This window comes from Pteropus medius, unplaced genomic scaffold (genome assembly GCF_902729225.1).
Source record: "Pteropus medius unplaced genomic scaffold, Ma_sr-lr_union100, whole genome shotgun sequence".
Classification (NCBI taxonomy): domain Eukaryota; kingdom Metazoa; phylum Chordata; class Mammalia; order Chiroptera; family Pteropodidae; genus Pteropus; species Pteropus medius.
In genome coordinates, this window is record NW_024346062.1 from 10,606,059 (window position 1) to 10,678,147 (window position 72,089).

The 72,089-nt window shown below is 32.5% G+C and overlaps 1 non-coding gene and 1 pseudogene across 1 annotated transcript; one reads left to right on the forward strand and one right to left on the reverse strand.

The window, feature by feature from the left end:
* Positions 1–17,775: 17,775 nt before the first annotated feature.
* LOC120612683 (U1 spliceosomal RNA) lies at positions 17,776–17,938 on the reverse strand. The gene has a single exon (XR_005655506.1). It is a non-coding gene; the product is annotated as a U1 spliceosomal RNA (small nuclear RNA).
* An 18,983-nt stretch (positions 17,939–36,921) lies between these two features.
* Positions 36,922–36,988, forward strand: LOC120612684 (uncharacterized; annotated as a pseudogene).
* Positions 36,989–72,089: the final 35,101 nt, after the last annotated feature.

Below are 72,089 nucleotides of genomic sequence, written 5' to 3' on the forward strand. Positions count from 1 at the left end.
CTAGTTGAAGAACAAACGTTTGCAGTTGTGTTTATTTTCCATTTTGTATTTGTGACCTAGACTGTTGTGAAAATATATGAAAACTAGAATGTGTCTTGTTGTGAACAATTTATTTTAAAAATATGAAGGTTGTATAAGGAACAAGGCTTTATCGAAACTTAATTTGTAGGATGAAAGGAGTTGACAAGTTCCATCACCAGCTCATATATGCAATATAAAAAGATTAGCCCCCACAAGAGATCCTTCAAAGACATACTTTCTGGTTTTCTTTACTACAATCACAGGCATTCTCTTTGCTTTGTTCTGTAGGTTGCTTAATACATCATTTGGTTCTACATGTTTCTTTTTCCTGATATTTCTTTTATACTGTCAGATCCTTCCATGTCCATTCAAATCTAAAATTGTCTGAAACTATCTAAGTCACAACAAATCTGCTGTGTGAATAAAATCTTTATGGAGAACTGTGAGGTTTCCAAGGCACATGCATAAAAGAAATTCAATATCATTTCATTTGAGTACAAGCATAACTACCAATAGCTGCATTTCACAGAAACCCACAAATTGTGCATTGAAAAGAATGATTACGACAGAATGCCAGGCCTGTGTACGGGAGCCTGGCATTCCACAGAAGCTGTGTGTGTCACCTAGGGGTGGTGGTGATAGGAGAGAGGGGCATGCCAGTATCCACAATTATATTAGAAGCTTCTAATAGTAATCAATTCTGTTTTTTTAATAGCATATTCCTCTTAGTATAAAAAATTAAATTCAAATAGGAAAAATGGCAATCTGCACAAGTTGCTTTAACACAGAGAATTTGGCATTCGCTTTTTTAACTTTACTGCCAACAAAGCAGTTAGCAAAAAAAAGATAACTTATAAATACAATGTTTAATATATTATCCATTTTATGTTTAAAATTTTAATAAGAAGTAATTCTCTATGACAAAAATTAAGGTATAAAGAAGGTCTTATTTGTTTGTGTGCAGAAAGGAAGTTCAGATTGGATTAGAAGAAATATTAAAAAGTTAACTATTTTTTTCTCTTTAGGAGAATTTTGTTATAAAAATTTTTGCTCAAAATAAGGGACAAAGTTAACATTAATAAGGGTTAAAATTACTTTAGGGACTATTTTAGATCAACCTGTGATTAACTTTACCTAATGCAGATTCTGACCTCTATGAATATAAATAATATAAAATTTTATATATTGAATTATGTTTCCATCAATATTTTCAATTTGGGGCATTATTTGTTCGGCATTTTTACCTAACACTTACATTATCAAATAATTTAATATCTAAAATTTAAATTTAATATTTTAACTAACAATTTATATTTGAAAAAATAATGTTCTTTTAATACTCCTTTGTTGGTTCGTACATCATTTTCTAAAGAGTTAACTGAACAACTAAAATATACTTTATAAAATTTACAATTATTAAAATCAAAGCTCAGGAGTCTAAAGTCAATATTACACTTAATCTTAATTTATTATGAAAATATTTATATAATTCTCCATTTTAATAACTAGAACACCTTTGGATGGTGCTGGCACAATTATTATTTTTTATAACTTCTAAAAGAAAAGCAACTTATAATAATATATGGTTATAAATTAATAGTTAATGAGAAACTTTGTCAGGTTAACTATTCAAGATCAACTTTGTCCCTTGATTACTTTGAAATAGTCCCCAATTTTTTGAGATCTGAGTCACAGAGTCAAGATGATTTTAAACAGAATACATACAAAATAGAGATGTTTTTCTTTATTAAAACATGGTTAAATTGTACAAACTTTCAACTATAAGGTGAATAAGGTCTGAGGATCTGCTATCAAACATGGTGACTACTAGCTGATAACTGTATTATATAATTGCAATTTGCTAACAGAGTAGAACTTAAATGGTCTCAGATACACAAAAAAAGATAAACATGTAAGGTGGTGGATGTGTTAATTAACTAGATGCTGGGAGTACTTTCTTAATGTATATGTATATCGAATTGCCACAATGTACACTTTAAATGTCGTACAATTTTATTTGTCAACTATATGTCAACAAAGCTGGGAAAAAAACTTGTCTGTGGAATGAAAACTAAAAATGAAAACTTAGCCATAGAATTTGGCAATGCTCCCCCGCCTCTCCAAAAAATTGAATTACAGAATATAAATGACTACCTAAGAAAACTACTTCTTTTATGTTAAATTGATTTCTTCTTAAGATTTAAAATGATAAATTCTAGAAGTGTAAAACTTTTTTTTTTCCCAATACAAACTGCTGCCAACAAATTTAATCCATTTGAAATAAATGAACCATTAGAAGGAGAGTAAATGCTATTCGATCTCTCTGAATTAGGTCTTTATAAATTTTGGACCAAATATGAAACTCTTAAAGAAAAGCTTTAAAAAGCCAACTAAACATGTGATCCTGAACAGTACTATTGAAATAACCTTTTACCAAAAAGTAAAGATAAATTCATGTGCCATTTTATCAAATCTTTAAAAATATCTTGATTATTAACATGATTCTAAATATATATAAAATAGATTAGTTTATCATGCACAAAACTTTATTCACCAGTATTTTTGAACATCTATACAATAATGATAATCAATATTTGTGATGATCTAGATAATAATAACAGGTGCCACTTAACTTGAACACCCACAATTTTCTAAATACTGAGAGGTGGTAATTGTATGGTGTTTATGGCTATTTACTTTGTAGCCAAGAGCTACATTTAAATCCTGCTTCTGTCATTTATTAGTTATGGGGAATTAGGAAGGTGATTTGTGTCTCAGTTATTTTTTCTGTGAACAGAGACAACAGTTTGTACTTCATAATGTTCTGATGAGGAAGGATTGAATGAATTAACACATTAGACCCCTTAGACCAATACTTGGTACATAGTAAGTGCTCAATAAATTTTGGTTAGTTGTGTTTGATAGTTTGGATATTTTATCATGACTTTTCCTAATAGTCCTGGGAGAATATATTTGTTATAGTTATTTTATAGATAAAGAAACGAAGGCTAAGAGATTTTATGCGAGTTGCCCTAAGACACATAGCCAGTAACAGTGATAAAATCTCCCATCTGTGCTCTTTCCACTATCTTGCACTGTCTTCAAAGGCACTTTGAGACTGAATTATTTCTTAAATTAGTAGAAAAATAATGTGAACAACAGCCATGACATAATGGATGTGGGTGTCCACAAGTACATTAACTCAATCGTCACATCAATAATAGTTATCTCTATTTACATATATGAGGAAACTGAGACATTGAGGGGATTCCTAACTTGCTTAATGTTATACAGCTTGTAAATGGCAGAAGTAAAAATCCCCCTTTAATATCTCAGTGTGTCCCCAAGTAAAGCTCACATTTACTCAGAAATGAGTCAGCTCCAAAGATTTCAACCTACTTGTCCAGCATCGATGCACTCTTTTGCTGAACCGTAGACTCACAAGGCAATAGCGGCACTTTTCTTGTTCCCTGTGGACCCTGCTGCTGCCCCAGAACAACTCAGTATGGCACAGTGAATACTTCCACTACTCCTCTGCTGCAGTGAGGTGTTCACAGTAGCCCTTTTCCATTAATGAGTGCCTTGGGTTCAAACTCAGAGATGGTGGAATTGGGTGTGCTTTCTCTATTTTCTCTACTTTTCCTCACTAATGTCATTATTAAGGGGGTCCTGAGGGAAATCAGCTGCGTTCACAATGTATTGCAGCTTTCCAGTTTTCACTTTAGCCTTATTTTACCTGTGATCTAGTGATGCATCTAGGGACTGTACTGACGATAGATTCAGTCATCAGCTACCATATTCTACTCAGAGTACCTCTCATCTGGACTGACTGAGGGAATGATGCTGAATTAGGGTAATTATGTCTGGCTTCTTAAGACTTTTCTCCACTCATCTGTAGTTTACAAGACATACTTCGATATATATAGCTGGACTCCAGAGTGAACAATGAATACACACACACACACACACACATATATATGCCTTACTGTTGAATTGTACGCCTTGAACTTATTAACTTATTGGATTTCGTTAATCAGTATCACCATAAACAAACAAATGAAAAGAAACCACAAAGCTTGTCAAATACTGTTTATAAGACCGTAAAGAGTACAGAGTATTGGGTAATTGAGAGGCTGTTTTAACTTTCTCTTTAGCGAAAATAAAAATAGAATAAATCAACATAAACAAACAAACAAATAAATATATATTTGTTCCCAGGATTCTCCTCTGCATACTTCTGAATGGAATTTTGCCAGTTCAAATATACCTAAGCATGCTTGGATCCTAAAAGTCACCAATAGACAGCAATGAATAACTCAAGCTGAGGACTCTACTGCCCACATATATAAGGAATTAACAATGTTATTTTAGAACACTTTATTTCTTGACCATGCCAACTAATAGTCTATACTTTTTTTGATTAATACTCCTGAACTATATTCAGAACTTAGTAAATTTATGATACTGATACTTAAGCAAAAGTAAAATATGGAAACATAGATACCATTACTATATTTAATATACTAGGGAAATTCGTTATAATCTTATTTTACAAAATGTTATAATATGTCTTCTTATTAAACATGTATTATATGTATGTATGTAATCATCGAATATATGTATCAGTCTCTCATAATTTATTTTTACCTTTTCTCTTTTAGGGCACAAAATTATCTGGCAGCTTATATTTTCATATTATTGATGTCAATTTCTCTTCCTTAGAGTAGAGAGTGGGCAGGCACTATGTTTCTGTTGTTCAGTAGCACTTCTGGCAAAAATGACTCATTTCTTTCTTTTGGTGAATTAACTGATTCCGTATGGTTTCGATGAGTTGACCCACCCTTAGCTTCAGACTGGCGTGTCACCCAGACCTGCCCAAAAAACACATGCTCCATTCTTCTGGCCATCAGTTTGATTGGTTCAGGACCGGGTATATAAGGCAAATTGTGATAGTCAAAACTCTAGGACTTTTGGCTAAGCTATATGTAGAGTACTGTTAAGTCCAACAGAGCCACTGTTGTTCATCTTGTCACTATATAGGAAGAATCTGCTTGAGAATAAAGCCAACAGAGAAAAAAGCCAAACAAGAGGATGGAGAGGAATGTCCTGAGAAATGGCCTGTTATGGGACATTTTAGTTATGTAAATTGATACATTTTCTATTTTCCTTTAAGAGTTGGATAGTCTTTTATCTGCAAACTAAAGAGACCTGACTAAGAGGGAGGAAAAGTTCGAATTTTAAATGAACTTTGCTAATAATGCACATTTGAAGGAAAAGCTTGAATTCCCAATTGAAAAGTTAGCCATGATGCTTTACCTTAAATTTTTTTACAGGTAACTTTTGTCTTAATGTTACTTATGCCAATGATAACTTTTTAATTAATTAAATGTAACAAAAATTTTATTGATATTTTTATTTATCTTCTTATCTCTCTCTCCTCACTCTCTGTCTCTCTTTTCATACATCAAATTTAGAGAATAAAGCACCTTAATCCCCTTGAATAAAAAAGACTATCGTATACCATAGTTTTTATAGTATTAGATTTTTAACAAGCTATCTATTCAGGAAAAAAAGATCTCTGTCCAAATATTGTTTTTGTTATTTTTTCATTTTAATTTTTTCGTGATGTTTATTTTTCACTTGTTTATTAAAGCATTATTTTGCCAAAGCCCTGTACATGATAGCAAGTTTCAGACTAGTTTTACCTCTTGAGACAAAGTTAATTACTCACTACTTATGTTTGCCTTTTGCAGACTCAGGAATTTAGAAATAGTCTAAGCCGTATTAAATAACCTGCAATTAAGACACCTAAACTATTTGAGTCCGCAATATTACATTCAAATGTTTCAAAAGCTTCCTAATTGTGATATTGAGCTGTTGATTTCTATTGTATCCTTTGAAAAGATTTTATTTAGAAGTGTCTGATTTTGTGTCTCAACATTCCAAGTCATCCCTGCTGAAAAAAGTCATTCTATGCTTTCTCACGTGACTGAAGATATTTAAAGAGTTGAATCAGGTGTATATAAACTTTTAAAATATTAAAATTATATATTTAATTATGTAAAAATTAATTTATAATATATTGTTTGAATGCCAAATAAGAATTTACTGAAATGGCAAGTTCTTTGAAAGATTAAATAATTTATAATAATACTCTGCTTTATTTATTTTTCTCTATGTGCATATTAATTTTATCTGTTCTTGTGAAAAATAATAGATCAAAGGAGAAGTTTTATTTAAGATTCAAACAGAATTTCTTGAATGTTGATTGTGAACCAGGAATTTTTCTAAGCATTGTACTCTTAACTCATAGTATAGATTAGGATACAGAGAAATAAATATCAGTGACAGTATCCAGGTCAGTTCTGTGTATATGAAAAAAATTATAGTATGATTTTCCAAGAAACTTAAAATATAATTAGGGAAAGAACACATACAAACAGTAAATGATAAAAAATGATGCCAAAGGGTAAATTATAAATACTATTCTATGGTGTTGGCAATGCTATAGGAAACCAGAGAAAGGAAATAAAATTTTCAGTTGAGAACACAATATGCTGGTAGCAAGTGGCAGAGTATTTCAAATTAGAGTAAAGGTATGTCAAAAACCTCAGAGGTGTGGGAAACCCAGAGGCGATATTTAAGGGAGAGTGGTTTTACTTGACTGAAACATAAAACAATTGGCAACTAAAATGTAAAGTTGGAGTGTTTCTGAGATAAGAAGTTATGGAAAGAGAGTGATATGTCAAAAACTTAATCTGGTGGTAGGTATATAAATAAAAATAGAAATTGCCTAGAGAGAGGCTATTTTCTTTGAAGGCTATTATAGGCATATTAAGGGATGATAATAGCAAGTAAGACAGGGGTAATGTGAAAGGAATACAGGAAATTAATGGTGGAATCATTATTATGATGCTAGAGTTTATGAGATGTTCTGGCTAAGTAAATATGAAAGAGAAATAGAAGTTATGTTCCAAAGTCATGTTCAATGTTATCAAGTTTGGTGTGTTAGAAAATGGTAGTTATGAAACTATGGCTATAGTTAACTTCATTTTCTTTAAAACTTCCACAACTACCAACCAAACTCTCAGGTTTAGGTGTTCTTTATCTACATATGACATTTTTTTCAATGGGAAGCTATGATATGGATGAGTCTAGGCAAAACAGTTAGAATAAATATGACACCAATTGGACAACAGAAAAAGATGTTGGGTCACATATGAAGAATTATATAGTTTATTTCACTACCTAAAGAATTATATTTTCTTGGAAAACAAGGTACTAGGAATATTATTGTTTCTGTGATGATAGTAGAAGTACAATTATTTTACAATATATAATTACAAATTAATGAAATACTAATGTAGTTCTTAGTACTATCACTGGAAAATATTTTTAGACTATTGTGCAATGTAATTTTTCTTTATTGTATACTATGATAATCATATAATTGTTATTAAAGAGTCATTTCATTTTGAAACATGAAAGAGTTAAATCCTTAAAAATACTCTGGGTTGAAATTTCATAGATATTCTGATTGCAAAAGAGTACTTTCTAACAAAACTTGAGGAATTTCTCTTGGGGCCTTTTTACACCCAAAGCAAAATTATTTTTCTTATTTGAATTTTTTCTAATCTTTTTTTAACTCTTGAGAAACTTATCTAATGACTTTAATTTAAAAATGGTGACTTCCTATTGAGTTTTAATGACAATGTCAGTTTTAGAATAGTTCCTGGCTTCTTAAAAGAAGACAAAGGTTAATGAATTCTGTTAAGAGCCAAGTAAATGAGTTTTGCTAATTTTTTTAACAAGTAGAGAGTTTCTGAAGTGTAGACCGTACCTATATATCTATAGTTATATAGCTATATAGTCATACAGGTATATAGATATTGTGCATGCACATGTGTGTGTATGTGTGTGTCCTTGAAAGGCCATATGTGTCTGGAGCTATTCCATATAATGAAGCAAGTAAAGCTTTGTGGGGTGGGTATATAAATTAGCTTTACATTTATGTGACTCATGCCTGTATATATTTATTTCAATGTATGATTATTTGAATTTTAATTTGTAAATTGAAGATTTTTTTAAAAAAAGTCATAAAATACAGTGCCAAGAAAAATCTACAGTTTTAAAGTTTGCAATAGCAAATGATAGAAAATATTAAATACCCTTGGTAAATTTTGTCTTTGACTTTGGATCAGGTTATCAACTGTTATATTAAAACTAATATATAGCTACATAATATAGAATATGCTGTTTGTGAATAATTGCAGTCAAGTTCTGATTTTCTCTTTTTTTCTTAGTTGGTTATTATTATATTATGAACATTAATTAATCTTTGCTGTTACTCCAGTATCCACTAAGCAAATTGATAGGTGAAGGAACATCAGAGGTGCCTTGGCCCTGGATACTAGAGTAAGAATGCAGTGGAGCAGCAGTAAAGGAGTAAAGGCAGAGCATTTTTTTGCCCCCAAAGAAACAAATATTCTGAGTGGATTGTGAGGACCAGGGTAAGGAAGATGATTTGATAATGAAAGGGGATCAGTAGCAATATTCAACATTATAAAACTTTTCCCTCCCACAGACTTACTTATGGACATTTGTGAGTTCCTACAACATGCCCAACTTTGTTCTAGATGCTTGGTGAACCATGGTGAACAAAGAGACAAAGAAGGACTTAAGTATCATTGAAGAGTCAGATGTAAACAGATGTTTTACATCTAGTAGGGACAGAACAAGTCAACTGTATTACTTACATACTATGATATTACCAATTCTTACTCCTTCCAACAATCATGTGAAATGGGTACATTAACTCCAATTTATAGACAAGAAAAAAGCCCAGAAAATTTAAGTTGCCCAAAGTTATGTAATTAGTAAATGATAGACTTGGATTAAGCATACCAGTCAAAATTCAAAAAATGATACATTTTTTACTATAGCACACATGCCTTTAGAAGTTTGTGGAATATTATGAACATATGTAATTCAGTGAAATTACTGAGGACATGGACATTGGAGGGGCAATCTTTTTGTAACACTGGCCTTTGCCACTTAGATCGATTGCTTTAGACTGGCTACTTGAAATTGTAAGCCTTAATGGGGTAATCATATATCTGTCCCATCAAATTATTGTGAGGATAAACATAATAAATATAAAACATTTAGCCCAGTGGCTGGGATATAGTAATGTTAAAATATGCTATCTCTTATTGTCATGATTACTATTATTATATTTCATTATTCCTTCCTGATTAGAAAAACTATTTGCCCTTTAAATTTGTAACTAGAGTAAAGGATCATGGCTTGAAAGGGCAAGAAAAAATATAAGTATAGATTTAAAGATAAAATTTGAGAGAGGCAAGGTATATAAAAACTATACTATTGGTTTTAACATTATTTTAAAAATTTAACTGAATTGTCACAACATACATGGATCATTTTGTTTTCCAAAATTAAATATTAAATGTAGATATGTAAATTTAGATGTATATTTTCTATTCTGAATTATTTTCATGTGATAAAAAACAAATACCTTTAATGATGACATCATTAAAAATAGCATTTTTAACTGACTGAAAACATAAATGAGTTATTTATAATATTTGCCTAAATACATTTATGTCATATACATTCCTCTTCTAAGTTTTAAGTAAGGCTGTATTGCAATTGCATATTAACCTTACAGTTATACATAAACTATGCAATAAATACTCACATAAAATTAGCAATTATAAACTTTCCTGCATATATAGTAGCTCCTAAAGAATCTAATGCACTTGTAGTAATACCTACTATATTATGTGTTGGTTTTCTGCTGTTCGGCAAAGGGGTAGAGTGGGGAAATAATTTCACACTGCATATAATGCATCTGATATGAAGGAAACTTGAAAATTATTTAGTTACAGATTTCTCTGACCAGGCTTGCAAAGTAGCATATATTATGTTAATGGGCAAGTATTTGAAAATGAATTTGAATATTAAATGTACTAAGTTTGAGTTCTGACATGAAGGAAGGCATATTTGATACACAATTTACTAACAGGTTCTTGTTAACTCTTTCATTGTCATGGCTCACAATCTTGCTTTGTGCTCAGAATTGTACAGTCTTATAATTTTTTCATCACTGAAAATTTCCTAATATTGAAATCTAACTATTAGACTGTACAAATGAAGTTCTATTGTAGTATTAGAATTTTAGACATATTCTATGTTCAGTTGTGCTCCATGTTGTTCAGTGAAAAATAGTTGCTTATTCATTGAAAGTTGTAAGTAGAAAAGAAATGAGCAACATCAATCACTGTATTAATGGTATACTATCTTTTCTAGCTTTCATTTGTAACATAACACATTTGAGTTGGCATATATTGGAATGTATGCTACCAAGCCACCATTATATATTCAACTAAAATATCTTGTCTTCAAGACCAAGCCGAGATTACAAATTTACTACTACTGGATTCATAGTGTTTAAATTTACAGAAAATAAATAGTTAATAGTAAACCTTCCCTCTAAAGCATATTTTCATTGAAAGAGCAAAGCATTACAGTACACCGGATGTTTTAGGTCATTTATTTTGTTTTTGCTCTGGGTCATTTTACAAAAGCACTTCTGCTCTCTAGCGTTAAAATGAGAGCCACTCTACTCCCCAGACATTACCCAGCAGTACTTGGGGGCTCTTAATGATTAATACCATCACCGTCCAGCCACAAACCTTTCTGCCGCAGATAATGCCAGGCAGCAAGTGTGCTTGACACTTTTAATGTATAATTAAGTAGGAAAAGTCAGCACTCAGTATGCAAATTTTTCAAAATGATAAATGATGCCATACAGCAGTAGGGATTGATTTGGTGTAAATGAAACTAATTAAGGAAATGTCAAACATAATTAATAAAACAGGTTTAAGCTGCAAAACATTGTCAATTGAATGAATGAGGAGGCATTGGCTCCCATTGTTTCTGCTTTATTTAGGGCTTGTGTTTAGCTTGTACCCTGTTCCTAAATGCACTTTCGCTACCTCACACCCTCCACTACCAATTCCCAGAGAGGGGGAAAATAAATTTGCTTGTCTCTCCACTGACTGCAGAAATTAATTGCAGAAATCTTGTCCCATCCAAGTGTTACATTCACTCACAGGACATTAACATAACTAATTTGAAAGAGCCCAAATGACTGCATAATAGAGCACTGTCAGTATGCCTGACAGTCTTTGGTCATACCAAATTAGCTTGGTTTTCTAATTGAAATTTTTTTCCTTGGACTCTTTTTATAATTTTTTCCTCAGCTATTCATTTTTGATAAGAACAAAGGTTTTATAATTTACAAAAGAGTGCTTGACCTATAATTACTAGGAGGAAATTAGGGGAGGTAGAAAAGTCAGATTTAGTCCTGGTAATGATGCTAGAGACCTTGCTACCTCTAGGGAGCCTGAAGAATAATGGAATCTTCTATTTTTACGGGCGACCTGTACACGGGTGCTGACTCTAACTGTGAATCCACTTTACTTTGCAGATCACTTGCTTAACACTAAAAGTGCCAGCAGAATGGCAGGCCATTACTCCAGTTGTCATTCAAACCAGTGCCATTTCCACATGCCCTTCCCACTCAAAGACTGAATTGAAGAACATCTGCCAGTCCCCTTTCATGCCCTTACAAATCTTTTGTGTTGAGTTTTATGCAACTTAATTTGTGAACCATTTGAGTAAATAAGGGTGGGAAGGGGTAAGGGCTTTGTCCAGAGTAGGAAATTTAAAGAATGCTAAAAAGACTTATTTGGAAAGAAACCCAATGACACTTTATTTTAAAATCATGTCATCTGCATGCTGTGGATCTAATTTTATCATACCTAATATGGTTTTCAATGGTTGCTAATACTATATCCTTAATTTAGAGATCTTTTCTTAAAAGGATGAGTTTCCTTTTGAAAATGTCATAAAGTGACTCAACACATAAGAATAAACTTTATGAGTTATATACTCAATGTGATATTTCAGATTAGCTAGGGAAATTGTATAGAGCTGAATACATAGATTGCAAAAGAAAGCAGATGGGATATGCACATTCTTCTTAATCCATTAAGTTTCTGCTGAGTAGACGGGTGGAGATACATAATTTTATTTGCTTAAAGTCTTGCTTCTAGAAAACCCTCTATTTCTATGGATTTTTTAATTTTGAGGACTTTTTGTATGCAAATTGCTTATGATCTAATTCTGATTCCTCCAAAAATTATAAAATGTGAATTAAAGAATGTATTGTCTCATAGAACTATAAAGTCTGGGGTCAGTTTTCAGAAGAATAGTCTTTAGACATAGCTAAATAAAGTCGCTTAAATAATGTCATCAAGACCAGGTATTTCTCTTTCTTTTTCATTCTCCTCATCCCTTGACTCTGTTTTCCACTGTGTTAATTTCGTCTCCATCTTGTGCATCCCAATAGCTCCATGATTAATATTATATTATATCAGTTGTCTAAGGATTAGCTCTGATTGAACCATGAAGAGCGATATACTCATCCTAGAATCCGTTATTAGCACCATCCTTGGAGATCCAATCTCGAACTTTATACCTACCCTAAAATGGTCTCATCCAAAACCAAATGAGCTGAGAGTGCAGGAGAGAGATTCTCCAAGTAAGATCATGGTGTTTTGTTTTGTTTTTTTAAAAGAAAGAAAAACTGAAAAAACATTGGCAAAAGCAATAGATATATACTTAGAATGAGTATACAGTACAGTTTCTAACAATAGAACATATACCTGAAATATGGACTTCTTATTCACTACTAGATGTTTCTGATTTAATAAAAAATGGGAAAATTTAAGTTTTTCTTGAACGAAAGAATTGTTTTATGCTTATTAATAATTTCTTTTTGCTAGGAGTTATAAACAAAGAATTAATTTTTTGTTTGGTAATGCTTTGGTATTTATAATTGAACAAACGGTTACATGGTTTTTAGACTTTTTGCTTTGGAATAATTTTAGGTTTATAGAAGAGTTGCAAAAATAGTATAGGAAATTCACTATACACTTCATAAATCTTCCCCAAATGTTAGCAACTTACATAACCATGGTACATTTAGCAAAACTAAGAAATTAACTTTGGTACAATGATATTAACTATAGAATTTATGTGTTTTTTACCTTTTCTTTTTTCATGGTTTTGTCATCCCCCATATTTAATGCAGGATACCATCTTGCGTTTAGTCATCACATCTCTAAAGTCCGTGACAGTCCTTCAGTCTTTTCTTGTCTGTCAGGAGCTTGACACTTTGGATGAGTCCTGGTTAGTATTTTATAGCCATTTAGGTTTGTTTGATGTTTTCTCAAGATTAGACTGAGGTTATGGATTATTGGAAACTATATCACAGAGGCAATGTGCTGTTTTCACTGCATCGTATCAGAGTACCTAGTAGCAACATGATTTATCACTGGTGATGCTAACCATGATCACTTGGTTAAAGTGCTGTCTGCCAGGTTTTTCCACTGTAAAATTATGATTTTTACCTTTCCATATTCTATTTGTTATAAGTGAGTCACTAAATCCAGCTCACACTTGCGGGGAGGAAAATTAATCTCTACCTCCTTTAGAGAGGGGTATCAAATGATTAGAAAATATCTGTTAAAACCATCATAGTAACACAAATATTTTGGAAGGATACGTAGAGGCAATGCAACTATCCTATTTTTCCTTAACATTTTGCCCACAAACAATTTTAACATTCATGCTATAGGCAATGTCCATCGTGGTGGTCTAAAGGTTATTTTCTATTTTCCTCATTTCTTTGATGTTATTTTAAAATCTTCTGTAAGAAAGGTTTAGTTTTTCTCCATTTATTTATTTATTCAAATATTTATTTATGTCAGTCTGATAAAATAAAATAGATTTGGAAGAATTATATTAACTTGATTTTCAGACTTACTATAAAAGCTACACTTATCCAGACAGTATAACATTGATAAAGAGACAAACATTTAGATGAATGGAACAGGAAAAAAAATAAACCTCAGCCTAAATCTCACAACCTATAGAAAAATTCACTTAAATGGATCATGTATCTAAATGTAACACATAAAACTATAAAATTTCTAGAAGAAAATATATGGTAAAACTTATGTGGCCTAGTGGTAGATGAAGAAGTCTTAAATATGACACAAAGCATGATCCATAAAAGAAAAGTATAAATTAGACTTAACATTTAAAAAGAAATTGCTCTGTGACAGACACTTTAAGAAAATGAAGGTAAGCTACAGATTAGGTGAAATTATTTGCAAATTATATATCCAACAAATTAAATGTATTCAGAATATGTGAAGAACTCTCAAACTTCAACAGTCAGAAAACAAACTATACGTTTGAATAAACTATTCATTGGAACACTTGAGCAAATACATGAAAAGAGATACAATGATGGCAGAAAGCATATCAAAGTATGTTCAACTTCATTAGTCATTAGAGAAAAGCAAACTACAATAATAAAATACTATTACATAGCTATTAGAATGACTAAATTTTAAAATACTGACTCGGCTGGCAAGCATTCAGATAAAATGGAGATCATATATTCCTGGTGGGAATGCAAAATGGTATAGCCACTCTGAAAACATTTTGGCAGTTTCTTATAAGCACCACTTGCCATATGACTCAGCAATCCTGCTCCTGTATATAAAGCCTAGAGAATTGAAAACCAATGTTTACACAAATATTTGTACAAAAATGTTTAGAGCAGTTCTATTTATATTTGAAAACACAAAGCAAAATACAACTGAAAATTACCCAATGTCCTTCAGTGGGTGAATGGTTAAACAAACTGTACATATCCAAACAATGAGATACTAATCAGCAACACAAAAGAACAAACTAGTGATACAGTAGTTCCCCTTATCTGTAGGAGATATGTTTCAAGACCCCCAGTGGATGCCTGACACTACAGACAATATCAAATCCTATATATTATGTTTTTTTCCTATTCATACATACTTATGACAAAGTTTAATTTATAAATTAGGCACAGTAAGAGATTGACAACTAATAATAAAAAATTATAACAATATACTGTAAAGTTATATAAATGTGGTTTGTCTCCGTTCTCTCAAAATATCCTATTGTAAGATACTCACCCTTCTTTGTGCGGTGATGTGAGATGATAAAATGCCAAACCTATTCCTGAATCCGTGTAACCATCCCTTTCTCACAGTAAGTGGCTTGGTGTCATTTCTTTCAGGGAACCCCTTGCGAAGTCTTTGTATAGGCTCAATGCTTTCTGGTGCAACATGTTGCTGTCAGTAGGAACACATTTTCTGTTCATGCCTTCTACACAAATTTAATGCCTTTTCTATCATAACTAAGTACTTATCATGCACTGTGGCAGTAGCTTTGGCAGTTTGAGATGCAACAGCAAAACTAGCACACATTTATTTTCTTTCTTCATAATTTCATGGATAGAAGAGTTGTTCTTACCATAGATCTTAGCAATTTCAGCATACATTTTTTTTTCCTTTCCTTAAATTGAGAACTGTCACCTTTTCACTTAAGGAAGCACTCAGTGGTTTCTCTTTGGCTTATTTGAGTTGCCAGCATTTCTACTCTTGCACTTTGTGGCTGTTATTAAGTAAAATAATGGTTACTTGAACACAAGCGCTGTGGTACTGAGACGGTTGGTCTGATAACCTAGATGACAACTACTATGTGACTTAACAGTCAAGAAATATATACAGCGTGGGTACAGTAGACAGAGGGATGATTCATATTCCATGTGAGGTGGCATGGGATAGTGCCAGATATTATCATGCAATTTAAAACTTATGAATTGTTTATTTCTGGAATTTTCTACTTAATATTTTTGAAGCTTGTTTGCGAATAAGGGAGGACTATTGTGTGTGCAATAACTGAGGTGACCCTCAAAGGTATTAGGCTGAGTGAAAAAGCCAGTTTCAGAAAGTTACATACTGTTTGATTCAATATATATTACATTTAAAAAAAACCCAAATTATAATTTAAAGAATACATCAGTGGTTGCCAAATGTAGGGTCAAAGAAGTGACTGTGAAAGGATAGCACAAGTGAGTGCTGTGTTGTGATGAAACTTTTCTATATCTTCATTGAGGTGATGGTGGTTACACAAATCTGTATATGTGTTAAAATTTATGAAACTGTCAAGAGAAAAAAGTCATTAGTATTGCATGAAAATTCTAAGTGTAGAAAAATAAAAAAATAAAATCAAAACAGATAAGGATAATATTCTTACTCTTTGCTAAAACCCAATATTATTGTTATGTATTTATTTTTGTTCAAATTCTTTTAGCTGTGACTATTGGAACCTCTTTCAGAGCTCCTGTGTAAATGTGGTTTTAATTGGCATTGTTTTGTAAAGATTTCATCAATGAGAATCTAACCTTAACTGAAATATCAAGAAAGGGCAATTAATTGTTTATTGGAAAATGATTAAATTCTTCTGCTTTTTCTATTCTGTTAGAAAAAACATCTGATTGGTCCAGATTAGTTTCTAATAGATTACTTCCTATGATAGACATTCTGGCAATTTTGTGAACTTGTGCTTTGTAATAATTAATTGATATTTTTTATTTCAAGATGACATATATTGATTTGTAAAATTTTCTTTTTTAGCCTCACAGGACTCTTTCTTTTACTGAGTTTTCTCCAACTAATGCACTGAGTAGGTGAATACTTATCTGAGATCCAAAGAAATATACCACGGACAGTTACAACATTATTTGATTTAATTATTGAAAGTAGACAATATCTTTGTGCTTTCTACCAGGAGTTGATATCAATATTTTAAAATATAGTCATAATTAATGTCTATATAATTATTTGGTTAGCATTAATTTTGGTAATTAAATCATTATTTCCTTTACTTAGAAGGTAGAATACTAAATGACATACCTACTAAACAGTTATGCTACAAAGTAATATTTAGAACTAAAACATTTAACATAATTTGACAGAAAATTATTTGATACAATATTTAAAAAGAATAATAAAACTTCTATATGCTCTTTGGACAGTATCCTCTTAGAAATAGTGTAAACAATTCTAGGTATAATCAAAATGCATTTTGGACTTGCAAATAGATTTCTGTTGTACTTTTTAAAAAAATATGTTAATCCTCATTTAAAACCTATCATTCTTCATAAGAAGAAAAAAGGAAAAACATTTATGGGTTTATGTGAAGGAGTGTGTGTGTGAAAATGCTGGCCCACTTTAAAGTAGACTTGTATAGCCTAGATGTCGTATATCTTTTGGACATTTAGAAGGATTATTATTTGTGGGAGATGAACATGATATGGTTGCTAACAGGGTATGGACAAAACAGACACACAAACAGAGAAATTGTTTAATTGATGTTGATATTAACAACAGGTTGACTCCAGTGCAGACAGAAAATTGCAGGGGCAGAGGCTCCACTTTTTATACAATTATGAATGTGTTTAATATCGTGATGCTTTGATTATCCATTGTAAGTGATGGTAGTAACAGCTCTAACAAGTCAAAATAATATCAACATTACCTGAGTCATTTCTTACCCTTCTCTCCTCCCTAGTATTACCTTCTTGATTCAGAGAGGCATGGTTTACTGCTGTGTCTAAATTGTTTATTTCTCCTAGTGATTTGGTATGAGTATACACTTACAATACCAAATTATTGGTTTCTTTTCAACCCAATCTTCCCAACTTTGAAATAAAGCCCAAGAAATGTTTGTCTGTACTTGGCTCAAGGAAACACCTCTTTTTTTTTTTTTTCAGAGAAAGTGCAAATACAATCCTCAACTACCACAAATTATTCAGTTGATTTTCCCACATTTGGGGAAACTGCAAGGATCAACACACCCAGAATGCAATGGTAGAGCCTCTCCCTGAGAAAACCACCTTTGTGATTCTGATATCTCCCTGCCAGGTAGGTATTCAGGGCAAAGCTTTTAACTTGGCATAGCTCTTATTAGAGATCTTAAAGTCTTGGGGTAGTTTTGTTTGGGGCTGTGATAAATGAGAGAAGACTGGAAGTAGCTTAGGGACCAAGACATAAATGTTGTTTCCTAGAAATCTCAGTACTGTCGCAGAGTGAAGACGTTCCAGAGCAGCTGCAGCCTGGACTGTCCAAGGGTGATCCCTCTGGAGTAGTCTCACTTCGAGTGCTCCATTTTCTTCAGAGGAAATGACTCCATTTATAACTTTTCACCTGTGTATTGCAGTTCTGCATGGATTGCCAATATGGAGGCTCCTGGAGCTTTCTCAAAGTTGCAGAGTGTTGAGAGCCATAGTCCAGAATGATAATTGACACCAAATAGAGATCAGACACACAGGAATAAAAACTTTGCATAATCAGGTCATTGCAAATATTCATTATATATTTTCCAAACTGGAATGAGGCAACAGAATCAATTTACTGTCTTCCGAACATCACCAACATGCACTTAGTGAGGGACTAGAGCTCATGTATTTGGAGTAATACACAGTAGGTACGAGCACCACAGGAGGCACTCTAGGCAAATATATAAACGAATGTTAGAAATTAACTGGGCAAGCACTTTCTGGTCTTTTCGATTCCCAGAGGTTGGAGCACAGTAATTGATTTCCCAGATTCACTGAGTCAAACATGAGATACAAGGATGAATAAAACATAGTCCTTGACCTCAAGTTGACTGACAAAACATAACAAGAATTCTGTGATGAATATAAATACAAACATTAAAGTGTTAGAAAAAAGTGAAGATGAACTAATTTTGTTGTGAATTAACACATTCTTTCATAAAAGACAAACCAACCCTGTGAGAGGGAAGTGGAAATATTCTAGTTAGCAAAAGAGAAAACAAAATCCTTCTGTAGATCATTCAGTCTCACACTGTTAGTAAGTAGCAGATTTAGGGTTGGAATCTGTCCCCACCACCCCACTCCTCCAGCTCTTAAGCCTATGTATGTCATCATATCTACTAGAAACAAAAAGATACAATTGAAAGTAGGCAGGGCGACAAATTCTTTCTGCAAAGATGTAGGTAAAATCAAGAAAGGTTTTGCATTAAAAAAAATATTTTGGTTAAATAGGAGTTTAAGATACTAATAAGATAAGGAGCACTTTACTTGCAGGGGTTTAGAGGTATGCTCACAGATTTTATAGCAATCCAGAATACTTTCTTTCTATATTTTGAAATATTTAAGAATACATAATTGATTTTTTTAGAAATAAGAACCAAGCAATTTACCATATATAAAGAATAAGCTACTTTAAGTGATTTCATTAGTAGGAAAAAATTACAGTAAAATAAAATCAGAAATGAAATAGCAGATTGCAAAAGCATTCTTTAATTTATTCACAACAAGAATCAGAAAGGGTACTTTGCCTTCAGAGGTCTCACTGTCTGCTGTTCAAGGTTGGCAATTGCAGAAATGGATACTTAAAAATATTCCCAATGGTTATATTTATCCTTGGTTATAATTTAATTTAATACAAAATATAGTGAGATTATTTTCCACTGGTCTTGCCCTAGGAAAAAGTTTTTATGTGTGATATTTGCTTTTTAGGACTATTTATTCTCCTGCATTACATATTTTCTTGTGTCTTCCTTTAAAATAACTTCTTGAAGTGTCTGGTTTCTCACCCTACTTCAATACTTCTTTTGTTCCTTCTAATGAGAAAACCAACATCTCACTCATCTCACTGATAAAAAGAAGATCTCTCTGAAAAATATTTTAATCTTAAAGATTGACAATTAAAGTGCTACAAATTCGAATTCAGTTGCCATTCTTAAAGAATACTATACCAAGAACAATTAGATTTTCCCCCTTAGAAATTCAAGGATAAATATTAATATCAGAAGAAATTTTACATAATACCACATCAATAAGTTAGGAAATAACATGTAATAATTTAATAGATATTTTAAAAATAATTGTTAAATTCAAAATCAAATCCTAATAAATGTATTTTACAATATAAAATAAAATAGTTCTTCTTTGCTAAATAGAAAAAACAGTATTACAGTCAATAGCATCATTTATACACAAATCTCTGTATATATGTGCATATCTGAGTGCATATGTATGTGCATTTTTTAAGAGAATAGGCATATAGCTATTTTGAGAGCTTTAAAAGGAACAGAGTAATTTTAGAATTAGGAATAATACTTCCATATTATTAATAAAGCATTTCAATTTCTTTTTTAAAGAGTATTAACAATTACCTTATATATTTTCAATAATCATAAAGAGTTGGACTATAGAAAAACCCAAAGAACAAGTATAGCTATTATTATGACTAATGTCATTAGCAAATATGTAAAAACAATCTAACAAAATGAATTCTGAGCATAATATCAAACCATAGGTATACAAGCCTTGTCACTGTCTTTGGATAGCTGTCTGTCTTTGGTGTCAGCAATTTCTCATCCTTGAGGAGTCTTTGATGTCCTAGACAAGGGTAGATAGATATCCATTCACGGTTAGGTGCCTGATAAGTTCTCTTCCAATGAGATTGGAGAGTGTCTTTAATTTGATGTTATTTCCAAAAAACAGTAAAGTCTTTGTTTCCTGGGAACTTCCTGTGAAAGGAAGCTTTTACAACTTGACATTTTCTTAAAGTGATTCTATCAAATAGTGTAAGATGTCTCCTTTTAATAATGTCAGCTCATAAGTTCCTTCATCTAAGTTCAGCTTAAATGCAGTATGATACATGATGGAATGCAAAACTAAAAAATGGGGAGCCAGGAAGCAAGGAAGAACCAAGTGGCCATCTTTGGGTTTCTCATTGCCCTCATTATTATTATTATTATTATTATTATTATTAATTATTATTTTTAATCACTTAACTTCTAGAAACATATTTCATAGACAGCAAATTCAATTATTAGCATGGTCTTATTTCTGTAAGACCCAAATAAAAAAAGACATGGCTGTTTAAACCAATAAACTTGCTAGTTTTTATTTACTAAGGTTTAATCTTAGATCACATGAACTTGAAAAGCATTTGAGTTAGTTTCTATATTTCTGAGAATTTTAGAATATGCAGTTTTTACAAGTGCTTGCCTTTAAAATAATTTTAACAATACCGTTGGGAGGTAGAAAATTACTCCACGTTTACAACATATTTGTACAGACACATGAACACAAACGGACACCTTTTAGCCATTAGAAAAATTCACAAGTTTATGAAAGAACAGTTGGATACAGATTTTACCGTGAAGGATTTACAGTTTATATCTTTCCTGACAAATAAAGTTCTAAATGACCTGTCCCCTTTTAAAATAAAGATACATTTTTATTATCTCAAAGGATTGGGTTGACACCTAAATGACATCATAGATTGAGCCATTTGTTTAAATATCCATTTATGTACATCCTCTTTTGAAGCTTCCTGAGAGACCAATTACCAATTAAATATATTTTCTATTCATTCTGCCTAATTTCATAGCTGGCTTTTTCTAATTGAGTACACAAAACTTAATTTAGAAGTATCAAAGTATCTTCATTTCAGCGATCTTAGTATTAAATGGGAGACTGACTGTCATGGGGCTTGTTGCCCTGGGAGATACCATTTCTGATGTTAATTTTGAGATCTATAGAATCTAAAAAAAATTCTAGGGAAAACCAGCCTTTATGTGCATGTCTCCATTTGAGGATACCTTATAAGGCCGCTCTATGCTCTAGAGAAAATTTTCCTTGGGCAACCCCACAAAGATTCATAGTCACCTAAAATTACCCCAGCACAGGCCTGTGAGAGCCTGCCTGCCTGATGCAACTGGAACCTCAACACTTTCTAAGCATAGTCCCTTCTCTAGAGCCTCTGGACTCAGCGTGAACCCATACCAGAGCACCCTGCCTTTCTCCCTAAGGCTCCCACAAGCTTCTCTGCAATTGGCTGCGCTACCACACTGTATGCCTCGTAGTACCCATCTCTGCCACTTTGGATTTGGGGATGTGAAACAACTGTCATCACCCCATTGTCTATTTGGGTTGGGGAAGTAATGTCCTTTCTCTTTCAGTCTCTCGTTTAACCAACAAATATTTTGTTCAGAGTCAGCAGCCCATTTATTTTCCCCATTTCCTTGGGTTATCTCAACCCTTATTCATCTCAAGGATTTTCTAATAGCTCAAATAAAGTCATGGCTGCTACTTAAAGCAAGGAGGCCTGGAATTCTGAGAAACTCACCTGAGTTCATCTGATACGATGCCAGGTGCCAGTGGGGCACAATGGGACCTTGCTTGTATCTAGCACCAGCTCCAGGGGATGGTCTTGGGTGGGCTTCTTTAGAATTCTGCTGAACTACACCAAGTAAATGTCGATGTAAGAAACATCCAAACCTACAGAGAATTTTTATAAGAGTTTATTTGAGCCAAACTGATGACATATGCCAAGGAGCAAGATTGCAAATGCTCCCTAGATTTCTTTAGAATGCAAATATAGAGGGAAAATAAATGAAAAGTAAATAATGGCTAGGAACGTATTTTAGTGTATGTACATATACATAAACATATACTTAGAATATCCATTATTAACTAATAAATATCTGGTTATAATATAAAGATATAAAATTGCTTGTATTTCTATATTCTGTTAATTAACAACAGCCTGAAAATACAATTTTAAAAAGGGAGAAATTCATTAGAATAATGAATATATAAAATATTTAGGGATAAAGTTGAATTTTAATATGCAGGGAAACTTTATATGGAAACTATATATCTCTTTCATTGGATGATTTAAATGAAAATTTGAATAATTGGAGGTATAGAACATATTCCTGGAAGGGACTATTTTATATTACTAAAAATACAAGTTCTAAGTAATGCATATACAACATTGCAATTTAAATAATTACATCAAAATTTGAACTTGATATTATCATTCTTCATAAAATGTAATCTTGAAAAATCTATTTAGAAGAAAATGTGTAGGATTATTAAATAATAAAAAAACCCTACCACATCAGACATTAGAAATATTATTTAGCATTAATACATAAAATACTGCACAATTTGTGCAACATTTTGAACGCTGAGTAGAATAGAAGGTAAAGATGCGAAATGCCAATAATTATATATCAACTCCTTTTATATACTAACATAAACTTTCTATGGAAAAACATTAAAACAGAATTATTATTATTATTATTTAAGTGTGTTTGGAACAATTGTGGAAAATGCTATTTCTATCTTACCCTCTTAATTTAAAATAAATGTTAGGTGTATTAAATAGTTAAAAATGAGCATTAAAAGAAAAATTAGCAAGTAATGGAATAGAATAATTAAAGCTCTGAGACAGAATAACTTTTTTTGGAATTAATGGGAGAAATTAGGATGAAATATGTGTGCATATTTATATCTGGGAACGAAAGAAATAAAACCTAAATAAAATGATAATATGGTTTATTATGCATTATAGATATTTTTCTCAATATGATAATGATAAAGTATATTTAAATTTGTAAGAAAGAGTCAAGATTTCAAGTAAATTAATAGGCAAACGACATGATAGTTTATAAAAGGGGAAGTAAAATTGATAAATAAATGGATTAAAGATCAACTTCTCTAGTTATCAAAGAAATGTAAACTCTTAAGATACTGTTTTACACAGTAAAATAAGCAAACAAAAACCAAAATAGCCAGTGCTAGTGATACTGCAAAAACAATTTGCCATATTTATTTATTACTACTAATTTAGTAATTTAGTACAAACTTTCTGAAAAGCAATATGACTGAGAAATTAAGTAGTTTTAGACTTGAATACTATATTTTGATTCCTAATTTTGTTGCAAGTAAAAACAGGTTCTTCTATGCTGGGAAACATAGAAGGCAGCAGGAAAAGAGAAAGACCAAATATGAGATGGATTGACTCCATATAAGAAGCTATAGACATGAGTTGGGCCGAGCAGGGCTGTGGAGGATGCGACTTTGTGGACATTACTCATTCACAGTGTTGCCAGGAGTTGGAGCTAACTCAGTGGCATGTAACACACAAACAGAAACAAAAATATCCTTAAATATGTTCCCTGTAGCTTCAATAATGATAGCATATCGTGAATAAAAGTATCCAATACTATTTTAGTAACATATAGTACAGTCAACATGTATGCATATGTATGTGTGTATGTATATCTGTTACTACAAATATGAAGGAATGTAGAATAACTAAAATGTTTATGATATAAGCTAAGTAAAAAACTGTATAAAATGCATTACATTAATATTGCAAATATATAAACATATGTCATGAATTATTGACAGTAAATAGTAATAGGTTAATCACACAAACTAACCGACATTAATTCATTGGCTTGTTAATATATTAACATAACGAGATAATAAAATTCCTTGACTCAGATCTCTGCCTTTCTGGTTTTCTAAACTATCTGCTAGATAAATACTATCATTTATATTCTGACTATATATGAAAGTAATATATTGACCTAAACTGAATAAATAAGTTTTGAAAAATAATGAATAAGTTGAAAATCATTTGAACAATTTTGGACATCATACTAAGTGATGTACATTTTAATCTGGTGGACTTTTCTCTATACTTAAATTTTGTACCGAAATATCAATGCATTCAATCCAAATACAGGGCTAATTTTCATTAAGATGATAGTGAATTTTAATGTAGATGGAAGCATGATTTGCTAACTGCCAAATAATTCTTAATATAACTATTTCTTGAGTGTCCTGTATGTGCTTGATATCAGACTGAAACTGCCTCTGTCATTATTGAGCTTATACTTTTAGAGAAGAGAGGCAATTACTATAGACTAAGTACCCTGCCTTCATCCCCTGGGAACTATATCGGTCTGGTGTGCCCCTGCCCAACTGCCATAGTAGACTTTTGCTGTAATGACTCACATCAACTTTTTAAAGTTTTACTCTGAAGATATTGGCTTCTTGCTTGGAGATGCCTGAGAATTAAGCCTTTGCCTCTCTACTGCCTTGAAGTATCTTATATACAAAGACTGACTGATGCTGTGTGTAAAAGTCCAATAACCTTACTTCAAGGCAGGATATACTCTGCGGGACAATTTATGTTTTAATGCTTCTCTGTGGTATGAGGCCGAAGCTGAACTTCACCCTAACAACACCTGTGGTTAACTTCTTCCTCTTCCCTGTCCTGTTCCCTCATTCCCATACAGATTTTGCCAAGAGCTCTCTCTAATAAGCTTCTTACCTCGTGAATCCCATGTCAAGCTCTACTTGTAAAGAATTGAATCTAAGATAATGATTAAACAAGTAATTACAATTATGTGTGCTATGAATGGAGAAGAAGGGTGGGGAATTGAAAGCTCTGGGTATACAATGTAGGAGTCTTAGAGAGTGAGAGAGATCTTCCTTGAGGAAAGAACATTTAAATTGAGACCCTATATCTTTTGTGTGTCTTGTTTTTAAGTAGCGTAGCATGCATTTGTGAGGTGACTGGCCATGGCTGTGATCTGTAGTCTTCGATCATGACCATCATGAAAATAATTGATCCATATCATGACTGAATACTTTTTCTCATTATCTTCAAACTGTAAAAACCTGTCACTGATGGGAGTTAAACCACCACACAGAGTGACAAGTTACTCAGGTACCTACTTATCTCTCTACTCATTAGGAACTGTCTTAGGAAACATCCATGAAACTGTACCATTGAGCACATCCTTCAACCTGCGTGTGTATACACATGTACATGTAGTTCTCCACATGTGCAGATTTCATAATTAACATACACATTTGGTAATGAAAACTGGCCAGTAGAATTTTGGTAGTGATCAAAATGATACTATATTTAGTACAGTTCTATTATGAGCCTCAAGAGCTATGCCTCTACTTAATGTCATAGAAATAATGCTTTTCTTAAAAGTCATATTGTAAAATAGAGAGGTAGGGTCTATTTATGAGGTTATAGATTCATCGAAATAAGTGGAGGATGTAGGTTAACAAAACATTCTTATTTGTATAAGATATATCCTATTTAAAGCACAGATAATAAGTGTAAGATACATCACTCACCAAGGTCTTATTTCTTTAAAGAAACAAGCCATCTGCAAGGCAGTTATGATGACAAGAAATAAGGAGGTAAATAATCCAAATGCTTTCAATCGCTTATGGTGCACCAGACATTGGAAAGCACAATTATATATAATTTTCAAATGGTTAATATATACCAAAACATTTTAAAATATTAATGATATAAGACATTTAATAATAAAAGCCAATGATTTCTGTATTTCAATATTTATAAGACAAAATAAATTTAGCAAACATGTCTAGCATGGTTATACTTGAAATAATTCTATTTTAAGGTGTACAATGTGGTTTATCTATTAAAAGACACATTTATTTTAAAATTCTCTTTATGAAGAAAAAGACCTAAAAGTATCAAAAGACTTACTGAGGCTATCATAAGGACACTATGGCCATTGTAAAAATCATAAATATATTTAGATTCTCATATTCAGACATTATTTTAAACAGTAGGACCTATAACTTTTGAGATATAAAACATTCCCAAAATTCTATAACAATTAATTAAGCATTCAAATGTGATGTTTTTTAAGTGCCTTGGGAAAAGTTGTTTTAATATTAATAATTTTTTCAATATAATTATATCCTTTGGTTGATCTTCTTTTAGAGACTTGAATTCCATAAGTATGACAGAGAAAATAATAGTCTATTATATGGCAGAATTTGAGAAAGTATTCATAAACATTGGATAAAATTTATATCATTGTTATTAAAAGCATTTCAAAAGTTATAGAAAGCATTTTCCAAACATTTACAAGAGAAAATAAGAGAAGCACTAAATAATGGTTTAAATGCCATTGTAAGTGGAAACTATGGTAGGTGTTAAATATGCAATTATTTTAGTAAAGCTTCTTTCTTTTTTTTAAAACAATTAGCTCAGCTAAAACCTCTGTTTTACTTCAACAAATTGTAAAATTGTAAAACTCTTGGGTCCATGGCTCTTGAAGGGAATAGACTAACCCGGTGTTATACTTAGCCCCACAGTCAATTAATTACTTAGGGCTTATGTGGTTTTATGCAGGACACAGTGATTCTGGAGATGGGAATTGTTTATATGAAAAAGTATATTAAAGTCAGAATATAGGCAAGAAAGTAGTGAGTAATATGTAAAACAGAAATGCTAACTACAGTTAATTAACAACTTAAAAATTTCAGAATGTAAAGTTAGGTTATGTGCTTTAGAGATTTCACTAACTGTTCTTAATATTATCACATATCACCTTCTGATGAGTAAATCAGCTGATGCTTACTCATTGAGGACCTTCATGCTCAAGAGACTAATAATCAACCAAGGCAATCTAGAGTAAAACAGACTTATAATGTAGTGGAGGAAATGGGACATGATAAAATTAATGAATATAATGTGAAAATATAAGTTCATTATATTGTTACAAATAATAATGTACTTAGTTTTATAGCATGGCTAGTTAGAGAATGAGACACTATAAAATTAAAATTTCATATGTGGTATTTAATATTTTTCAAATAGCATAATCAAAACTATTGTGTACCCATTACCCAGCTTAAGAAATAAAATGGTACCCACACCTTTGAAGCTTAGTGTGTTCTCCTCCCTGGTCACATTCTCGTTTCCCACTTTTCTGTTGTCTTGAGATTTGTGCTTACATAGCCATTCTATTTCCTTTTCTTTTATGGGTTTATTATATAAACCCATATGTTTTATGGGTTTATATATTCCCCTTTACTCTATCAAATGAGTATGCTACAAATTGTCCATTCTCTTGCCTATTGATATTTAGATTGTTTATAATTTTTCACTATTTTGAAAAAAATGTTACTGTTTATATTCACTTTACATTTTTAGAATTTTAGAATATATTTTTGTGTGTGAGAATGTTCTCAGTTTTGTAATAAGGACTTAATTTTGTATTAAGGGAATACATCCTCAGAACAAATTTGAGAATCTTTCTGCTTTTCCTATTTTATAGAAAAATTGTGTAGGATTGGAATTATCTGTCCACTGAATGTTAAATAGAACTTTCCTATTAAACTCTGTATGGCTTTCTTTGTAGAAGATTTTTAAATTACTAATTATTTTTCCCTTTGTTTATAGAACTCTTCAGATTCTGTTTCAGATCAAACTAGGTAACAGAATTTATATAGAAATCTGTCTTGTTTTTATATATTTTAAAATATATTGACAGTTATTTATTCATTTATTATTATTTAAAAATACCCAATGCATATTTATTTATATATATTTTTTATTCCTAATATTATTTGTTACCTTTTGTTTTATTCTTCTTGATTAATATTGCTAGAAGATTCTCAACATTATTAGTAAAGTCTTTTTAGGAACAACTTTTGACTTTGTTATTTTATCTTCTCTGTTATCTTTATTTTATATTAATTTGTGATATTATCTTTAATAATTAATTATTTCTGCTTTCCTTGGGTTTATTATGTCATTCTTTTACAGATTTCTATGTTGGATGCTTGATTTACTAATTCAGCCATATATATGGGATTGTGATAAAATCTCATTTTTGTAATTGGACTCATCAGTTTATTTTAGTAGTTATTCATTTTTTGCTTTACATATTTAGAAGCTATGTTTTTATGTGCATTACCAATTTGGAATTATTATATGTCATTGGTGAATTAAAACATATTGTCAATATATGTAGTTTCTTCTTATCTCTACTAATTATTTTGCCCTAAGGTTATGAAGTTTAATGGTTATATAATTTATGTAAGGTTATTATATTTTTTTTTTTGAATTTTATCTTCCCCATTCTATTTTTTTACCTTTTAGTGCTATGGTTACTAGTATTTCTTATAAACAACATATAGTGTGATTTTTTAAAATATCCAATCTAACTCATAGACGAGACTTAAGAATGCTTTAACGCTAATCATTCTCTCTGTCATCTTACGTAGTATTATTGTCCAGGATTTTTGCATTATTTTGATTTTTTTCATTTTTTAACCTGTTAGACATTATTATTTAGGCCACCAAAATTATTTTAGATTTATCCATTTGTTTGCTATTTTTTCTAGGTTGATTTTCTTCCTAAAATCCATCTTTACTATTCCTTTAGTGAGAGTTTAGTTCTAGTAAAATCTCTGTTTTTGTTTATCTAAAAATGTTCTTTTTGCTTGTTTTTGAAAGATAATTTCTTAGTATATAATTTCATTCTGATTTATTTTATCACTTAAATATAATATTCCACTGACTTATGGCTTTCTTTGCTGTTAGTAAGATTTCAATTTATCTCTAATGGGTAAATATATTTTTCACTGCTTTTTAAAATATTATTTTTCCCTTTTGCATTGTACTTTTGACTGTGGTAAGTCTATGTATTGACTTATTTTTATTTACCCTGTATAAAAATTATCATCCTTCATGTATCTGGAATTTGTCTTTCTGGATAATTGTTACTGCCTTTTCAATATTCTATATATTGTCTTTTTCTGGAATTATTCTCTTTCTAGAATTCTTTGATGAACTTTAAAACATCTCTTTCTTTTTTTCATGTCTCATAACTTCTCTCTCTTAACTAAATTTTCTCCTTGCAGTATTCTCTGTAATTTCTTCATATCTATTTTACAATTGAGTAATTTTCTATTGACTTCAATTTGATGGGCTTTTAACTTCATCTGTTATCTGTCTATCTATCTATCTGTCTATCATCTATCCATCCACCCATCCATCCATCCATCTATCCATCCGTACATGCATATCTGTCTGTCTGTCTCTATCTATCATCTATGTAATGAGACATTTCAAAAAAGAAAAAAAAATACAGAAAAGAGAGAGGACTGGCTCTAATTTCTCAACTTCACTTGGAGTCAACAAACCTGAAGTTATAATCCTGAAGTAATATAGTAATATATTTATGTACCAACAGAGGATTTTCTTCCTCAGCTGTTTTCTGCTAAATCATTAGGTTTTAATCCTGTTGTCTATTTTATTCCTATCTTGAATGTTAGTATTTTTACCCCTTTTTATGGGTTTACAGAAAATAAAGGTTGTACTCCTAGTAAACTTTGATATAAACATGAGAAGATTCATTACCCAAAGTACAAGTAATTTAACTAAGGACACTATGCAGATAGGCTAAATATAATGTTCTGACCTCCTTGCTAGTCCCTCTTTTTAATATTTTTCTGGTATAGCCATCTTTACACAGGCTTTTAGATTTAAGGTGAACAGTCAGGGAAGTTAACTGGATGCAAAAGTTTGCCTATAGTCTGCCCCTGGAAAATTCCAAATACTTTTTTGGTCTTTTTTATTGTTTTCCCAGAATGGAAATGGTTCCACTGAAGATGGGCCCTGCACACTAACTTGTCATTCAAACTGTGCAGGTGATTTAGTTGCTCTTCTAATTATTAGTAAGCACGTAATAAATGGTGACATTCAGGCAATAGAGTATGTCTAATTTTGACCACTGTTATTCTTGCAAACTTGCTATCTGTCCATTGAGGAAGATTAGGGAAATTTTTAGTTTCATCTGAATAAGTGGAGGATTTGGTTTAACAAAACACTCCTTTGTTTCTCTTTGGCTTTGAAATTTTGCTAATATTTTTATATGGAATAAGAAACAGGTCAGTTTTCTCAGTTATAAACAATTACTCTTTCCAAGACTCTGTCAGTCATTCTAGTCAAAATGACAAATGCTTATGTTTGTGTTGGATATGTATATGTGTTGCAGACTACTATATGAAAAAAAAATGACTGCCACAACTGTAGAAATAACTCCTAACAAGAACGAGAACAAGAAACAACAAAACCTCTAACTTCACCTGTCTAAACCACATCCTGCCATTTGAGGCTTCCTACCTGATCCTTTGGCCTTTCCAATTTATCCTCCATTCTGCTGGCAGTTACTTCCCTAAAATGACCATCTAATCACCTCTCCCTCCTGCTTAGCATTCTTTAAATTTTCCCTTTACTAATTATGTTTAAGTTTAAGCTTTTTTGCCTTAGATATACTCTTTACGATAGGCTCTTGTTGACCACATTTTGCCATTCCTTGACCCTTCCCTACAAGCAGTTCTTAGAAGAGACAGAATTCCTCTGTGTCTCTCAGACTTTGCACAAGTTTCTTGTTGTGTGTAGTGCTTCTCTTGTCACCACTATTCCTCACTTTTACTCCTATAGTTGCCTCCATTTTTGTTTTCTCTATCTTTGTAACTTGTGATTGACTCGTGGGATAGCCTGTAAATCTTCAGGCTGGGCTGGATGGTTGTTCTCTGAATTCTCTCATCATAGCATGCAAGGCACATCATGACAATCATCCACTTATTTGACTCATTTGCTTTACTATGCTCTAATTTTTAGATTAGTAGCTCATTGAAAGCAGAGGCTGTGATCTGGTCATCTGTTTCTTCAGTGCCCAGCTTAGTGACAAACATAAAGTGAATACAAAAAAATTTGGCTTAATTACTAGGCTTATTAAATCATAAAATGATCCTTGCATGTCTCTGCTGTAGAGCTTCTACTCTCCTTCTAAGAAGAGCAGCATTTTATGACTTAGCCGAATACGAAGAGCAAAATCATTAGTTGACCTGAGTGTCTACAAAGGCACAATCTTTTTAAGTTCTCTTCTCAATTTATCTTCAGTTTGGGAAGCTTATACAAAGTTAACTTGCCGACCTATGTCAGAACCTTTTTATATAATAATGATAGAATTCAGAATAACTTTTTAAATAAAAAATGGCTCAGTGACTGATTACGATTGGAGAATATAGAAATTTATTATTTGTTCTGACTCCTTTCACAATTATTAAAATCTTCATTCTATTACTTTCAGGGCTAGAAAAACTGATATTAAAAACAAACAAAACTACAAATTTTGTTTAATTAAATAAAATGTGTACATTTTTGCCTTTGGTTATCATATTCATGGAATATTTTTACCTATTTACATAAATAGATGTTGATTGTCTGTCTTACAGATATTGAGTTATGGCTTAACTGGAAATTTATAGGGGGTAATTCTAATAAATTTGCTTTACACATTGCTAGCTCAGCACCATAACAGATATGTAATACATATCTTTTTTTCATAATGATGTTAAAATGTTCAGTTGCAAAGGTGAGCTGTGGTCACGTAATCTTTCTATGTTCAATGAATAATTCAAACAGTAGCCTTCACACTCCTCATAAGATTGAGAAGATATATCTATTCCCGTCTTGTTTTCTGTTATTGAGTTGTAAGGAGCTACTGCAAATTCAAAGTCTCTGGGGCCTTGTAACAGGGGCCAGCTTTAAGTTTCCTCAAAAGGATATGCCAAGAGAAACTTCATAATAGAATCTCTAGTGAAAAAGCAGGAATGGTTTCAGGGGCAGTGTCCATATAACAGGAAAAGTATATGTGAAGGGCGGGTAGTTTTGTGTTTTATGAACATAACCAAATACTGACATCTCTTTATGGATGTTATTTAAAAATATATAATCTGGCACTCAGAAATGTGGATAGCAGATTTTAAAATGTGTTCTATCTATGATTATAATATGGTGACAAACATTAATTAGATGTTTTAAATTAAATATTATGTGAAAATCTCTAAAAACTATTTGCGAGTTTATGTGTGGGGAGAAAAACAAAGAAGGAAATGTAAATTGAAATGTAAAGCTGTATGTGACTAACTGAATGATCTTGTAATGCTTGTCCATTGAACAAAAGCAAAGTGAGCCATTCATTAGGTTCCTGAGCTATGACCATTAAAACATAGTGTCTGTTAGATTAAAAGAAGACAATCTGGGAAGTAGCTATGTTTATTGGAAATCATTCTGCCTTGAATAAAAAATTTCCATCTGCGTATTAGCTGAGCCTTCAAATTTCACTTCAAATTTGTAAAAATAAATATATCAAAAATATTTTTCTAAGTCTAAAAGATAGTAAGTGCTTCATGAGAGAAAATAGCATGAAACTTTAATAACAAATTTTCTATAATTATGGACAATTTATTGGGCTTTTTTCCTCTTTACACTGCTTGCTTTCATATTTCAAGTGTTGCCTAAAAGAAAGTCCTAGGTGAGTAGTCTCAAAATATTACTTTACTTATAATTTTGAATAATATCTTCAAAAGAAATTTGATGACAAAGACAGCCCAAAGAGGAAAAACAATAGAAAAATTTAAGATGTATAAAATGAATTCTTCAAAAGAATTTTATTTCAAAATGCCAAGGGTTATAAGTCAAATATATGCAGCATATATTACTATTTATTACCTTGCATTGGCTGAAATTTCTCTCTTCTGACAACTTTGGGTAAATCATGTTACATATTTCATAAAATATGAGTACTGGTCCTTTTCTGAAGATGCCACTTAGTGTGTGAACTCACTACCATTGGCTGCATCCTGGTTGCTATAAGCTCCCTTAAGACCACTGCTACTCCAGAGTCCTGTGGCAGTTGAATCAGAGAAGAAAAGGTATTTATAGAAAACATATGCAAAAGGTTGATAGCTCATCCAGTTTTTTTTTTTTTTTTAGTGCACAGACTGACAGCTAAATACAAATTGAGAAATGTATGTTTCACTTCGAGTGAATTTACTGGGTGAAAACCTCATTTTTTCATTTCATTTGAATATGTTCACTGCTTCTCAGAATATGCAACTTTATAGCAAGCATATTTTTTATTCTTGAAGGCTCATTATTTTACATTGAGGTTACTGAACCTAGACAATGTATAGCAGATTACCCAGCATAATATTAATCACAATATACATGGCAAATGAGATGCCAAACAGTACCAAATAGGCATCTACTTTTAATCCGGAATAAAAAAAGTGCATTTTGCTTCTTTATTAAGAGGTATTATGGACAATTTATTTTTAAGCCATCTCTGTAACACTATTAACTAGCATATCATTTAATGTACTCCCAAGCAACTTGACTTTTACTGCTTCCTTTAAAATATTAATTTGTAAAAGCAAGTTAATATAAAAGATGTCTTTGACCCTGAGAAAAGATTCAAATCATTAAGAATAAATTAAATTATCTTTTTGACATACGAAACAGTCACTTTTTGCAAAATAATATTTTATGTCGCCATGTATGACATGATGTTTTATAGGGAGAAATACAGCCAATCACATTTCTAATGATATAATTTGTATCCTCTGGGTAAACCATATAAGTTTTGTAAGTTTTGCTTAAATTTGAACAGAGTTGCTAGATGCATGAGTATTTTCAACATACAAATGAAAGGAGGTTCTCCCAGTTTTTATAAGAAATAAATTCTATTATATCTATTCAGGAAATTTTAGACAGGCTAATATGTACTGGATTTTGTGGAGGTTCTTTCAGTGTTGTTTTTTTTTTTAATAGAGAAAAGCAAACTAATTCACTTCCACTGACATGTAGCCAGACAATTTTATATTAAGTAGGCAATGGAGATAATGATAGGAAAAAATATATACAAATATCTAGGCTAAGAGGTATCAATAAAACTAAAAATTGTAATCTGTTTAATTGAGTGAAATTTTTGAATTATAAATGACAAAACCTAAATTATAAAGGTAATGCAATAATGCATGCTCCTTTTAAAGAAGTGAAAATATTTGAGAATATAGTAAATAAAAACAGCAACAAAAACAGCAATAAAACCTGATGTCATCCACCTGCCTCATCCTCCTGCAATAAGATTCCACTCTTACTGTAGGTAACTACTATAAACAGTTTGAGAGAATATCCTTTAAGGCCTTTTCCTGTATATTTACATAACTATACCTATATCTACATCTATATATTATATGGATATAGGTACATGTGACATAAAGGAAGTACACATTGTGTGTGTGTGTGTGTGTGTGTGTGTGTGTGTGTGTGTGTGTGTGTGTATTCCACATACAATTTGCTTTGTTTTCGCTTGAAATAAAATAGACATCAATACTTTGGTATAGATGTCTTTTACTTTTTAATACTATATTTGAGTGTGGACAACACTAAGTATTTTAAAACATTTCCCTACTGATAGACATTTGGATTATTTTAAAATTTTGTTTGTAATCTAAAGAAGTCTTTGTCTCTGAGACAGTCTTCTAAGTAATTAATTGGTTTCATGGATATTCAAAGTTATCTCTCTGAAGTTTATATCCCTCTCTGCAGCAGTTAGTAAGATTACTTCTTTTGCATCCTCTTCAAAAAAAAAAAAAATTTTTTTATATGCAACAGTAACTTTATTTTCCAAAGGCACAAACCAGTGCAGCAGAAGTTGAGGAAACTGGGGGAATTGGAAGAACAGGCGCTGGGCCAGCCCAGTTCAGTGGTTCAGTGATGAGAAAGGGAAGAGAGGGTACCTAGGGCCAGGTACCCTCTGATTTTTTATTTTGAGGTTACAAATAAATTTCAGGGAGCAAGACAATTCTCAAATATATAATTTTGAATAATGAGTATTGACTGTATACCCATACACACACACACGCAATCTACATAATACATATATATTTGAACTGCTTTTTAAAATGTTCTAAGCAGTCGTTTTTTTTTTTTATTCTTTTGTTGAATACTTTTCTAGATTATATATATTTCCCTTTCTTTATTACATATTTTCCAAACACTTTCTTTCTGCTTGGCCCTCTTGTTTTAAGTCTAAGAGTATTTTTAATCATAAAGGAAATTTGAATATCTATATAGTCAAATATATCAATCTTTCTATTATGTCTTTTGGTTTTTGGTCTTATTCATATATGACATCTTCACTACCTAAACAAATACATAGTTTTCTTTTTTTTTCCTTTTTTAACTTTTAGTACTTTAATCTACCTTGAATTAATATTTGGTATATATAATGGCCTTGGGCTTTTTAGTCATCTCTTTTTTTCAAAAGGAAACTCATTTGTCCTGAAGATATTGTTTGATTTATCCATCTTTGTCCCAGATTTCAAATGTTCCCTTTATCCCTATATATATGTCCTTTGTTTTTGGACTGTTTATTCTTTTCCATTGATCTGTGTCTTTTCCTAAATCAAAAGACATTCTGTTTTAATGGCTGTACTTTTACAATATAGTGATAGGAGAAAAAAAATCTCTCCTCACTGCTCTTTTTTTTTTTATCAGAATTATCATGATAATTATTTAACATTTGCTAAAGGGAATTTAACATTAGTGTTTTAAATGCCAAAATCTGTTTTGTTGTATTGAAATCTATATTAGTTCTCTTTCTATATAAGAAATCACTCTAAAATTTAACAGTTTAAACGCTACACTCCTAACTTTATTAAATTAAAAAAAAAATTATCAGAGTTTATGTGGATCAGGAGTCCTGGCATGGCTTTGCTGGATGCCTCTGCCACAAGGACTATCATAAATCTGCAGTCAGGGTGTCAGCTGGGGCCGTAGTCATCTCAAGGGTAGACTAGGGTAGGATTTGCTTCCAGCCTGGTGTCAGGATTCAGTTCCTCGTGCTTTGTTGGACTGAGGACCTTATTTTCTTTAAGCTATTGACAAAAAGTTGCCCTCAGTTTCTTGCCCCATGAGCTTCTCTGTAAGTCAGCTTACAACATGGGTGCTGGCTTACCTCTGAACCAGCCACAGAGAGAGAGAGTGTAAATAAGACAGAAAGAAACCAGAGTCTTTTGTAACCTGATTTAAGAAGTGACAGCCCATCACTTTTGCTGTATTCTGTTCATTAGAAGTGAATAACTAGGTCCAGCCCACAGTCAAGGGCATAATGCAAAGGCATAAATACCAAGGTATTAGGGGCTGCCTACTCAAGTACATTGAATAACTGGGGCCAAATTTACAATATTGTCTTCCTATAGAAGAATATGGTAAGGTTTCCTTAATTGGATAGTTCTTTTTTATGTACTTTAATTATTTTGTGATTGTGAATAGGATTTTATAAATTTCAAATTGGAGGTGATATTGCTGTTATACAAAAATCTCTCTCTCTTTCTCTCTCTCAAATATTCATCTTATAAATTTCATCACTTCTTGGCCTTTTGGCTAAGATCAAATGTAGTATCTTATAAATTTCAATTTTTTAAATTTTACTTTTTGAGTTTTCTTTGTTAACATTTTGTCTGCATATAATGGTTTAAATTTATGCCTTTTAAATATTGACAGTTATTACTTTTTAAATTTTTTTATTGCATTGGCTAGAATAGTTAAAAAGTGCAGCGATACTGGTAGCAAGCATCTTGTATTGTTTTTAATTTCATTACTTGTTTTCTAGTTATCAAATTATAATGTTTTTTCTTTTGATCTAATAATGTTGTTTATTGCATTAGATTTCCTAATGTAGAAACTCTTTACATCTCTATCATAAACTAGCAGTTTGATATTTTATTTAAGATTTTTGTATTAATATTCAAATATAAAATTGGTTTATGTTTTTTTTTTCCCTTTTTTGTAAGGTTTTAATGTGGGTATGATATTCTCTGATAGAATGCTTTAGGGGGCTTCAATTTTTAAAATAATTGTATAGTTTATATAGCAGAGAAATTATTGTGATATCATGTAATGATTGACATGCAATGTTATGTGAAATAAACATACAACATTAAGGTGAAATTCTGAGTATGTAAAAATTGATATAACTCTGATTAAGGTCTTTACCATGCTTTGCTCACATGTATAAGGCAGCAGTGAGAGTATATATTTAAAAGACCCACTTTTAACTGGAACACTAAAGAATAATTCAGGAAGTGCCTTTTGTAAGAGTAGTTTTTAGAGATTGGAAAACAATGCATTTAGGGTATAAGAATTTTAATTTCCTCCAAAAATACTTACCATTTTTTGAAGATACCAACTATTTTCTTGTTATAGACTTTTTTTTTGGTAAAATATCAGAAATACCTGTTACATCCTTTAAAAAATTAATAAACTATATTTTGAGTTTTAGGTTTAAGAAGAATTGAGTGGAAAGTGCAGAGTTCCCATATGCCCTCCCTGCCACATTTTCCCTATTATTAACATTTTTCCTTTGTTTGGAACATATACCTCATTTTAAATAACCTCAAACATATTTATTAAGTCATTCCTGCTGTGTTTTGTCATTATTTTTATCCTTGGAAACTACTTGCCATTTTACAGAATGATAAAATTCAGGAAAACAAAAAGATGTTTATATTTTAAAATAAAAATACTTTCATGATCTATTTATAACATAGTATCATGATTAAAGGATATAAACATTTTTATCTAACTAGCTGGTAAAATGTTTATGAGAAAAATTTTCTTTAAAATATTTAAAAATATTTTATCATATTTTAACATTTCAGTTTTATTATTATATGTTTTGGGTTATATCATTGTCCATTATTACCTCTTACTCTTCCTTTTTTTTTTTTTTCCTGCCCACTGCCAAAAGAGATTAAATACATTTAAAAAATAATCATGAGGTGAAAGCAAAATTAAAGGTAAAATAAGTAAAGAATTAATATGGTAAAATTGAGAAACATAACACTGGAATGGTTTGATCTCTAGTTGCTATTGATATAGGTGAACATGTCTGTAATCCATGTAATCTTTGAATAAGCCATGTTGATAGTTTGCTCATAGAAGATTATGAGAACCTCTTCCATAATGGTGAGATAAGGACATTCAAAAATCTGCTTCTCCAAAAAAGCAAGGAAAACACTGTCAAAAATGGTTAAAATCAACTTTTTCAAAATTCAGTAAATGAACTAAGTGCTGGCAAAATTTTGAGTCATGTTTATTCAAACAAAGCAAAACAAACAAACAAAGCAAAAAATAAATAAATAAAAACCAAACCAGTCAGCTGGATCGCAGCAAGAACAGTGAGCTTTATGGATATCTTACTCCATGCCCCTTTCCACTGTTCATAGTAGCCTTGAAAACCAACAGTCTCACAACCACAGTGTCTGTGAAAAACATTAGTCTGTTAGTCATGTAAGGAGACAGAAATGTTTGGTGTTTCCCCCAAATTCTATTCCCCGAGATTTTCCACTATTTGACCTATGTGACAGTTCCATGAAAAGTTTCATCCTCAGAGTTTGTCTTTATTTGGTCTGAATCAGAGTTCCCTTTGTGTGTACAGTCCTATACCCAAGGTATTTGTTTAAAAAAATCAGTGTCAGTTGTCTAATATCACTGCTGCTTGACTCAGCAATACCAGTTGGGCCTAAGAAACAACTGGTCAAAAAAAGCTATCAAGAATATGGGAAAATGAGTTATCCACGAATAGCTTTGTAAAGGTCTGACACATTCCTGGGAATTTTTAGAAGGCCACTAACATGTACAGGGTTATGTGTATGTCCAGGGAAGACTGAATAGTTGCCAGCCTCTCATCTAGAATCTCTGGGCCAGCAAGAATTGAAGGTTAAGGTAGGGTTGTAATTTTCCTACCAGAGGGTTGAAAGTGTTCCCCAAACTCATAAAGAGGCCCTTGGCAGATGTTGGAACACTTATGGGTTCAAGAAATTTAGAGAAATCTCTAATAATTAGCTGGCTATAGAGCTAACCAAGCAGAGACTTCACTGGCCATACATGACAAAGTATACAGAATTAGTCCAGAATAGTCACCAAGGAAACAAACTGCAACAATAACAAACCCTGGGAGGTAGGAATCTAATATCCAGAGTTGTCACGTTATATTATTTAAAATGTCTAGTTTTAAACAAAAAAGTACAAGATGTACAATGAAACGGATAAGTATGGCCCACACACAGAGGGGAAAAAAAGTAGTCAATAAAAACTGTTCCTGAGTAAGCCCAGATGCTGAATTTTAGAAAGATGTTAAATCATCTATTATAAATATATTAAAGGAACTAAACTATCTAAAAAAATAAAGTATGAGAATGATGTATCAGCAAATAGAGAATATCATTAAAGAAATACGAGTTATAAAAAAGAACTGAATAGAAATTCTGGTTTAAAAATATAATATCCACTAGAGGGACTAAAATAAAATATCCACTAGAGGGACTCAAGAACAGATTTGAGTTGGCAGGAAAATCAGTGAACTTTGAGATAGGTTAACTGAGATTATTGAGTCTGAAACAGAAAAAAAAAAAAGAAAAGAAAAAATGACCACAAACTCAGAGACATGTAGGACACCATCGTGAATAAAAATGTGTGCCTATGGGAATTCCAGAAGTAAATGAAAAGAACAGGCAGAGTATTTGAAGAGATAGGGACCAAGAAATTCCCAAATTTGATTAAAAGCTTTAATCAATGTATCTAAAAATTTCAAAGAGCTTTAATTAGAATAAACTCAGTGATTTACACCTGAACACATCATAATCAAACTGTTGAAACTAAAGAGAAAGACAGGATCTCGAAAGCAGAAAGAGAAAAATTCTCTATCACTTAAAAATATCCTCAATAAGATTAATATTTAGTTTCTTATCAGAAACCAGGGAGGCAGTGGAATCACCTAAAGTGTTGAAAGAGAAAGATGGTCAACCAAGAATATATCCAGTAAAACAATCTTTCAGAAAATGAAGGAAAAATTAAAACATTCCCAGATAAAAACTGAGGATATTTGTCATTAAAAGAATTGCCCTACAAGAAATTCTAAGGGAGTCATTAAGTTGAAATGAAAGGAACTGGTCACTTACTTGAATGCACACACATATAAAATGAAGAGCACCAGGAAAGATAACTAGGTAGATAAATACAAAAAATAATATAGATGTACTCTGTAGTCTTTTTTTCTTGTAAGTGATTTAAAAGACAACTTCAAAAAGCAACAATTTAAAACTGTATTGATTATTTTGGATATTCTGAGTCCCTGGCATTTCCATATGAATTTTAGCATTAGTTTGCCAATTCTGCAGAAATGCCAACTGGGATTTTTATATGAATTGCTTTAAATCTGTAGATCAGTTTGGAAAGTGTTCCTATCTTAACCATATTAAATCTTCTGATCTGAGAACTTAAACTAGCTTTTCATTTATTTAGGTCTTCTATCATTTCTCTCAACAGTGTTTCATAGTTTTCAGAATACAAGTTTTATACCTCTTGTTAAATTCATTCCTAAGTATTTTATTCCTTTTATGCTATTGTAAGTGACTTGAGTTCTTAATTCCCTTTTCTATTGTTCAATGCTATAACTGATTCAGAACAGTTTTATAGTAATAAATTTATTTACTGCTTAGATATCTTGGATAATAAATTTGACTTTAGTAATGGGAAAGTAGATTGATTCAAATTCTTATATTTCCCATAAATAATGATGCTAAAATTATAACTATTTTAGCCACCACTTGGGGAGAGGAGATATGAGATAGATAACTATGCCAATGTTTCAGTGATGAAATGTATTTTTATGAGTGCTGATACAGACTTTAACAAATGACTTCATGGGTTTGAAAACAAAGATATTTGTAGAAATTCAACTTAGGTTCTTGGGAAATACAGTTACTCCTCAACAGAATTCAATCAGTATGTTGTAAAGTGAACTATAAGAACTCCGATATCATTTGCTAAAGTATATTTATGTGAATTTTGGTTTTAAAACCTTGCTACCATCAAAATTAAAAATATCTGGAATCCTTTAATATCTTAATAAATTAATGCACCATACATAATTTTAGCCTCTCACATAAGCTAAACAATAGCAGATGTCTATTGAAATTAACTTTTAAGCAGAAATAAAGTTTATATTTGATTTTATTTGTGCAATTTGCTAAAATTGTTTTTCAACAAGTTATTTTGTATGAAATATTAGAATGAGAATTTGTAGTTTTGTTGACGGTGTCTTTATGGCTGTGTGGAGAAAATCAAATTGCCAAGCATACAAATTAAATGTATACACATTTTGTGTGTATGTGTTCATATGTATATCATCAGTTTCTAAATAGGTTGAAATATCTAATAAAGTAGAAATCATTGATGTATATATTTTATATGTTCAATTAAATCAATATAGGTCCTGTGGATTAGTACTTTCAGTTTGAAATTATTGATTTGTATTCTTTCTTTTCTGTTTTATATCCAGTTGCTTGCCCCCAAAATACATTTGATATTTAATTAGATTTCCAACTTAACATTCCCAGTGTTGACCTCTTGAAATGCTTCCACTAAAAGTGCTCCTCCCAATTTTCTCATCTCAATTAATAGTAAATTCTTCTAGTTGCTCAGGGAAAAAGCCTTATAGTCATCCTTGAATCCTTTTTTAATCATATCCCACATCCAGTTTACCAGAAAATTACATTAGTTTCTGTACATATATTGTCTCATTTAGTTATATCCATTTTACAAGTGGGAAATGAGGCACAAATGGTTAAGTAGCTTGTCTATCTCAGGATTGATAGGTATAGAAGAAAAGTTTCAAACTCAAATATGACACACTGAAATACAGTGAGCTCCTTGCAGCTTGAAGGAGAAAGTTTTAGGAAAACTAAAATGAAGTACTACGTAATTAATAAATACTACACATGCACGATTTTCTTTTTCTTTTTTTACCTATATAAAACAGGCATTTGCCTAGTACTCAACATGTGCTAGACATTAATGCACCAAGATGAATGTAGTATGTTTCTTGCCTACAGGAAGATCATAATCATGTTGGAGAGGAGAGAGTAAATGAAAGATGAATCAATAAAGTTATTGTCATCATTAAATATATAAAATATATGGGGATGGAGATGTCTCTATATACACACACACACACATACATATTACAATAATCACTTGTGATGTACGAATCATTGTTTATAAAATAGAAGTAATCAAGATATCTATTCAAATAAGAAGACTACATTCTATTCTTACCTTTCTGCTCATACTTCTCTCTGGGAGACTTCTAAATCTAAGTTGATAAAAAATAGAGGTTTTTTAATCTTGGTTACTCAAAGTGCCAGCCTTCAGAAACATCCTGTTCTCTTTCCACTAAGAAATACAAGTATCACATCTACATTCTATGATAGAAAATTAAATGAAAGTTCTGGGAGATGAGGTTGGAACTAAACAAAATATAACCTTAGATTTATTTTTGGAGAGTATATGAGCATATGCATTTTTCTTACAGAGTATTTGTCAGATAAAATCCAGCTTGTAAACTGCATAATTGTGATACTATTATTTGAGATGTTAAATATATTAAATGCAGCAGAGTATTTAACCAGAGTCCTTCCTCTTTTTTTCTTCTTCAACAAGGCACATGCAGAGAAGAGATAATAATTGATAAAGAGATTTTGAACTGCGTATCTTAATATTTACAGTCTTTAAAAAAAAGCAGTATTTTCAGTTCTCAGCTATATCATGTTTATGGCTTCTTAGATTATTCAGCTTATTGATATCTACCTCTTTTTGTTTCTCTAGCTATCAAACATGCAATAGATAAAAATAAGAGAGAGTGCTTAGGAACCGTATTCTCTGGAAGCAAGTAAATTTTAGCAGTAAGTAAATCTTTACTTGAATACTTCCTTTTAAATGAACACGATTCTCATAGAGATGTGAAACAATATAGTAAAGTAAAGTACATATGTTTTCTATGTAAATTACAATGATGGAAAACATTTGACTCTTTATCATTAATGTCATAGGTCAAAGTCGAGTTTATTGCCAATTCAGAGGAAATTCTCTTTTCAATGACATATGGCATGACCTTCAACTTCTAGTAGTTGTAGAATGGTTAAGGTCAACTATTCCTACATTCAGAAAATCCAAATGATGTACATGACAAATGATAGAGTCTATTGTAACTGATTTCTGGGTCAAACACAGCAAAATATTGCACTGTGGGATGAAAGGTTACTGACCTTGTGATATTATGTCTGACACTGATCATTATTTCCCAATTGAGCTATTTGAAAGGATAGTCAATATTTTGTTTGTTAGACTTCTCTTTCTAGTTTATATGAATTGGAAAGATGCTGTGCCCCTCCCTGTATTTCATCAAATAGAATATAGCTGTTGGGATTTTATCAACTAAGGACAAGTTTTAATGAAGAGCAGGGTATTTTTTTTTTTTTTACTTTTCTTTTTGTACAGTTTTTCTTTCTTTTTGCTTCTGTTTCAACCAGAACTTTTTTTTACCTTACTCAATGGAAAAAATATAAACCTTTGGGTAGAATTAAAATTTTATTATTAATAATTTACTTCACTATTTACTAAGAAAAATAAATATTGAGTGGCCATCATTTATATACTACATACTATAACTGATTTTTTTCCTTAAAAAAAAAAAAGCCTCAATAAACACTGATTTAGAATTGCCTTATCTGTCTTGTCTCTAATATGTGTTCTGTTTCTGGGTTCTGTAGCCCTGTCAATGGATTTTTTTCTTCTCCTAAAATTTCATAGTCCCACCTATTGTCCCTTTCTATAGTTATCCTCCAGGAATCCAATTCCTAATTAATATTGCTACCCAGAAATTCTTCTCATAGCACACTAGATTAAAGCTATTGTCCTGTTTCACTATATGGCCCATTCATTATAGTACTTGTCTGTTTCTGTGTTTTTAAAGCTTAATGCATCTAAGTACCAGATATTCATTCATCTGCTGCTTTTTTGTGTGTGTAAAATGTGGTCTAAACTTCTCTGGACTAGAAATGCATCAGAGGTCACCATTTTTTTTAAATTTTATTTTATGCAATCAGAGATATGAAGAGAAAGAAGTATGTGCTATATAAATTAACTTATTTAATTTCCAGGTCCTCTGAACAACAGGGGTTATGAAAGAGTCATTCCAGAACCTATAATACCATTGCCTTACTTAGCTTCTAATTTCATCCCATCCTTGATTCTCACAGTTTATGCAACTTGAGCTACAGCAGTAAACTTGAGCTACTAATAGAACTTCTATAACCTAGGAAAAGTAGGCTCACTCTGGGCCCACTGATCTTGGGAGCCACACATAGAAGGAATCCTAGGAGCTGTAGTAGCAATAAAACCTCTGCTATATCTTCCATTATGCTGGTTTACATAACCATTTTTACTGTTACCATTTCTTGTTATGTCTATTTCCATGTTTGTTACTACTACTTTGCCTATTATTATTACTGTATATTAATATTTGTATCACCCTGAAATTAACATTACTATTCCTCTATCTTTAAAGCAACAGAGAAAGGATTTTTCTGTTTGAAAACCACTGCTGAGATGGCCGTATAATATACTGTAAAGAATTCAGAATGTGAGAGTAAATAGCATGAGAACCTTTCCAGTTAACTTTGGCTTGAGAGCTATAAGTTGTAATTATGATGTGTAGAATGTTTATGAGACTATAATATAAGCCAGGCTGAATAGAAGGTATCATGTTTTTAAAGAAAATGTACAAGAAAGGAATTTGAAAAGCCTGGCTACTTTCTTAAGAGCGATCCAAAAAGAGAAATATCATAGGCAAGGGCAATAACCAATTCTTATCACTTTTTAAAGATACATCTAAGGCCTTCCTTACATTACAACATCAGTCACCCTTGTGGGATGTTTTGAGAAGCTTTCTTTCCCTGGCAAACACTAATTTGTTGTCACCGTTTGGGGCAAATAAGAGTGGTGATCTTCTTGAGAGCAGAAGATTAAGTAAATAAAAAATGGGTTATATTAGTAAAATATGTGTTCTTTGAAATTTGGTCTATTACTAACTGTGTTAACTCCATCATTATACCAAAGAAAAAAAGAGTAAGGAGTTCTCCAATTCCTATATATAAGCATCACTTTATGAAGAGTGCAGTTTTCATTCTACATATTCTGAATTCATCTCTATTACTTCTCAAGGTAGCTGAATTTCAGTTGGATGCCTTAACACATGGAAACACTAGTGTGCTCTCATCCATGTAACATTATATGTACATTGTAAATAACTTCCGAACTAGTACTTTCCTTTTCTTTTGGAACCAGCCATCTATGTGATTAATTTTGTAGGTTTCGCATGTTAACCTGTGGAAGCCTCTTGATCCACATCTTCTCTGAAAGAGATAACCTTTCTGATTAAAGGCTCTACTAGTGTCTACAGTGCTTTTAAAACCAGAAGCTATATTAAATTACAGATAAGAAAATGAGAGGCCCAGAACTTTAAGTTATTGCTCTCAGGTCATAAAGCAATCATTTGACAAACTAGAAATGACACCTGAAAAATGTATTCTAGATTGATACTCTAGCCTTCAGTATATCACAGTGCATTTTCAATCTCAGTTGACCAACTGTCTCTTAGTTAAATAAGCTCTCTTACAAATACCTGTTTTCCATGCATTAAAATGAGGAAATAATTTTTGAGTTTTGTTTTTGTATCTATGTTTATCTATGTATTATGTTTATCTCCACTTTAATGATAGATAATCTGAGTCTAAGGAAAATTTCTAGGCCACACCATATATCAAACTCTAGACTATGAATTTCATTGGAAACTATATAGACTTTTCTTAATTTCCAGTCTCGCATAACAGGTAATGAAACTGGACAAAGAGCAAAATAATTTACGCAAGTTCATAAGAAAGGGTAATATCAGATTCTGGGTAGATCTCTTGTGTCCTGTCAGATTCGTGGACACTTTACTCCTGGTTTGGACTGATTTTACAAGGAAAGTGTCAAAGTCTTAGCCAAGTTCAATGCAGTTACTCAGAAAGAAAAAGTAGAATCCAAGGATGCTGCAATATAGTACCTTTCCACTTGAATTAATCATTTTCAGAAAATAAGACTAAAAGTACAGTTAAGAAGCAACAAGGGCAAAAGGGAGATTTACTGCTGATAGAAATGGACTAGTAATTCTTTGTTCATCCCCATAAAAATCATGCAGTGCAGCAGGAGGAAGAAATTAAAGGAGCATTTAGAAGGCCAGTGGCAATGGTATATCATTGTAAAGAAGAAAGAATGAAAGTGTATCAGGTGAACCATAGCACCTAGGAACGAGAAGTAGGTGTCCGCTCTATGATCTTGTATTATTCATCACAGGGAACTTGTCCGCATAGCACAGGAAGTTTCACCTTGTAGGAAAGAAAAATATTTTGAAAGAGACACATAAAATCTTTTGTGCGCTATTTTTATGCATATGTAAAAATATATTTCTGATGCCAGAATCAGAAGGGGAGCCATATTTGTGGTATTTGCTGAAATGTTTAAATTTGTGTTGACAGCAGAGTTGACAACAGATATAGCTGATTCAGATGAAAAAGACTAGTTTTGTTTTAACTCTTGAAAAAATATTTCTATAGATATTTTAATTTCTGAATATATTTTAACTCTCTCGAAGTGCTTTCATGTCTTTTATCTCACTCATCTATTTGTTTACAGATATTTGTTAAGTGTGTGCTACATGCTGTTCTAGGTGCTTGGTGGTGCATTAGTTAATAAGACCGATTTTACCCCTGCCCCTGGAAGCTTATATTCTTATGGTGGAATGACAACTAATGAACAAGTAAATAAACAAAATGTTTTTGGAAAGTCATAAAAGAATTAAAAGTAGATTGATAAGATAGTGAGTTTATAATAGGGGACAATTTAGATAGATTAATCCTGGAGGGCCATTCCGATGAGGAGATTCTAAGGTGAGAAGGAGCCAGATGGAGAGGTTATTATTTTTTAAGAGGTCTGAGAGGTACTGTGACCTTTTGTCAATGTACCTGTTTTACAAATAGGAAAGTGAGACAAAGATTGTAAATGACTATCCAAGGGAGCACAGTGCGTTAGTGGCATAGTCAAGAGTAAACCCAGGTTTCCTCATTCTCAAGCCAACACCATTTTTGTTAAAAGAAATAAAGGACAAGTTAATATTTATAGTATATATGGAGTGGTAAAACAGATGCAAAATAAAGATGCTCACTATTCTGGAGTGATACATGTTTTTCTCATTCAGTGTTATTGGATTTGTTTTCTGTTCTTTGTTTTAATGTACCTATATCTGTTTGTATTATGAAACAATGCTTTAGTATATTCACTTGTCAAATTAAAAAGAAACTGATAGTAAACTTAAATTAATGATTATGTATTTTAAAAGTACATATTTTACCAATAAAGACAGGGATTTCAAAGTAGTTTTCTATTAGCAGAAATTCAAAGTTGAATACACATACTTTTTTATCCAAAGCCTGGAGTATACCCATCATCTAAACTTCTTCTATATTTTGAGAATCCCCCACAAAAAGAGGAAACATGTAGATAATCAGTTTCCCAGCTTCTCTTCTGGCTTATCTAGGCCATTTAGATAGATCACCCCAGATTCTGAATTAGGAATTAGTAAACCAAATAGCAAGAGTGAGAATTCATTTTTATAGCAGGCAGCATAGGGCCAACACCGTTCATATTCCAGGTGCAACAGAGGAAGCAGGGCCATGTGCACGCTGAGGACCCAGAGTCAACCACAGTGGAGTGCCTGGGGTAGCACCTGGTGTTCAGTGACCAGCAGCGTTTTCCTAGTTTGGGATTTGGGCTGTGATTTTGATTGCTGCCCTGGCTCTTGCCTAGCTTTTTTTGGTTTGCTCAGTTCTAAATCTGCTAATCAAATTTCTGTTGCTTGCAACATTAAAAAAAAAAAAAAATCATGTCTGGATATCATTTCTCTGAAGAAAAATCATATTTTTTTTACAGATATCAGTTTTATTAGAAATTTCAGGTTGAGGATAGGGTAAAAGGAGACAGATATATAAGTTAAACAAATCTCCCCAGTTAATTCTGACAAATTCTGGCCCTGTCGAGAACCTCTGGTTGAAGGCACCTTTCCATCGTTTTAAATGTCACACAAATGATTATTAATTCATTGAATCTTGAGGCAGAAACCTGGAGAGAAAGTCAAGAGAACACTTGGTTGAATGTTGGCCTTTGTGGTTACATGATCCCGAGCATTTTGAGAACACAGTTGAAGGAGCTGGAGACTCATAGAAGATGCCACATATATAAACAAACCAATTTCAGTTACAATTTAGTGTTAAATATATATAAAAGCATAAGTATAAATATATTTTTTTTAAGTTTGGAAACATAGCATATGTTTTATGAAAAAATATATTGAGTATAATAAGATGACTTCTTTAACAATTTTCTCTAAATGAAAACATCAGTTTCTTACTGGTTTTAATCTCTAAAATTCAGAGTTTCATGTTTAGGGGGAATAATAAAACCTTCCAAAAAACAAAATTAAAAAAAAAACAAAAAAAAAGTAATGAAAGTAAACAAAAAGACAAAAACAAACAATTTACTACCACCACCACTACTCCTCCAAAAAAGGGAGAAAAAATAATCCACTAGCCATATCCTAGATGGTGAAAAGTCCAAACTTCCAAACATCCAAACATGAAATAAATGTAATATGAGTAGTGTCGAAGTGTTTCTTTAACAACTTTCTACTTAGAAAAGGTGGTGGTTTTGAAGATATGAAGTGTGTTAGAAAAAAAATTTTTTTAGGGGCAAATAATTGAAAATCACAACTTGAACTAAATGCAACAGTGTACCAAAGCTCATAAAAGTCCTGGGAAAGAAGTGTTTTAGATATGGATTTTATTTTTCAAAACCATCTAAACATGCTAAACTCAAATTGAATTAGCAAATATGCACTTGCCATTTCTACAGCATAGCATCGGATCCAACTTTGACTTGCTCTGTCTGCTTACTGTGACTCTACTACTGGGCATAGGATTTTACTTTAAGAGGCTGATAGATAATTAACTACCTGAACACCTCCATGGATCAAGATAATAGTTTTGTCCTTAATGGGTGATTCTGTTACTTGTGTTGGAAAAATTACATATTCAGAGGACATCGCAGCATTGTCATTTCTACCCCATTGCCATTTCTTGTTTATTTCTGTATATTTCTGGTCCTGGATGATAATGATTTACCATTCAGTATATTAAACCATCATACTTCCAGCCTAAAGCACAGATATAAATGCAACCCTATTTAAAAAATTATAATATGCAATCACTGTTATTCATGGGTTTAGTGAAAATGTACTCATAATACATTACAAATTTAAGTATTCCATAATTTCAGCAGATTTGAGGTTCAAGTAAAGAGAAGGCAGTTGACAGATATCAAAGTTTAAATGTAATTAATTAATATTCTTTAAATGTAATTAATATCCTTGACCCAAAGGTCAGGAAGTAGGCTTGAATTACACTGGCTAATTTAGATTAACAAGGGTTTATCTGGTAAGCAGCAGGGAATCCATCAGAATGCCGTAAAGAACTGAACAGTGTTATGTGGAATCAAGGGCGTATTGGTTAAGTTGTATGTGCCCAGTCCTGGGGAACACTGAGGCACCTTCTGAGTGCTCTCAGTGCTGCTCTATAACAGTACTCTCCTATACTTGTTCCCACATGGAAATTCTTCATGAGTGCCAAAGTTAAGTCAGTGCAGCTATGGGAAGGGAGGGAGGGCCAAAGAAACTGTTCTGTCTACCTTTAGAGATACTCTTCTAAAGTAACGTTGAGTTAACATTCAAAATTTGTACTGATATTGTTCCTTTTACCTAAATGTAGGAATTCCATCAATATGAATTTACCTTTTTTAATAAGTCCCAGATTTAATTGTTCCAAATTGTGCAAGCATTCAAGTTCAGAGGAACAAAGTACAAGTGAGCAGAAGTAATAAAAAATGAAATTCTAACCTGTAAGTTATATCTTTCAAAAAACTTGAAAGTAAGCCAAAATCAAAACAGTCTACAGTGGCTCTTATTTACTTTTCTCCCTTCTCAAAGTTCTCATTCTGCTCACTGACTGAAAACTTTTTTATTCTCCACATTTCACCCAAATCATTTCCAAACCCAGCCGGTTTTCTTCTCTGTCCTTTCCTCTTCTTCTTCTCTCATATTGTTGTTATATCAATTTCATGTGTGTATATGCTTATCTCTCTTCCTCACCAGGCCTCTGTGTTCATTCATTCTCTTCCAGATTTTCATTTCCACCTTTTAAAACTTCAGGAACTCATTTGGCTGAGAAATCTCCTCCTCAGAAGTTGGAGGAAGGTAAGAGAAACTTGACTGAACAGGCAAATACTGGTGTGGGATGGTAGTGGAAGCTGGAAAGAGAAGGTTGAAATAAACTACAGGTAAAAATAATAATTTTACCCCAAAATGGATGTAATGATGCTGTACAGAGTAAAGATGTTTTGATTTTCTTTGGTTCTTTAAATATCTTTTAACTACCATTTTGTAGGCAATTTTATACTTCTATTTTCTGTATTGTTTTATAAATCCCAACTTTTATTTTATTTTGCATTTCACAAGAAAACAAATTCCATGAAGTCTGAATAGTTAAATGAAGTTACATGGAAACCAAATGTCTGTAGGTTGTCTGTAATCTTAAATCGTGTCATCCAAGAATGATATAATTTGTGCAACCTAGGTAGTTGTACAAACTGCATGCCTTGAGACCCAGACCCTAGTTACTACTCTCTTCATTTAAATGCCTAAGTTTTGTGTTACTACTTCTGTTCAAGTTTATAGAAGTATCCTGAGAAAACCAAAGGATGGCAATGCCACTTCAATTTCTTCTCAGTGAACATTTGATTGACTTTTCTAAAATATCAATATATACATTTTGATATACGTGTATACATATATACATATACACACATATACACACATATATGTATATATATGTATATATATGTAGCTTACTCTGAGATCCTGTTTTCAGAGTTTGACACAACTTTTGGATCTATGCTTCAGATTTAACTAGTGCTGGGGACATTGTTAGTTTTGTTTTTCATTTGGGAGTGTATTTGCCACCCCACATCTAGGGTACATTTGGCAATGTTTGATTTTACTATTAGATAGGTACTACTGGCATCTAGTGGGTAAAGGTCAGGAATGCTACTAAATGTGTTACAATGTACAGGATAGCCCCCACAACAGTATCTACTCCAAAATGTCAATATTGAGAAGGTTGAGAAATCCTTGATTAAAGGTTCGTAAGGTGGTCTTACCAATTTTTTTCCTCTATGCCTTTGACAGCGGCCAATATGTGAAACTTCAAGATTGAGATTCTGCTGCTCAGCTTACCATTTTCTTCAAATACAGGGTTTTAAAAATATCTTTTAGGTATCACATCATAATTTAATCAAAGAGAAGTTTAGTTAAAAATATTTTTATCCAACTTTTGTGAAAAGCAATTAATATATTTTTGATTTTGATAAAATATTTATCATGTGAACTCTATTCTACATTTCTTCATTTTTTAAAGATTACTTATTATTTCAACATACTACAGTGATGAATACTGTGAAAAACAATCTGAGTTTCAGATGGTCTCTGATTATGCATATGCTGAAGATTCTAAGATGTTTCAATTAATTATTTTTATCATATAGACTAGATTTTGACTTTTAACATCTATTTAAATAAAAGCATAAGATGCTGGAAAGTTAACTGTTACCTAAATTATTCTAATTTTTAGTTGCTTTTACACAAAGCATTTATTCTTTCAAATAAAGACTTTGAGAGTTTTTTTTTTTCAGTACTTCAATCAAATAAAAATACTGACAATGAAGGTATATGGCCTTCACTAAAAAGATTCACTATTATGACTGCTATATTTGTGTATGTGTAATAAGCTATTTTGTTATGTAAGGCTGCTATGGATAGTTTAATATAGTTTAGTTGATTGGATTATAAAATTACAGTGTTTAATTGAGATTACAGAAGTTCAACTTCCGAATTTAAGTACTTTCCACAAGTAAGGATACTTAAATTTGAAATATTTACCAAGCACTTTGCATGTAGAAAATGTCATGTAACTTTTATCCTTAAAAATAATTTACTTAGTAATTCTCATCAAAGGTGAGAAATGACATCTTAAAATGTTTCAGTTTAGATTTTTCTATTAGGATTTAGTAAGCCACAAGAGAATAGCACTCTTCTTTTAAGAACAACTAAAACAAGCAAACAAAAACTCCCCAGATGATATATAAAGTTGTAATTTGGGGGGTACATTAGAGAGCTGACCAAATGAACTTAATTTCAAAAGATGACAAGACCCTCCAATGAGAAGAAGCAAAAGCTAACCCAGCACACAGGATATGCCTGAATCTGAGGCTTGAGCAGGAGAACTGAGAATATCCTTACCCCCACCATTAACCTCAACCCAGTTATCGAACAGCAGCAGTGTGTCATTGAGAAAGAGAAATGTGTTACAATGTACAGGATAGCCCCCTGTACACTGATGAAAAATAAATCTCCCTCTGTGGCACAGGAATGTGTGGTCTTCTGAAAGCTTAAGGTGAAACGAGAATGATGAGAAAACTCTCTGACACCTCAGGCTACAAACTAAGTACAAGAAACAGCCCACTGATGGAAGACTTTGAAGTTGCTGGTATACTATAGTAACAAAGGGACTATACCAATAACAAATTCTAAACCCAGCTTGACTACTGACCTAATTGACTCAACCACTCATATGGATGGCCTAACCAAAGAAAAGTCATCTTTTTTTTCTTTTTTGCACTACTGCTTTTCTACACACAATGTCTGACATTTAAACAAAAATGTAAGACACACCACAAAAGGCAAGACCCACCTATATACCGCCTACAAACATACACAAGCACAAATAGCTTAAATATAAAAGCATGAAAAAACCTGGACCATACTAACACTAACCAAAAGAAAACGATTGAATTGAAGACAGATATGTAAACATTCACACATGAATGTTCAATGTAGCACTATTCATAGTTTTCTTTTTCCCAGAATGTCAATTGTTAAACATTTACCAACATACCTCTGATCTCAATGGATGTAGAAAAACACTTGACCAAATTCAGCATTGATTAATGATTAAAAACTCTTAGCAAACTCAAAGTAGGGATAACTTGCTCGTCTTGATAAGGACATTTATAGAAACTTTTGGATAATATTGTGCTTAATGGTGAAAGACTAAATCTGTCCACCTAAGACTGAAACTCAAGTAGTAATGTTGCTCTCACCACTTCTGTTTAGCATACTTTAAGAAGTTCTAGGCAGTATAATAATATTAAAAAAATATATTGAAAGCATACAATATGGAGAGAAGCAACAAGTCTCCATTCACAGGCAACATGTTGTCTACATAGAAAACATCAAAGAACCTACAAAATTGTTAGTAAAACTAATAAATGACTTTAGTTTGCAGGTTACTAGGTCAATATTCAAAAATCAATGTATTTCTATATACTAGTAACAAACAATTGGAAATTTAAAATACACCACTTATAATTGCACTGAAAATTATATGCTTCTATGTAAATCTAATAAAATACATGTAAGACCTGTATACTGAGAATTACAAAACACAGATGAAAGGAACCAAAGAAGACAGAAATAAATGAAGAAATATGTCATTAAGTACTGAAAGACATAGTATTTTTTAGATGTCACCTCTGTCCAAAATAATATATTGTTTTAAAGCTATTCCAAAAAAAAAAATTAAATAAGATTTTGTATACATTATTATGTTGATTCTAAAATTTATTTTAAAAGACAAAGGAACTAAAAAACAACAACAAAGAAAGCAAAAACAACATGCAGGATACACTGTCTTATTTTAAAACTTACTATTGAGCTACAATAATCAAGTCATGCAGTATTGATAAAATGATGACATGTAGATATCAATGAAACAGAATGTAGAGTTCAAAAATAAACCTACACAGATGTTGTTAATTCAGTGGAGAAAGGATCTTGATTTCAAAAAATGGTGTTGGAAAAATTGGATCTCTTATGCAAAAGAAAAAAAAGAATCAATGCATAACAAAAATTAATTCAATGAATCATATACCTAAATGTAATACAAACAAAAAACTTCAAGAAGAAAACATAGGAAATAATCTTTGTGATCTTTCCAAAGATTTCTTAGATAAAAAAGCATAATATTTTAAAAAATGCTAAAACTTTATTAAAATTAAATACATAAGTCTTTGAAAGACAGTCAATAAGATGAAAAGATGAGCCACAGACTGGGAAAAATATTTGCAAATATTTGCATCTGGTATGGGATTCATATCCATAATATATGAAGAACTCTCGAAACAATAATAAGGAACAAACATCTCAATTAAAAATATGTTCGAATAATTTGAAAAGATATGATATCAAAGAAAATATACAGATTGAAAATAAGCACATGAAAAATACCCAACAGCATTAATCATTATCAAATGCAAATTAAATTCACCTCTCCTAGTATGGAAAAAATAAATGAAAACACACACGCGTGTGCACACACACACACACACACACACACACAAACTGGTGGTACCAAGCACAAGGATATGGAGCAAATGGAAATCTCATATCTCATCCAGTGATGATGAGAATGAACAGTGGTGGTAAAATGAAAATGCTTTACAGAAGTTTATTTTAGAAAGTTCTCATACTCTCACTACAACCTAGTGGTGCAATCATGTGGTGAAAACTTATATTTTCACAAATATCTGTATGTAGATATAACAATTCTTTTGTTATCTATGCAAGCATGCACACACACCTAATCCAACATTATTCAAAAGGATTAAAAATGAAAGAATGGACTTCTGCTTCCAACTGTGATTGAGTAATAAGTATTAACTTTAGCCTTCCAAGGTAAACAACTAGAAAATAGGGAAAGTATATGAAGCAACTGTTTGAAGCAACTTTTTTCAGATATTGCACAATGACAGTAAAAGACTTACTCTTAAGAAAAAGAAAACAAATGGTAAGCCCTAATATCACTGAGGATTTCTGCCTGGTGGCAGTTTTCAGACTGTGGGCACAGCAAGGAAAACCCAAAGTCTCGTGGCTTTGCTGAGTTGAGGAGCTGGAAGTTGGAGTTCAGACTAAAACCCAATCCTATTGAGAATATGCTAGCTGTCCTGGAGAGTTTGAGGAAAGAGAAAGAAAGAGATGTCTCTCAGGCTAAATCGTCCCAGAAACTTGAGAGAGAAAGAATTGACATGTAAGTGGTAAAATTAGCAGATTTTTGTGACAGCTTCCTGCATAGTGTATACTCGATGCTGAGAAGGACATTGAAATTGCAGAAATGGCAAATCTGAAAGGATCAGGAAGACCGAGAAGGAAAACCTGGTGATTGGCAGATGACTTCTGGGCATTCCAACCCTTGTGGAGGGACACACAATAGAATGAATAGTGCTGACTTTCGCACATTTCAGTGGGATGGGGAAATATCAGTTATTGATTGAAAGAAAGAAATGACAGTGATTTTTACTCACATACTTGAACTCATGGCCTTAGATTTACATCTGCTACAGATGTAAAATTTTCCTCTTTTTTATTTTTTCTATTTTTATTTATTAATTACTTTTTAATGGATTCGAAGGAAAGTTTAGATGATGTGAACATAACAAATGGCCAGTAAGGTCATCCAGGCCAGGATAAGTTCTCTGGGAACAGCTGGTGGAGACCACAATATTCCACAGTGATTTACAGATAAGCCTGGAATGGCTTGAAGCCCTTCCTTCTCCTCCTCTTCTCTACCTCTCTCCTCCTTAATTCTTTTTTACGTTTCACTTTAAAAAAATTCAAATCTACAGAAAAGTTGCAAAAATAGTAGTACTCCATATACTAAAAATAATTTTATATATTGCTCAGCTAGATCACTAATTTTGTCACATTTGCTTTCTCTCTGTGTATATGTGTATTTTTGTTATTAAAAATGTTAATTCAAAACATGTCTTAGAGAAATATACAAGAAATTCTCTGCACATTTTGAGAGACTTTGTTATATTTAGTTTTATTGTCTTGCTTTTTTTCTGTTTTATTTTAAGGACTTATTTAGTCCTCCCAACACATATAATTGAGGAATCACATGCAGAATACAATTTTTAATAGAATGAGGATACTGTAACCTATTAGCATATTATTTTGCCATTTGCTTCTTTGGTTCATTGCCTATTAATAAAAATGTATGCAAATATTTATTCAGCAAACATTTAAGGATTATGAATTATGTGCCTGCTGGATTCTGATAGAGATTTTCTAGTTCTTATTTTATTTAGGAAAAAAAAAAGAATGGAAATGTGTTTGATATTTTGCCTGAAGACACAATTATCTGTAATTAACATTTGAAAAAATTCCAACATGGATTTTGGGGTACCCATTAAGTTATCAGGGACTATCTGTTTATATTCAGTGATATGGCAGAGTTTCTGGGAAAGAATGGATACCTACTCTCAAAGTTAGATCTATCACTCACCTTTGACACAGTAGACAGTGATATATAGTTAGATCTTCCAGACAGCATTAAATTGGTTTGAAATGTAATTATCTTTGTCAGCAGACACAGCATACTATACTTGGTAGCAGCTCGTCAGAAAGTTACTGTAAAATGTGTAGTCCCTCAGGGCTCTATTCTTGTCCTTTTATTTTTATATTTATATGCTTCTCATGGCAGTGTCATTAATAGATCTGGACTTGATTATCATATCTATGCCAGTATTATTCAGATTTACTAACTGGTTCTTGTAGAATCAAGTCATATGACTTCCCAACTCCCCTTCTGCTTTATTAAGACTTGGAATTGAATGATAAGGATAGTTCCTTCGACAAAAAATGTTCACAGGGGCACATTCATATTGACCTATCTATATTATTTTATGGATTTTTTTCTACCTCGCACTTTCCTTCAGATAGATTATATGACTTCAATTGGGAAAATTATATTAGAAGATACTGTACTGCCCTTATTGGCAGTATCCTTATTTTTATGTGGCATAGATATTTCACAAAAGTTTTTTTTTTTTTTTTGTATTGTATTGTTGCCAGTTATACATTATGATTTCTTTATTCTGGAATTCTATAATTTTAAACCAAATACAGAGTTATGTAAATCCAGTGGGACTATCCAATTCTATTAACTTATAATAGAGTCACTAATAGAAATGTCCCTATAACAGATTTTATCATTCTCAAGGTTTGAAGTGATTACAAAAGTGTGATGGGAAATATAATGTGTTTTTAAAAATAATCTCACAGTAAAATTCTTTGGCAGTTCTATTTCGCCTATAGTACCAAATTTCAACTCTTAAGAGTAATCTTCAATTCTCCAACCTCCCTTTCAGCTTTATCTCTTTTTTGTTTATTTGTTTGTTTGTATGAGTACATGAATGTTATCCATTCATCAAACTGGTTACTAGGTTATCTTCAAATAGAGGAGGACCAGAGATTCCCTGATTTTGAATTATACATTAACCTTGCTTTTTTTTCCCATAAAATTTGATGATGTTAGGGTGCCTCTTGTTTCATTTTATTTGAGGCCACAAAGACTATAACTATAAGAAGAATCAGATATTCTTTTATTCCTTATCTCTGTAGCACATGCTAAGAGAAAATAAAGCCAGTTGTAGAACTCATGGCTAATTTCTCATTTATGCCAAAGAGCAGAGGGTCTGGCAGAGTCTGCCTCTTCCTGCTGACGTCACCAAGAGAAGTAATTGTGTTTGCTGTACTTCAGTTCTAGAGTGTGAAGCGAGAAAGGTGAGTGTTTCTTGGGGACCATATGTGGAACCCATAAAAGGTAGCCAGGATTTTGTTCCTTATAAGGAATTCCGCTCAAGGGGACCATATAGAAACGTACAACTATCTCAACAGAGGCACAGTGGGACAAGGGAGTTTTAGGTGGCCAACCAGTGTCAGCACTTTGGGAGCTACAGTATGAGAGCTCAGGCAGAAACATCTCTGTGGAATCCACAAAATACCTCAATAAGAGAGAAAATAGCAACGATTTAACAACCATCCAAAGGGTACTAATGCTACATTATAATGCTACCACTTATACAAGACTAAATTCTTTATTCTTAATTTCTCTCCCTTAATCTAGGTTTCTGAGGCCTGGCAAGCATTTAAATTGAATAATAGTTTGAAGTTATTAAAGTATATTGGACTGGCCTGAAGTTATAGGGTTATTAGAATGAACTGGCATTTCAATTATCTACAAATGACTAGAAAATCCATGGGACCTGTCTGAGATTTTATCCCAGGGATAGTGAAGAAAGCATCCACTTAGTGAATTTGTAAAACCTATAGTGAGAAAAAATAAACTTGCTTTTTTCAATGAAGTCCAACTCATCCAATAAATGAATCGTATTTCTTGTAGTCTTTTTCCCATCATCTCTGCCTGCACAGATCAAAATTCAGCTTCCAAAATGAACTTTCAAATTGAAGTCTTTTCTGACTTTCTATGATCTTTTCTCAAAGTACTTTGAACTTCTGTCTCACTGACCCATCTTTAGGGATTGTACTGCTCAATAAAGAATAATGGTCATTAAACATGCAAGCAGAAGTATAATGGATGTATCAAAGGAATCAGAGGGGCTATTGGACTTTATAATAAGACTCAACTAGATGTAGGACTCTCTGAGGAAGTGATCTTAAGGCGAGAGGTAAAGAAAATAGCTATTAACCACCTGAAGCAGAAAGATAGTGTGATTCAGGCAAAAGGGAGAGATTGAGGAATCGAAGTAATATTATTATTGCTAAAGTAGAGGGAGTAAAAAGAATGGAAATCCTAGAGAGATACGCATGAAGTTAATGGTAGAGAGCCCTGTAATCCTTTTATAACAGAGCATGAGTTTACTCCTATCGATTTACTTTTCTTTTGGTAAAAATACCTAATTTTTAGCTGGGCATATAAATACCTAAAATATATATTGCATTTTCAAGTCTCCTTACTAGATAAATGTGGCTTTTGATTAAGTTTAGGGCAATGTGATATGAGGAAGCGAGACACATTATTTATGCAGTGTGTCCTTCAAAGGAGAGGATGTTTTCCCACCTTTCCTCCTGCATTCTGCTCTTTGGAATGTGTTTGAGGTAGTGAACCATCTTGGATCATGAGAGCAAAAGTATAATCAAACAAATAGCAAAGCAGCAATGTAGAAAGATCCTGGGTCTTTTGATACAGAAGTAGTGCTGCCATTACAATCCTAACCTGCCTTCTCCAGAGGAATTAATTCCATTTAATTTAAGTCATTCTTACGTTGGGTTTTGTTACTCACAGGTTAGCCATAGACCTAGTAAAGCAACATATTAAAGATTTTTCACTTTATCTTATGGGCAAGCATTAAAGTGTGTTTTTTTTTTTATGCAGATGAAAGAAAAAGACTAAAAATGGATTGGGGAGGGGAAAGACCAAAGACTGTGTTTTTCAAATGAATGAATGAATTGTATGGTACAAGAAGTAATATAATTTTATAAAAGGAATAAACAGTGTGGAATTACATAATTGCAGAAAACTTTGAGAAATGGAACTTGAACAGGAATATAGGAAATGAAGAAGACGATTTTAGAAAAAAATCCATTGTGTGGTGGAGAAGAGAAGCAAAGAAACAGGGCTTTGGTATTGAAGAGTAATGAGGACTGAGTGAGAAAGATAAAGTAAAGGCAGATGTTATTAAAACTCTGAATGTTAGGCAGAGTAAAATGGATTTTTACAGTAAATCCATAATGAATCATGATGTAAATACTTGAGAGGATTGATGTACCTTTAATATTTTTATGAAATTTGGTCTAATGTTATACAGTTTTTAACTCCATCCTGTATGGGGGTGGGGGGGCATACATGAACCACAGAGGAGTACCCAGTATAAAATGTTGGGATACTAGAAGATGATATAATTTTTATACCAGGTAATTTGTATAAAAACTCAAACTTTATTAACATTTAATATAAAAGCTATACTGGTGCCCATTCTTGGACAAAACATCAGATAGTCACAAATTACATACCGTATGTGAGGTATTCTGAGGACAGGGATGCTGTTCCACATTATCTTATAGTACATTCAGTTTTTCATTTGCTTTCCACATCTTGCTACATATTGTTTCATAGATTTCCAACTAAGAAGATTCATATATTTTCTGATTGTATGTAATTTAACTCTAAAGATTATTGATGAATTAAAAGACTCCTTTCCGGAGGAAGTTCATGTGGAAGGCAATACTAATCATACTGGCACAAGTAAACTATAAGAAAATTGCTGAGTTCGCAATTCTTTTACACTTGTTCAGGTTTTTCTGCCTATCATATTGTCAGGTGAAAACAACAAAAGTTTTGATATAATCAGTTTGAATGTACCATTAGGTATTAAAGCAAGACCTTAAAAAACGAGTGTATTCAACTGTATGTCTCATATATTGTTGGTCAGTGATCAACAGAATGTCTTTGTGGAAGGATAGATATAAGAGGCCTGAGGACTAGCTGAGTGGCTGTTTCTGGCTATTTTTGTAGAAAGGATGAGGGAGCTCTCTGGGGTCTCATCTATCAGATACCTAATCCCATTTATAAGGGCTCCACCCTCATGACCTAACTACCTCCCAACCACCTACCTCCCAACAATATCACATTGGGTGTTAGAATTTCAGCACATGAATTTGGGGTGGGGGAACTCCCAGTATATAGCAGCTACTCTTAATTTGCTCACACCGTTTTGCTGTGCAAGGAGTTAAACTACATAAGGTAGCTTGTTATGGTCTATTGTGGCCATGATATCACTTAATTTGGCTATCTGTTTCAATCTCTTTAGATGCTGAAATTTCTAAGTAGAAGAAATGGTTAAATTATGAATATTTTATGTGTTTATGTTTTGTTGATAATTCTTTGTGAAATCTAGTATATAATATTTAGAGAAATATACAATACCACCTCTATTGTGGGTAATCAAATGAAAAATTTAATTGTATGTTTAATTTAAATTAAATAAAACATCTAATGTCCTTTATTTATAAGAACAAATGGCAATCTGGTCGTGGATTTGAGGTGTACGAACTCTTCCAAGACAGGAAATTGGCAGCACCATTCCAAGATGAAAGTCTGTTCATCTTCATTTTCATATTTAGGAAATTTATTTTCTTTTTATAAACTAGCTTATATCAACTAAAAAATGATATCAGAAAATCAGAGATAGCCTTCTTTTGATTTTTAGTACATTAATGAAGAAAATTTTGCAACATCTAATCAAAAAAATTAAATACAAGTAAAATCTTCAGAGACCATTTAGGAGCTTAATAGCATCTGACCTATGTGCTAATGAAGTCATCATACTTTTTTGTCTTAGTATTATCAGTCTTGCTCTCTGGATTAAATGTTTACTTGTAAATTGTTGTTTTGATTATTTTTTATGACACTCATATAAAGGCTTTTCCTTAAAAAATCATGCATGTGTGTGTGGGCGTTTGTGTGTGTGTGTATGTCTGTGTTTTTGAGACCAAAATGAGTGCATTTCTTCCTATTGCCTGGGAAGATCATATTCAGTCATTAGTATTTACATAGCACTTACTTCGTTGAATTCTAAGAGCAGAGGGATTCTGTTTTAAAATCATTGGTAAGACAGTTTTTTCCCGCCCGTGAACATACTGAAATTATGCACTGAGCAAATTAGTGAATTTTACCAAATATGTCTTAAAGATAAATATAGCAGTTTTCTCAGTGAATGTTTTCCATTTCTCAGAAAATCTATGTTTGTCATGAAATGACAAGCCTTCTTGGAGGGTTGGGGGATTGGGGAGATTGTCTTTGCAAACTGATTTTGAATTTCGTTAGATAACAAGGTAAACCTGAAAAATATTTTATATTTAATAGAAGTTCTTAAGCATGATCTTTTGGTGGAAAGCAAATGGAAAGAATTTTTAACACATCTACTGAAGAAACAGATTTTCCTTTCCTGCTCCAGGATGATCATTATAAACTATAACTTTAAAATTTTGAATTTTGAAAAATATCTCATCTTGGAAGTTCATGTGAATTTATACCAATAAACCTGTAGTGTTGTAACTGAGAATTAGTGTGCTTTTATAAGATGATAACTACTATTTTTCTATGCAGTAATGCCAAAAATAATCAGGTTTAAAATATGAGTTGACTCATAGTGTATATTGGTTTATTTCTTATATGCATCTCTACTGCTCTATATTTTTTGTGTGAATGAAATGAATGAAATGCTAGATGAGGTACCTAAGATTTTATGCCTATTAAAATCATATAAATAATAAAAATTCCAAGTGTATAGATGTGCTAAATTCTTTTTGTATTTCACCAGTTAGCTCTCTGAAAAGAAAGACCTAGATCTTTAATCCAATTATTAAAGCCATAGTGAAGGTTAACCTTCAGAAAGCTTATATGATTATTGTATGATAATACTACAGGAACATGAGCTGATAAATACTTGAAAACAATAGCTATTGTAAGAGTTCTCACAATTATTTCACTAAGAAGTGTTCTTTCTGGTTGAAATTAAGGGAAAAAAACCAGGAACTAAACAATGTTCAGGTATTTTGTTTATTGCATCCCAAATCATATTGAAGTGGCAAAGCTTTCATTTTCTTTTCATCTCTCTGCCCCCTATGAATTTGTTGTACTTTATTTGATCATTATAAGGAAACTTTCACAATTAAATGCTGTTTTAACAACCTGTTGCTTTTCTTTTTGCCCATTTCTCCTATTTATGTGACACTTGGCTTAATGTCACCTTCCATCATAGCTGTCTTTCTTCATGCCAAAGCTATGTGGATTTTAATGTAGTTAGTTGTTTAATTTTCAACATCATAGTGTAGTTAATTCATATTTTAAGTCAATCTCTAGTTAGAAGGTCTAATTAACACGTAATTCTTAATATCGAAAGTAATGGACAAGAAAAGACCAGCATTTTTTTCTCATAAAGTTGCAAAGCCATCATTTAGAAATTGTATAACGTGTGGCTCTCTTATTATCCATGTGTAACAGAGCTTTGATTGACCAGAAAGTTTTTATAAATTGGTACAATTTGTCATCAGCTTTTAATAAGGGTTCTGGCTGATAGCTTAACAAAAGAAATATAACACTACCTAGAGTCAAGAGTAATCATAATAATTATAATTTTTATAAGAGGCAATAATAGGACAACTGGCCACAAATACATTAACATATATTTTCTCTCACTAATCTACTACCAATGTTTGATTATCTCCTATAAAAGTAGTCTTACCCATATAAATGTAATCAATCATGATTGACAAAATTCCACGATGTTTGTTTCAATAATTTATAAGCTAATTCATTATTATTTCCCTAGCAATTGGCAAAATTTTATGTTTGTACATGGAGGATGTTTGAGATTTTGCATAACCCAGGTTTATTTTCTGTGTATTGCAAAACTCAAGATGTTCCCTTTAATAACCTGAAATTTTAATAAGGGCCTAAGAAATAGTTGCAAAAGTTGAGTGAACTTGTATTTAAATTAGGTCTTTGAGAGCTTGGAGATTCTAACTTGGTGAACTCTAATTAAATCCCTTAAGGCCACGGGTCTGCGTCCCTAGTTCTTGATGGTGAAAGTAAGGTCTTCAAAAAGAGTCCCTTGGCAGTATACACGTGGAGGGAAAAAAAAAAATCCTGCAACCCTTCACTACAGTATTTTACAAAGCTAGAATTCCAGAAGGAGTTCCAGGAAGGGGAACAATAGAATCTAAAACCTGAGAACTAGTAAAGTAAGGAAAGTAGAGGAAAAAGGAATTGGAAAGAACAGTAATTCACTCAGGCTGAGGTATGGTTGTAAAGTAAGAAAAAGGAGCAAAGGAGATATATTTGTGCTGGTAACGACAGAGCAAATCTTAGCTGGCACATTTTGCAATTAACATTTCCAGGAAGAAATGCTCAAATACAAAATTGCTATTTTTTAGTTCTGACATTATAGTGGCTTTTTCCTCAGGGCACATTTTCCATATAAATATCTAAGGATTTTTTTCTTTCCAACTAGATTTCAGTATTCAATTGCATGGGTGAGTTTAACTGTGATTGTGAGAGTAAAACAGGTATTGAATCTGCTTAAGGCTAAGAGAAAATAAATAACAGTGATCAAAATGTGAAACTTAAACTTGAATGTATTCTTAGTAGCTTTTCCTATTTAGTAATACAGATGTGAAGCAAATAAACCATTGAGTGGATGCTTCTTTGTATTGTCTGTCGATATGCTGGACAGTGGAAATATGGAGAGATTTTATATTTTCTCCTCACATTTAAAATACATTCGATAGTATTATTTCTTGATATTATAAAACTCACAATTGAATTTCTTTGTCCCATTGTGTACTAAATGCTCCAAAACACCTTTTAAAGAAATACGTCAACCTTGCAGAAAGTTATTTCCCTTCCCACCCCACCCCAACCATTCAGTTGCCACCAAAATATCATTTGGCTGCCAATGTGTGCATCAGTTCTTTCCATATGTACCTCTCTTGTGCCTTTTTACTTTGTAGCACCTATACTTCCTTTTGCTAGTCCTTTTTTCAATAGCTTAAGAGAAGATAAGGATCTTCCAGTGGTGGCAAATACCCACAAAGTTTCCTCACCAGTGGGTTCCTGTGAATATCCACAGAAATTTAATTGAAGAGGAGAGGCACACCCTTAGTCTATTCCTGTGCCATGGGTTCCTGTGAATATCCACAGAAATTTAATTGAAGAGGAGAGACACACTGCTTAGTCTATTCCTGTGCCATGGCTGTGTGGAGCAGTGTATTCTTTCATATCTGATTGATATGTGATATTCTGGCAGCCCCCATCCTGACCAAATGCTCTACAAAGTAGGAATGATGTAAGAAAACTTAGAATTTAGACTTTTGTAGTTTGCTCTACTTTTTATTTCAAAAAGGCTTTAAAGCTCTATGAATGCTATTTAGATCACTCGTATGTCTAGATGGAAATACTGATTCATGATGCTCTGAATAAACCCCTAACCCCAAAGGTGTATGGAGCTACTGGGTGTTAGCTTTGTTAAGTATAAGTTCTATAAAGTTTTATTTACTTTTTGAACTCTTTACTAGGATGAAAGTACCACGGTGCTTTTGTGGTATGCTACTTAAGTGGCTTCATCTCTTCTTGGGGGAAAAAAATGAAAGTAACAAGCAAAATATAGAGGAAGTTTTAGTTTGTTCTCTGATCAAACGGGTCATTTATTGATCAGCCGCTTAAAAGGAAAAGATCTGTTTTTGGGAAAGTCATTGTACTATCTAGAGTTTGAATTCTTCTTTTATTATCCATTAGAGCATGATAAGTCTACATTTTTCTTTCTGCAGAAGCAAAACTCATAATTAAAATAAGAACTCTATCACTACTATGACCATATGACAGTTGTAGTAAACTTGCAAAACTGAAAATAAACAAAACCTATGTTAATTAAAATGCTTATAGTTTTTAGTCTTAAATAGAGATGATTTCTTCCAGGTGACAGTTTAATACTACAATATTTTGTTTCCTCCCTTAATTGAAAGAGAAAATTGGAAGGAATTGTACTTTGAAATTAAATAACATCACCTTTCTTTTGTCCCCCTGTCACTTTCCAGACCCAAGAAAGTAGCTTGAATATTCTATAGAAGGATTTCCAGTGTCTATAAGAAGAAACTGGAAGCAGAAATTGCAATCTTAGTTCAACTGTAGACCCATTATGTTATGTAAACTAGAACACATTAGAAAATCCTTTCTACATTTGTTTTCTTCTTGGAAATTTCTAATAACGACAATAAAGCACTAAAGTTTAATAAGTATTGACAAATTGAGGCACATTGGGCATTAAAAAAAGACATTTGACCCCTTAGTATCCAATTAAAGATTTTTAAATGGGTATAAAATATATCTAGATAGAGATATTTATATATGTGTATATCTTCATAAATTGTTGTAACTTATGTACTTTGGTATGTCACATAAATATTGAGTAAATACATGGAATTGTACTGATACAGCTTTATCAAACTTTGTGGGATTTTTTTTGGAATCTAGTGTTTTGTAAGATATTAGTAGGTATTTGGGGGAAGAAAGGGTCTCTGTTGAAATATTTGTGAATTTTTTATTCTTGGAGAATTTAAATATTAATTGGAAAATTAAAGACTGAGAAAGAATGCAGAAATAAAGCCAGTGCTTCCAAAACCTATTTGATCTGAATATAATAATTAATGTAAACCTTTATTAAAAATCCCATCACTCTTGTAAATATACATTTTGGAAAGAAAACTTTATACTGACAAAAATATACATTTTTAAACTTCATAATACTTGTGTTTAAATACTGACTCAACAATTTAGCTATAAAACTAGGGGAGAAATATTTAGCTCCTTTTTAGATGTTAATCTTTATTTGTAAAATGGGAAAAGTACCATTTAGCCTATGCTTGTTGAGTTGAGAGTATATGCGTTATACAATATTTTAACTTACTGCACATTCCACTTCTCTATTTTGGTTGTTGTATTAGTGTTTCTATTTTGATAAGATTAAAGTCAATGTCACTGTTAGATAAATTCCACAGGGGAAATCTTGGGTTTCAAGAGGTTGTTAACGCCATACACGAAATTAAGATTTATACCAGTTAATAATGCATTTGGCTACAAATCTTAGGAAACCTAACTACAGTGACTTAAACAGAGTTTTTGTTTTTTCATGTTGCAAGATGTCCAGACCATACTTCTATCTTTCTGTTTTGTCATCTTCGGTATGTTGACTCTTTCTCTTCTTACTTGTCACTTTATGGTGGACATATGGCTGTTGAAACTGGTAGATGAATGGTATTGCACCTCCAGACATCATGTCTACATTCTAGAAAGAAGAGTTGGGGAAAAGTGAGACACCAAGCCAGCCCCATCTATCCTTCTTTATCATTAAAACAAAACTTTTCCAGAATTATCCCTTCTAGGGCTGAGACAGGTAGAGCCTCTTGCTTCAAGAGAAGCTTGGAAATTTGGAAACAGTTCTGTCATAACTAAGTTAGACCAATCATAGTTCATTGCCTGATTCTAAATGTATCACTGACTATAACATAATTTTAGTTTATTAGCATGAAAAAGGAAAGCACAGCTTACTGTTTGGGCAAATTGAGTTATTCCAAAGAATCTCTTTTAAATGCATAGGTTAATTTGAAACAAGGATAGCATCTGGAATTTAATAATGATCCAGAAAAGTTTCTGTGTTTAAGGTAGAGGAAGTCACCCTAGGGAATATGCATTTTTAAAATCCCATGTGATAATTCTTACATTCACTAAATTGTTTTGCTTGCCAGTTTCAGTGGAATGTGGAGGCTAAGGTAAGGACTAAGTGCTAGTGCTTTATTTCTTATGTGCAAACCTAAGACAAGGAAAGTAAGGAATAAGGACAGTGAGACAATGAAATGATGTGGAAAGTAAATGGAATTCTGTTTTTATATGTCTGACTACTGCTTCACAATGAGCCATCATGTTGTTAGATTCGTGTATCTACCCTACATACAGTATATTCTCAGGCATACTGTATGGAATGGTCCATGTTAGGTGGTGCGAAAACAGAAAAAATATCTGCTTGGCTCCCTCCTCTTTTCTCTTTCCCATTTGTCAATGTTTCCATCATAACTCTTCTAACTTCCATGTTGTCTTATCCAGTTCCTTTGAATACAGAATATGGTGTTTCCGCTCCGATGTCCTGAGATGAGATATTCCATTCAAACCTAAAAGTAGAGGGAAAGGATAAAAACTCACGACATACAGCTAGTTTGCCTAGCTGTATGGCAGCTGCCAAGCAGGGTGACATGAACACTCACAGAGTGAATGATTAGTTGGACCCCCCAACCAACGGGGTAGCAGTATGGTCCAGGAGAGGGGAGGACCATGGGAATTTGAAAAATATAATAACCATATTTTGTGTGATGTATTAAATTTGAGAATTGGTGACTTTATCTCTGGAGCCTAGGTTAATTCCAGGGCCAGATTGAGTTGCCCTGCAGTTTCTGCAGAAGTTTTTAAAGCATCTTCATTATAAACTAATTGCTTATAGACAGTATACCACAATGAGATAAGGACAGGATTTTGGTTTCATCCACAGTGAGATTTGAGCTGTGTTGTTGTTTATGCTTGTCACCTTGGGAAAGTCATTTTGCCACTCAGCCTTAATTATTATTTTTCACCTAAAAATGGAAAAAAAATATGAATACTGATTTTACTTTAGGGTTTTGGGGATCACGACATCTAATAATCTGTTTAGTGGACTTGGTATAAAATATCTCCTCATATACTTGTCCATTTACTTCCTTCCCTCTTCTTGAAGACCATTTCTAAATTTTCAGGAATCTTGTCAGATGTATTCACACTTCCACAGTCCTAATGGCCAAAATAGGTTTGGGATTTCTGTTTTTTCCTGTCTGCTAGTTGAGACAGGCCAGAATGGGCCACAGAATTCCCTAACCAACTCTACATTTAGACATGCAAAACTACTAAGTATGTTTTGCTTTCCCTGGGGGAAAAGGCTCAGGTAACATGTGAAGATGTTGAAATAACACCACACCCACCACCTTCCGGAGCAGCTAATTTAAAATCACTTGCAATATGGGAGAATCTGTCTCAATATCTTCTTGTAGGAACCTACAGCTAACTGTTTACTGAAAGGTTTTCTGAGAATGGGATTTGATCCAAGACTTGTGACAATGGTAACTTAGAATGAGGCTACAGAGATCTAATTAAAAAGGTGATTTCCTAACATATGGAGCTCCTATGTGAAATCAAGAGAATGTGCTGTGCTGGGGGAGAGGCAGACCCTGCAAATTCTTATGATATTAGACTTAAATCTTAACTACTAAACACCATCCAAATGTTTAATTCTCCTGAAGTAAATGAACTCCCTGCAAAGCTCTATTTGTTGACTTTTATCCCAGTTGGACTGACTTTGGGGACTGTATCAGTAAGACCTGTGCATTAAGTGGTACATATGTTGAATAAACAGCCAGACAGCTACCAACTGTCAAGTTGCTTTACTAGAGTATAAAAAAAAAAGCACATATGTCATGGTGAAAAGCAAAAGAAAAACAAAGGTTCATAATAGAGCTAGGAAATGGTTCAGGTAAAATGCAACCACATTATATGTGCATGATTATTTTTGTAAATAGCATTAGAAGTATTTTGGAGGAGAAATCATAATCTTGAAATGACTTCAAAGGCAGCATTAGAAATGCTATGTCCTCTGCTGTTTCATAATTTATTAGTGAGTTAATAAATTGAAAGTGGGAGAAGCCATATTAATATAAGCTAATGCTGGAAATGTGCTCATTGAGGAAACACAGGTTTGATTTTCTCACAAGCAGCAGATGGAAATAAAGGAACAGGTTGTTCTTTACAGGTATAGATGAAACAACAACACACCAGCTTTTCTGGCAAGGAGGCTGGGAGTATTTATAGATAGTTTTCAGCCCTGTTGTCACTAGCATTGCTCCCCTTTGATACTGTGGTGGAACAACATTGACTATGTATCCCAGGTGGCCACCTGCCGAGCAGAAAGAATCCTGGTCACCAGCAATTGATTTGCATAGAGACATAGTAGTCTTGTTACTTGAAAGTGTCTTGGTTTATTTTGGTAGGGAAATGGACTCTTGAACTCCTTGTAATCATGAGCGTCAGTTCAGGTTCACTAGAAGCAGGTGCCAAGACTGAGTTCCAAGAACAGAAGATGTATTAGAGGTAATATGCATTGAAGATAAAGAGGAGAGGAACAAAGAAAAGGGAAAGACTTCAGACTAAAATGCAGGTCTGACACTGTGAATGAGAGAGATGTGAAGGAGAGTTGGGTGAAAAGAGCCTCAGAAGACAGTGCTAGACAGAGTTGCAGCTAGCCCAGTGAGGAGCTCTAGAACAGATCGCCTGGTAGGAGAATCCTGTGATGGGCAAAAACAGCCAGATCCCTAGGACTTTTTTGCCATCACTGGCTGGAGTTGCGTTGGAAAGTATGCTCTCATATTGAACTCCAAGGTGGACTCCAAATGTGCTGCAACTAGAGATTGTTTGCTGACAGGACTCCTATGACAAATCCTCCTTTGAGATCTGAATGGGGTAGCTCTGTGGCTGGCACAACAGGCTTTCTAAAGATGGTACTGAAGTAGACTTCTAAGAAGGAATGACCTTTATTTGTAACAAAGGGCAAAGAAGACTTGGCCTAGGTGGATTCTCTTATGAATATATATCCATTTAAACCCCTCCAAACTCACAAAAATACTCTGGCCTCTACTCACTTTCCTACCCTTACTTTTATGCATGACTTAGAAGTAAAATGTGCAAGACAACCAGGGAAATATTTTCTGTACTAGAAAGTCAGGTGGAAGAATACTATCAAATTCTGAGAAAACAAATATACTTTCCTGGTCTGGTAATAAAGAGCCAGAGGGACCTAAGTTCGAGTTCTGGTTGTGCCTCTTACTAACTTTAAGATCTTGAGTAACTGTCTTAATTTTTTCGTGTCTCATTTTCCTCATAATAAAAACAAGGAAAAGCAGTATCAAATATTGTTCATTTGAAAAATGATTTGTTGAGAGATTTCCTTGTTCTAGAGACTCTTATTCTTGCAAGGTGAGTTACTATGTCTGTGATAATGTTAACTTACTCTATTTGTGACATTTTCACTATAAGTATATGACAGATTTCAGAAGCATCACAGTTTAGAATCAGTGAAAATAAAATAAGTATGCAATTATTTATTGGACCTTTATTTAGCTCCTAGCACTGAGAGGGTAGATGTTGTTAAATAGGAGAACAGACATTTGAATAGGAAATAATGATTTTTATCTCTAGATAGTATCCACTTCTTTCAACATTTAGGTACCCTATTCATTTCTATGTGTTAAAACAACACAAATTTATTATCTTCCAGTTGCGTAGTTCAGAAATCTGACACAGGTCTCACTGGGCTACAATCAAGGTGTTAGACTGGGTTGTGCTCTTTTCTGGATGTCTTAGGAGACAGTCTATTTCCTTGCCTTTCCAGATCTAGATGTTAACCACATCCCTTGGCCCTTAGCTCCCATTCTCCAGCAATATTGCATTTATCTGACCATTCTTCTGTGTCCATAGCTCCTTTTGGCTAGAATTGAGAAAGTCTCACTGATCTGAAGGACCCATTTGATTAGATTGGGCCCATCTGGCTAATCTAGAATAATCTCCCCATATCAAGATCCTTAATGGAATCACATCAGTCAAGTCCCTTTGGCATGTAAGGTAACCTAGTCACAGATTTTAAGGATTAGGAAATGGGCATCTTTGTGGGTTGTCAAAGAATTTGGACAGCCTCTAGAAGCTGGAAAAGGTAAGGAAAAAGATTCCTTCCTGTAGCCTTCAGAAAGGAAAGAAGCAATAGAAAACTAGCATTGCACTTACCTACCTGAGTTTACTTTTCACTGTACTGTGGTATGCTTTTCTGACAGATAATAGGCATCAACTCCTTATGCATAGGACTGAATCTGCTGATATGGCCGGCTAGCAGATGTTGCATTTAATTAGTGTAATCTCCAAAGTGCCCTGTGCATAGGCTATTTTT